Below are 63,657 nucleotides of genomic sequence, written 5' to 3' on the forward strand. Positions count from 1 at the left end.
AAGGTCTGTACGAATTTCAAGTGACGACTTGGGCAGATGTCCACAACCGATACGAGTCAAAAATAAGGATCGAATACAATCAGGTTGGCTTCCCATCATCGACCAAAGGACGGGAGAAGAACAGAGAAAAAATGAAATATGATATTGACACGGATAAACGGACTTCGATGGGCCAGTTTTTGCCCTACGAGCGGACAGAAGGCCGCGGCAGGAATTTTCGGATAGTAGACAAGTTCGTCGTTGATAGAGGGACAGATCGTGATCGGAACAACAGATCGCTACAGGATAAAGAAATCTGGGGGTCGCTAGATTCTTCTCACCCAAAGTTATCAAAGTATAACTTCAATATTAGTATAGTAGAGTTGGTGTCGGCCATGAGGAATATCAAAGAGGCACGATTCCCAAGACCTATGAAATCTGATCCCAGCGAGAGGGATCATAATTTATGGTGTGAATACCATGGCACTAACGGCCACCGGACTAGGGACTTGTAACATCCCAGCCCGCTAGTGATATTGTACGCTCTGAGCATAGGCCCCTCACGGGTTTAAAATACGTCACTAGGGTCTAAAGCTTGTTAACTTATATACCCAACATCTCTCTTGTGTTTTGCTGATGTGGGACTCTGTCTAAAGTCTGGGTGTTACATACACCCCATCTTATGGACTCAGCATCCTCGCTGAGGTTTGCCCCACTGCATGAGATTCGCCTAGACTCAGCACTAAGGTTTGCCCCGCCTAATCAGGATTTGCCTAAACTCAGTTAAACTCTGACCCACCATCGGCAAGGATGACACAATAGTGGATTTTATACCATCTGTCCCAACCCACTAGTGATATTGTCCGCTCTGGGCCTAGCCCCTCACGGGTTTAAAATGCGTCGCTAGGGTCTAAGGCATGTTAACTTATATACCCAATATCCCTCTTGTATTTTGCCGATATGGGATTCTGTCTAAAGTCTGGGGTATTACATGACTGCCGACACCTCCGGGAAGAAGTGGCAACACTGTTAAAGAAAGGTCACCTCAGAGAATTCTTGAGCGACCGAGCTAAAATCAATTATAATCGGAGCAGAGGCGATGCTGAAACCTCGAAAGCAGGAGAAGAACCTCCACGCCAAGCGATCAACATGATCTTCGGAGGGAATGAAATTAACGGGGTCACCTTTACAGCAGCAAAGAAGACAAAAGTATCGATAACTCATAGTAAAAGGCTCTGGAAAGACGATATCGCATTCACGGATGAAGATGCAGACGGATTACTGCTGCCGCACAATGACGCACTGGTAATTTCTTTAAATGTGTTGGATTTTAAAATTAAACATGTTTTAATGGATCCAGGAAGTTCCACTAATATCATACAATGGAGAGTACTAGAGCAAGTTAAACTCACCGGAAGCATTATCCCGGCAACGAAACTCCTCGCTGGATTCAACCTTGCAAGCTTGACAAATCGGGAAGAAATTTTGCTACTCACGAACGCTGAGGGAGTAATGAAGACAACTCTATTCTAAGTGGTAGATGGAGACATGTGATATAATATCATCTTGGGAAGACCATGGCTGCACAAGATGAAAGTTGTGCCTTCAACATATCACCAACTGTTAAAGTTTCCGACACTCAAGGGGATCAAACAGATAAGGGGCGATCAACCGGCAGCAAGGGAGATGAATGCAATTTCGGTTTCCAGTAGCAAAGGAAAGGAACATGCGGCATAGCAATTACCGGAACCGGCACCTGCCCCCGAGCCAGAGGAAGATAATCCGGGGACAGAAGAGTCGGAATAATATCAGGTACCAAGGTATTTTCAAGTACCGGAAGAGACGGACATGACAAAGTCCACGATAGAAGAACTAGAGCATGTTGCACTGTTCGAAGAATTCCTAGGAAGGAAATTCAATTAGGGAACAAAACTGCACCCGGAACTCAGGTTTGCCTTTATTGAATTCCTTAAAATTAACACCGATTGTTTTGCATGGTCACACGAAGATATGACAGGCATCCCAACGGAGAGAGCCATACACAAGTTAAGCTTGGATCCCAACATACCTCCGGTAAGGCAAAAGAAATGCAATATTGTTGAAGTAATGAATAAATTCATCAAAGAAGAGGTAACTCATTTACTTAATATTGGTTCAATCCGAGAGGTAAGGTATCCGGACTACCTAGCCAATGTAGTAGTAGTACTTAAGAAAAATAATAAATTTCGCATGTGCGTAGATTATAAGGATCTTAATAAGGCGTGCCCGAAAGACTCATTCCCATTGCCAAATATCGATCAGATGATTGATGCTACGGCCGGGCACCAGTTAATGAGTTTTCTCGATGCTTATTCTGGGTACAATCAAATCAATATGAACCCAGAAGATCAGGAAAAAACTTCGTTTATGACGAGTTTTGGTATATATTGTTATAACGTGATGCCATTCGGGCTAAAAAACGCCGAAGCCACTTATCAACGGCTCGTGAATAAGATGTTTGGAAAACAAATATGAAAGACTATGGAAGTATACATAGACGATGTGCTCGTTAAGTCTTTGAATGCAGGTGACCACTTGAAGCATTTGCAAGAAACATTCGACATCCTGAGGGAGCATAATATGAAACTTAACCCCGAGAAGTGTGCATTCAGGGTTAGTTCAGGTAAGTTCCTAGGATTCCTAGTATCACAAAGAGGAATTGAGGTAATTTCCGACAAAATCAAGGCCATAGAGGACATCCCAGATCAATTGTCTAACGTAAAAAAAGTCCAAAGGCTGACGGGGAGATTGACAGCTTTGAGCAGGTTCATTTCCCATTCATCGAAAAAATAACATCGCTTCTTCGCACTACTCAAAAAGAAAAACAATTTTGAGTGGATACCGGAGTATCAACAAGCCTTGAGGGAGTTAAAGAAATATTTATCAAGCCCTATGTTTCTCTCAAAATCGAAGGAAGGTGAAATGTTGTTACTCTACCTCGCGGTTTCAGAAGTTGCGGTGAGTGCAATTTTAGTTCGAGCGGACGAAGGTATGCAATCTCCCATTTATTATGTTAGCAAGATTATAACGGGAGCAGAAACTCGCTACCCATATTTGGAAAAGCTGGCCTTAGCTCTCGTAGCCGCCGCTCGAAAGTTGAGGCCCTACTTCCAATGCCACCCGATAGCTGTGGTAACTACTTTCCCTTTGAGGAATATCCTCCATAAACCCGAGCTATCGGGTAGATTGGCCAAATGGGCCGTTGAAATGAGTGAATTCGATATAGAGTATAAACCGAGGACTGTAATTAAGTCGCAAGTCTTGGCTGACTTCGTGGCTGACTTCAGTTCGGGACAGCTAAGGAGGCAACAATGGTGTCAGAATAGACATCAGGAGTTTGGACCTTATTTACGGATGGAGCTTCAAATGTAAAAGGGTCTGAGCTCGGAATAGTTTTAATCACGCCTTTGGGGGAAACCTTAAGGCAAGCCATCATAACGATTCCTTTAACTAACAATGAAGTAGAGTATGAAGCTTTGATTTTAGGGCTCAAATTGGCCCGGGGACTTGACTCCGAAGTCATCGAAATCAAATGCGATTCGCAATTGGTGGTAAATCAGGTCTACAGAATTTTTGATACCAAAGAGGAACATATGCAATAATACATGGTAAAGGTTTAGGCTCTATTGGCGCGATTCCGGGAGTAGTCAATAACTCATATCCCGAGGGAAGATAACGCGGAGGCAGATGCATTGGCAAATTTGGGCTCATCAACAGAAGTCCAAGGATCGGAATCAGGGATGGTAGAACAACTAATGAACTCAGCCTTGGACACAGATGGTTACTATGAGGTGAATTCGACTAGTTCGGTCTGGTACTGGAGAAAAGAAATAATCGATTATCTAGAGCATGGAAAGTTGCCCGAAGACCCCAAAGCATCAAGAGCGTTGCACGCCAAAGCTGCATGATATAGCTTCAAGAAAGGCCAATTGTACAGAAAAATACTTTCAAGGCCCGTTGGTCCGGTGCTTAGGAGCATCAGAAGCTAACTATGTCATGAGAGAAGTCCATGAAGGGATATGCGGCAACTACTCAGGTGCAGATTCTTTGGTGCTGAAATTAGTTCAGGCAGGATATTACTGGCCCCGTATGGAACAAGATGCCAAAGACTTCGTACGAAAATGTGATAAGTGCCAACGCTGCGCACCACTAGTACATCAACCAGCAGAACCCCTACATTCGGTTTTGTCCCCGTGGCCATTCATGAAATGGGGGATGGACATCGTCGGACCACTGCCATCGGCTCCTGGAAAGGTAAGGTTTCTTTTAATTTTGACTGACTATTTTTCTAAATGGGTGGAAGCAGGTCCTTATCAGAAGATCGGAGAACGCGAAGTGGTCGACTTCCTGTGAAAAAATATAATTTGCAGGTTTGGAATACCAAAAAGATTGCATGCGATAACGGGTCGCAGTTTATCGGCGCAAAAGTTACAAAGTTCCTTGAAGACTTAAAGATAAAGAGGATTACCTCTTCACCTTATCATCCGAGCGCAAATGGTCAAGCGGAGTCAACAAACAAAGTGATTATTCAAAACCTCAAGAAAAGGTTGAAAGCAGCAAAAGGCAACTGGCCCAAAGAATTACCTAGGGTTCTATGGACCTACCGAACAACGGCTAAGTCAAGCACGGGAGAGACCCCTTTTCCCCTTATATACGGTGCAGAAGCTTTGATACCGGTGGAAGTGGAGGAACCAACCTTAAGATATTTCGAGGCGAGCAAAGGATCGAACAACGAAGCAATGCTAATCAACTTGGAGTTCCCGAGCACAAACCACTAGAGGACTGTTAGGTATTCTTTCGCTCGATAGTATGAGTTCCTAATAGGAAACAAGATATGTTGCCGAGTGAAGGATTACCTAGCAATTCATTCGTGGGATCTTCGAATACACAAAACTTTCAGTGTTCCAATTCGTATTCTTCGCATTCAAATACTGGGGGGGATGATATGAGGATACGACAACACTAAATGCCAGGCAACACTGAATGCCACGTCAATCGGGGAATGAAAATTCGGAACAAAATACACCATCGGGACTGGGGACTACGCAACTAGCCCCGTAGAAACAAGTTATACAAGATAGCCACAAATCATGGCAATTTCTTTATAGCTACAAGTCATGGCAATTTCTTTTCTACATAGCAAAATGCTTATGTACTTTTGAAAATAGAAGGAATTAAATGAAATGAAATCCTTTTGTTTTTATCTTGTTTCTTGTCCGAACGATGATTAATTTTACCATTTGAAAGTTAAACAAGCAATTCAAATGGTTGTGCCGTAATGAATAGAAGATGTCATCTTCAATAGCACCGTAAACATAAGAGGGCCCTCTCTTATAAAAACCTTCACGTTAAAGGGTTGGTTCCGGAAGAATCAATGCACGAAATCCATAATGCCATCGGAGGAAAAAATACACCTGAAGCTGCATACGAAAAAGATACAAAAAAGCAAACTTGTGCTTATTAAAACCCTCATGTAAAACAGTAAAAGGGATAATTCTCAGAACCAAAATGCTTTGAAGAAAAAGCACCCGAGATTACACATAACAAAGCGCGAACAGAACAACATGCACAGAATACTTAAGCAAGTACGAAAGTTAAAGACTTGCATGAATATTCAAAATGAAAATAAGATTCAAACAGTATTTGAGCAAAAAATATGTTTTTATTTACAAGGGCGCGTCAGAGTGATAAAGGTACAAAATAGAAAAAGAAAGAACAAGCTAAGCTGCAACATCTCCGGAATCAGGAGGAAGAGAAGTATCTGCATTCCCGGGAGTTGGTTCCACCGATGGCTCAACGTTTTTCCCAGCTTGGTCTTCGGCATCATCACCTTCCGATCCCTCTTCAGTTTCCGAAAACTCAGAACCGGAATCAGAAGAATTTGGAGTGTCAGACTGCGCCGGGAGTCCATTTTTCGCAGCCAACTCAAGCTCTTTAGCCTTAGCAATTTTGACATAAATGTCAATGATACCGATCTTGGCCTCTTCCAAGGGTTTTCTCCCCATGCTATATATGGAATAAGTTTTTTCAACAATGAGGGAAGCCGCTCAGCGCTTGAGTTCTTCTTTAAGTTGAGTAATTTTGGCAAAACAGTTTTCGTGGGCGGACCTAGCAGATTTGAGACTGACATCGAGCTCATGGACAATTGAACTATAAAGCCTATTATTCTCGATAGTTTTCCTGTACTTCTCCTCCAACTGGGCATGTTTTGCTACCATAGCAACAAGCTCTTCGATTTTGGAGTTTAAGGTTGCCTCTAAGTTAATCACTCTTTCAGCGGAGGCAGCCTCACTATCGGTTGCAACAAGAATGACATCCTGGACTTTAGCCCATTTAGCCTTGGCTTCATCAAATCTAGCTGTGATGACCTAAAATATCATCTTTAAATTTAATGATTAATTATGTGATCTAAGCACTATTTACCATTACTCGACTTGCGTGTGCAGTCCGTAAAAACAATTCGGAAAGTTTTCAGGTGAAAAATGAATTAAAATGTGAATTAGAGCTTTAAAACTCAACTGAGTTGACTTTGGTCAACATTTTGAGCAAACAGACTCGGATTAATATTTTGACAATTTTGGTAGGTCTGTATCGTAATTTGGGACTTAGGCGTATGCCCGGAATCAAATTCTGAGGTCCCTAGTCCGAGATATGGAATTTTGATGAAAAATTAAAAGTTTAAGTTCAAATAGTGACCGGATGTCATATTATGTGCAAACGACCCCAGAATAGAATTTTGATGATTTTAACAGCTCCGTATGGTGATTTTGGACATAGGAGCATGATCGGAATTTTATTTGGAAGTCCGTAGTGGAATTAGGCTTGAAATGTCGAAAGTTGAATTTTTGGGAAGTTTGACCGAGGGGTTGACTTTTCGATATCGGGGTCAAAATCCGATTCTGAAAATTTTCATAGCTCAGTTATGTCATTTATGACTTGTGTGCAAAAATTGAAGTCATTCCGAATTGATTTGATGTGTTTCGACACAAGATATAGAATTTGAAAGTTCAAAGTTCATTGATTTTGATTTGAGGTGTGATTCGTCGTTTTGATGTTGTTTGATGTAGTTTGAAGCCTCGACTAAGTTCGTATGGTATTTTGGGACATGGTGGAATAATTGGTTAAGGTTCCGAGGGTCTCGGGTGGATTTCGGAAGATAAACGGAATGGATTTCGGACAAAGAGTGTTGGAAATTTCTGTTGCAGAAATTTCTGTTGCAGAAATTTCGTGCGTGGAGCCAACTTTGGGAGCTTATATCTCGCAATTCATAAGGAATCAGAAAATGTGCAAAACATAAAAGTTGTAGTCGTTTGATTATAGGTTCCAGAAAGTTAAACTATGCATTATTTGGACATTTGTACAGAAAGTTATGACGGATTGAATGAAGGCTGGTAGAGCAGTTTCGCCAGAAATTTCGCCAGAAATTCTGATGCATGCAGCCAACTTTGGGAGCTTATATCTCGCAATGCATAAGGAATTAGAAATATTGCAAAACATGAATGTTGTAGTCGGTAGATTCTAGTTTTCATAAAGTTAAACCATTTATCATTTGGACATTTGTACATAAAGTTATGATCAATTGAAATAAGACTGGTAGAGCTGTTTTTGGTGAACTTTTACTGACGAAAAATGGACTTTTAGTGACGGATTGACAGAAACTTAAGGACCAAAAATGGTCATTTCATTCATTTCATTTTGGATTTTTGGATCACGGTTCTTGGACGATTTTTGGGCGATTTTTACGGGAAAATATTGGGGTAAGTGTTCCTTATCCTATATTGATTATATTTCATGATTCCATACTCATTTACATCATGAATCCGTGAATTTATGGAAGAAAAATCAAGAGTTTTGCAAAATCTTTCAAAAACAAAAATTTAAGATTTGGAGGTCGAGTTGTTGTCGGATTTTGGTAAAATTGGTATGGGTGGACTCGTAATTGAATGAGTTGTCGGATTTTATAAGTTTCGTCGGATTCCGAGATGTGGGTCCCACGGGCAAATTTTGAGCTAATTTCGGATTTTAATGAAAATATAATATTTTCTTATGAAATTGATTACTATAATTTTTGTTGACTGTATCGAATTAATTATGACTAGATACGAGTCGATCGGAGTCAGAAAATCGAGGAAAAAGCATAATACTTGATTAAATTAGAGCAAGTCGATGTAAGTGACTTGTCTAACCTTGTGTGGGGGAAATTTCCCCTAGGATGTGCACGAGGTGACGAGTGTGTACACGGGCTAAATTGCGAAAGATTATATTTTTAAATTGTGTAGATCACTGTTGCGCATTTATTAAATTATTTTATCTTGTTATATTCTTCATCATTGATCTGAGATATATACTTCAAATTTGTTTGATCTTTTCTTACTAATTGTTTTACCTGTTTAGTTGAAACTTGGTTTTTTTTATTCTGTGCATTATTTGAAGATTGATTTTCTTTAAATTAAATATTATTAATATGAAGTATTTGATATTTTTAAACTTGATATTGAAGCAATGTAGTAAAGATTTTAAAATATTATTTTCCTAAATTATTTACTCCTGAATATTTTTATACTCATTGTGAGGGAGCCGTGAGCTCTTTATTGTGAAAAACTATTATTGATGATTTATTTTGGCATGAGCCGTGAGCTCTTTATTGTGAAAAATATTGTTGTTGAATTATTTTGGCAAGTTAAATTATTTGAGCACTTGAGTTGCAAATTGTGATATATTGTGATATTGATACGCATGCGGTGGTATAAGGTCTGGGTGTTAAAACGCATGCGGTGAGATAAGGGTGGCTTGATACGCGTGGCTAGTAAGGAAACTACTAGAAGTCATGCGGTGTGATAAGGGTGGCTAAAACGCGGGATGCTATTTCGGAAAAAAATATTTTCTTTAAATAAATTGTGAAGGCTCTCGCGGTGATATAAGGAAATGAGATATTGTGAATTTATTTATGATTTGGGACTACGAGATGGTACCTCGGGAGTGCCCTTGTTGATATTGATTTATGTCCATAGTTGCTTTCGATTAATTGTTGTGATTTTCATAAAGTTGAAGGAAATTCTGTTTTGATTCCACGAGATATTTTTTGTAATTATTTGATGTCATTAAATGTGACATACTATTTGATTCATTTCCAATGTCATTTTATTTTACTACATTGATAAATATTTTACCATGCCATTATTATATTCCAGTAGGGCCTCACCTGACCTCGTCACTACTCTACCGAGGTTAGGCTTGGCACTTACTGGGTACCGTTGTGGTGTACTCATACTACGCTTCTGCACATCTTTTTGTGCAGTTCCAGGTACATTTTACCAGCCTAGACGTCAGTGAGTTACCTGCGCACGGAGACTTTGAGGTATATCTACCAGCGTCCGCAGACTCCGGAGTCCCCTTCTATCATTTTATATTGCTTCCTTATATTTTATTTAGACCTTGACATATAGAGACATTGAGAATAAATTCTTAGAAGCTTGTGACTTATTTCTACCGGGTTTTGGGAGTTGAAATTGTTTGAATTGTAGTTTATTTATTTCAGATATTTATTATTATTCCGCATTAATAGGCTTACCTAGTCTTAGAGACTAGGTGCCATCACGACATCCTACAGAGGAAATTTGGGGTCGTGACACTAACCCTCAACGGGCCAACTTCTTGGCTGAGGGTTATCATTTCTTGCTCGTTTTGCTGCAAATGAGCTTCCAAAACATCGGCCTTAGTGGCTCTGTTTTCTAGTTCCGGAAGGCGAAGAATAGTCTGGTCCTGTTCCGCCAAAAGCTGATCACGTTCAGAAGTAAGTTCTTCCTTCTCATGAATCAGCCTTTGAAGGCCCTCAGAAGCAAGAAAACTGGCCTGCAAAACAAGAAGAGGTAAAACTCAAAATACATTCATTCAAAAGTAGGGGAAATAACAGAGGAAGAAAGAAATGTATCACTGCGACGTTATACATAGCATTGTTCAACAAACACTCCCCCGAGAGTGTCTGAATCTTCTCCCAGTCTTTTTCTAAAGCCAAAAGCTTCAGATGGTTAGCAAGCTCCACCGGCCTCGAAAGCAAGTTGCACCCGGTGGAGACCGAAAATGTAACACTCATCCTTCTTTGTGGATCTTCAGAAGGGGCAGCATAATTTTGCTCCAAATTCCCATGAACTGGGGACTGTGGAAGAGGGATACCTTCTTCATGGTCAGGTGCAACCGATGGAGATGATGTAGCAACCGTTGTTGGAAGAGTGGATGGAGATGGGAATGATGTAGTAGTTGCTGGTGATGGTGAAGGTGGAGATGAAGCTGATGGAGTGGAAGAGTGAGCAACAACTGCATCAAATGCAGTGCTGGTTATTTGATGCTCGCCAACCAAAGACGGCATGGACCATGTACTCAGCCTCACAGTACCGGTTACAACAATTGGGGCCCGAGAGTAGGAATTTGCATTATCCACCAAATCAAATTCTCCCCAAAGTGCTGAGACGCCATCTTCAACTGTTGCAATTGTCTCAACAGGTCGAGCATCCCGTTGAGATGATGAGGATCATATCCTTCTATGTAAAGAAGCTCCCTTATCACTAGCTTCTTCATCATCGGTGATCATCACAGTGTCTATGACCGACCCGGAAGGTTGACCAATAACTATTGCCACCGGAGATGATTCGGGGGCACCAACCGTTGACCTCTTATTCTTTTCCCCGGCCCAGAGGAGCGTCTCCTTTTTGGTTGCTTGTTCTCTGGCCGGGGACTCCGTAAAGAAACGCTTGTGCCCGAAGCAGGCCCGGAGATGCCTGTTCGAGTAAGTGCCTCCTGAAGCAGCCTTGCCGCATCAGCAGGGTCAGCCAAAACATCCTCATCGGGGACATCAACTGAGCCCGCAGGTAGACCTAATTTCGTGAGCAAGTCAGAAGGGTTTAATCAAGTTCTTCATACATAAAAAGCGGAAAACGAGGTAAATTAATGTTACCATGATTTTTGGCCTTCCACCCGTACTTAAAGGACAGTTCTTTCCACAAACGGGGTTCGGGTGTTGTGATGTTCAAGATCTTCTAAACCCACTGGTCCAAGCCTTCTATCACCGGTGGGATCCATCGAGTCATTGTAACAAACGAAGGTTGAAGGATCAATACAAACATGAAAGAATATTTAGTAAGAAAAGATGTATTAAAAAGAACTTAAGGGAGCGGTTCCAAGCAACCGAAAATGATGTTGCCGTTGTTGGAATAATGTCACTGGTGGCAACTACAACGAACCGTTCCATCCACCCACGATCATTGTCGTCGTCCATGCTAGACAACAAAGCATAGTGGCCACGCTTGCATAGGTTTATCATTCCCCCGCGGAAGATTTTGGGGGAATAGAGATTCATCATATGAGCTAGGGTTAGCTCCTCTCTAGTTTTTAGGCACAGATATCGAAGGCAGGCAACCGTCCTTCATGCTGACGGACTTACTTGTGCCAAACATATTTGGTAGCGAAGGCAAAACTCTGCAATCACAGAATTAAGCTCTCTGCTAAAAGAAAATGCACCTAAAGTAAATGGATACGTGAAAAAATATGTAAACCCTTCCCTGGAAAGGGACACTCGCTCTGATAGGTCAGGAGAAATGATGTCCAACTCATGACAACGTCAGTCCTCCTTCACAGCAGGAACACTGGAAGGGCGAATAGAAGAAGGGTACCTACTAACAACACATGTGCGAGGGTTAGCAGTAGGAAGTTTCTCTTCAAAGTCCTTCGAAGTACTAAGCCTTCTTGGGATGATGGAACCCACCGTTGGAGGAACGGAATCCTCGGTTTTGTTCTTGCCCTTTGAAGAACTAGCACATTTTGAATAAGAAGCCATTGGAATAGAAGGAAGGAAAATTTTTGGTTCGAAGAAGATCAGAGAAAAGTTGGGAAATAAAGGTGCAAATTAGAAGTTTGAGAGATTATGAAGTACCTAAGAGAAGGATGATGCATACAACTAAAATTTTGGCGGCTAAATTCATGGCCATGATTACCTCGATAACCGGCAAAAGGCATACTAAATCATAGGAAGACACGTGTTTGGGGGCATTAAATGCGGAGAGACATGCGTCTAATCAACCGCCAGTGGCCTTCAAAAGGAATTATAGTAATTCTCGCCAAAAGAGTGTTTCTACCAACTTTCCGGTAACACAAACTTATGTTACCGGAAAGTAAGGGGCTATCTGTATAGGAAAAAATACGACATGACATGTGACCGCTCAAAGGAAGGATACATGGAACACAAGATGGAGATGGCCACCGAACATAGCTATTCCGCTTGTCACCGGAAGGAAAAATGATCATAAAAGAAGTATTAAATACTTTGCTCCCGGTAACATTTAATACGGAATATTTTGCAGCATTAAGGATGATGACCCGTTACAAGGAATTTGGCATTTATGTCTAACGTTACATCTTCATCAATGGCCCTCATAATTGACATTAAATAAGGGCATGATCCTAAGACCTCCTTTCCTAGACATAACTATAAATAGAGAGCTCAACTATCATTGTAAAGAGAGGAATTTTCTGGCTAGCTTATGTTACATTCTATACAGCATTTGAATGCAATTTGATTCTCTCGCTTTTAATCTTATCATTGTTGTGCCCGGAAATCTCGTTCCCGGACTCATTAGCTCTGTTGTTTCATCTACTTTCTAAGGCTAAGTATTTCATATTTCATAAGTTATTTCATTACTTTTTGGATCAAATTAATTCACTTGTGTAGAAACTACGAACAAATTCAACTGTACCGTTTTTCGAGTAAACACTTATGCAGTACGAATACTAATTAGTCGGACCCCAAGTGAATATCGAACAAAAATGAAAAAAATTTAAAAAGAACGGGGAATGCCACCGTAATTAAGAAGATTTAACCTAATTGTAATAGTAGGGAAGAAGTTATTTAAACCGAAATCATGAGGTGTATTCGAATCAACTTAAGTGCATCTCGATTAATATATTACATTTAATTTTTAAAAGTTTTGAGGACCCTTCTAGATAATAGGATTTAATTTTCAAGTTTTCATGACCCTCTTGGATAGTGGGATTTGATTTTTAAAAGTTTTTAGGAACCTCCTAGATAATGTGATTTAATTTTTAAAAAAATTCTTAGAACCCTTTTGGATAATGGGACTCGACTAACACTCACAAATGTTCCTGGTACAAACTGGGGCTGAAAGTTTTCTTTATTTTGTCTTTTTCGTTGTGATTGCAGGCACCCAATTGGAGAACGAGGGTTAATATTTAAGAATTTATTTCAATTCAGAATGTCGGGCACCCACCTGGAGAATAAGGGAATTTATTTCAGCATGATTTCAATTCAGTAGCATGCGCCCACCTGGAGAACACGGGTATTCAATTCAAAGTTAATTTCGAGTTTTAGTTTTAGTAGCAGGCACCCATCTGGAGAATGAGGGAACGACTTCAAGTTTCAAGTCACTAGCAAGCGCCCACCTAGAAAATGAGGGTATTTATTTCAAAGTTTATTTCAAGTTTCAAGTCAGTAGCAGACGTCCACCTGGAGAACGAGGGTATCCATTTCAGAGTTAATTTCAAGTTTTAGTTTTAGTAGCACGCACCCACCTGGAGAACGAGGGTATTCATTCTAGAGTTGATTTCAAGTTTCAGCATTAGTAGCAGGCACCCACATGGAGAACGAGGATATTCATTTCAGAGTTTATTTCAGTTTCAAGTTAGTAGCAGGCGCCCACCTAGAGAACGAGAGTAGTCATTTTAGAGTTTCAAGTTTCAATTTAGTAGCAGGCGCCCACTTAGAGAACGAGGGTGTTTATTTAAGAAGTCAACTTCAAGTTCACGTCAACGCAGCAGACGACCCACCTAAAAAATGAGGGATTACGAGTTCAAGTTTATTTCAAGTTCGAGCGGCAAGAGCCCGCCTGAAGAACAAGGTCAAATTTTCAATTTTCAGGTTCAAGTCAGAAGCACCAGTAGCCCGTCTGAAGAATAAGGTCAATTTTTTAATTTTCAATTCAAGTTGGAAGTAATAGAAGCTCGCCTTAAGAATGCGATTCAACAGTTCGAGATGCACAACAAGGCCGAGAGAAGATTAGATAGGATTTTGTTTTTTTTCTTGTATTTTTTATCTTATTTGATTTTATTTTTGATGTACTAACAGGAACTGCGGACCGGAACCTCAACAACACCTCACTCGACTCTCTACCTTGGTATCCTTCTATATTCTTCCTACTTTTGAACTACACGTGACCTGATTCCTTTATTGCCAAGGATATGTAGGCAGCTCAGATACCAGTGCTCAGTCACAATCTTGTTATCCATCTTATTTTCTCTTGAATAGGTGTCGGGTCAGAAATCAATTACGTTGGTTACTTAAATCTTTGCTCAAAAACACTAACTAAAGAGGGGCAATTGTAAGCATGTAATTTTTGACCCACACATCTTTTAAAAATTAGTATTGTTAAAAAAATATATTTACTTGAGTTACTTTAATAGGATGTGGTCTACTTTTATTTTAATTGTTAGAACATAAAAATAGAAAAAGTAAAAAGTAAATAAGGAAAGTAGTTTTCATTTAATATCTTAGTGTAATATAGGGTAGGATTGGTTAATATTTAACATTAATACATTTATTGTAGTAGTATTCATTTTGTTATTGTTATTATAGTTATTTTTAATGCTATTTTGGAAATAGGAGAATGAATTGGGCTAAGGAATTTTCAGATCTTTATGAATTATGGGACTTTTTCGTATATATACAAGATTTTAAACTTATTTACCCGGTTTTGTCTAAGTTTTCATATTTACAGGAAGTAACAAAAGTTTTTTTACAAAATATATACAAATCCGGTCAAAATCTACAATTTATCTACAAAATAAATACACATTTTTTGTATAGAATCCGGTCAAAATTTACATACAATTTATATACAACTTATATACAACTATGTAAGTTGTAGATATTTTGTATACCATTTCTACATTCGATATACAAAATATATACAATTTGTTCATGTCTTCTTTTTCGAGTTTCAATATGAAATTTCAACCAAAACCACCTCGAATCTTCACCAAATTATCTCAAATTTGAGATATAAACTCAAACGGATATTTTCAATAACACCATATCCAAACAAAAAATAATTTCATAAAATTTCATTTTTGAATCCAAAGCTTTGAAACTTTTGTTGTCAATGGAGTTTTTAATGGATTAACATAGTTTCCAATTCAACCTACTCGCTTCTAATTAATACTATTTTATTTATTGATTCCAAAAAGCTAAAAGAATGATAACTAAAATGATTCTCTTCATCAGAGCTAATTTCTTTCTTATTTACTTCCTCGTTTTCATAGGGTCTGAAGCAAGAACTTTGCTAGGTACTAATCTTCTCTCTTTTTTCCCCACTTAGCATTAGTATCATTTCTTCAATTAATCAACATGAAGATATTAATACAAGAATACTGATAGAGAATGTGAGAGAGAGAGAGAGAGAGAGAGAGAGAGAGAGAGAGAGAGAGAGAAATCTAAGAGAGAGAGAGAGAGCGGAGAGGGAATTCTCTATTCAATTCCTAATATATTGAGATACTCATTAATACTAATTTGTATATAATTGATAAATTATATATCAACTTGTAATTAAGTTAAAACCTAAATAGTGATGGTAAATAAGTCTCTAATGTAGTACATATATGTAAAAAAAGAGGAATTTTCAGAAATGACTATTGTTTAGTGCCTATTAATTTTCTATAGCTACTATATACATAATTACTTTCCGTAGCTACCTTCCAGTTGATATGGTAATGTATTCGACGTATTCGAGCTACTGTATTTATGAATACAGTAGCAAAAATCGGCTAAAAAATAGGGCATCCAGCTGTCAGCCGTTGTATTCACATGTATTCATACCATGTATTCATGAATACAACGTAATAATAGGTCTCTTCAGTTGTTTAATAATAGAAAGCTACTAATTTAACATGATACACTCCTAATATAACTCACCTAAATCAATTATAACACACAACATTATCAATCTAATTAATGAGAAGAGTTATGAGACGCCAAACACAAAACAATAGATCATTCTTCAGAGTTTTAGTCCCTCTTTTTTTTCTGATACAATTCAAGATTTTTTTTCTGACATTGTTCGATGTATTCAATTTTATTTTTCTATTCACAATATTTTATTTATTCCTAATGCTTGGTATTACTGCTTTATTGGGTATATTTCATTGGTTGTATTCATTGATTTTCTATTTGTATTGAGAGTATTTTATTGTATTCCATTGTATTGTTGTTTTAAATACAGATGGATACAGTTAGGTTGAAAATACAGATGAATACAATTAGATTGAATGCATAATTAATTGATGAATAACATCAAAATAATAGAATTAACAACGTATTTAAAAATATTATTGTATGAACTCAAATACATATAAATACATCTAAATACAACAGTCAAAAAGTCACTGTACAAAATAAAAATTAGTGTATGCCTTATCGAATACATATAAATACATTTAAATACAAGAAGAGAAAACCACTGTATAAATATGTGCCTTATCAAATACATCTAAATACAAGAAGAGAAAATCACTGTACAAACTAAAAATCCCAAACCTAATCCTAATCTCATTGGCCGCTGCCACTGTCTCCTCTGTTCTTTCCTCTCCCATGTCAACATTCAAAATCAATTCAGCAAAATCACTGTACACTGATAAAATCTCCTCTGTCAATACACTTGATAAAATCAAGTTGAGTTATTTGACTTTTATGGGTGATGGCGGAAAGGATCCAGACAGTAATATCGGATGAGAAACAACGTTTGAAGGGGAAATCAAGGTGGAGTTTTGATATGTTGCTGCTGTTACAGTACACGTTTATAAGGAATTTGTCAACAAATTTTCGCCATCACCCATCCGCAAAATCTACTCTAGGGTTTGAGAACAATCTAGAGAGAGAACCTTCAAACAAATGAGAGAATCGTGGTTCAACAATGGGGAGGACAATGGAGAGAATAAACTGAAAGAATGAGAGAGAAAAATATTAGACAGCGTATTTAATCGCTTAACTGTAGGAACTGACCATAAATACATATTTTTCTATAAAAATTAAAAGGTAGTTATAGAAAATAATATTTTAAAAGAATTTTTATTTATAATAAATAGGGTGTAAAGTTTTGCTATAGGAGGTAAAATTTCCTAAAAAAACTCATTAAAGAACCTCCTAAACTTGGCCGAATTTTGGATTTACGAGCCCAAGTCCATTATTCGAGCCCAACAATACTTTTTGATCCACCAGCCCCTCGACCCGTCTGACCCTTTGACCCGCCCCGTTTTGTTTTTTAACTTTCAATCTTGGCCATCTGTTTTTCTCTAATCTAAGGGCCATAATTAATTTTCCCATAACATAAAATTCTAATTTAACACTCCTAAACCCTAATCCCCTCCGCACACACCTAATTATCCCAGCCGCACACACCCGCCCCTCCGCTTCTGCGGCCGCCGTAGCTCGCCGAAAATACACTTTTTCGGCCACGCGTTTTGGTCCCCCCTACTCCTCTCCCTTCCCTCAACGTGGCCTAACTAACTCTGAAACCGAATATTCCCCATTCTCTCCTCACTCGATCTCACGTGCTATATCTCTCTCTAACAAATGAAGGATTGATGGAGGTCGTGGGATTAATGGATATTTAATCCTCTTCGTTCATCTGTCCTGAATTAGTTGATTTGAGAGAGGTTTTTGATTTTCTTTTAAAAAATAATTTCGGATTTTTTGGAGCAGAGGGAGAAGATTCGAGAAGGCCATATATATTTGAGGATTTGGAGACAGAAATTGGAGAGATTTTCGGATAGAAAGAAAGTGAGGAAAAAGCAAGGTTTAAGTAAAACTTTTCTTCTCTATTTTTGAGTCTTCTTCTTTGAGTTTTCTTGTTTCTTTGAGACCATAGAAGAAAATGCATACAAAAAAGATCTGATTTCTCGGGCTAATTAGTTTGTGTTCAAATTTTAGAAAGAAGAAAAAAAACGCACCTCTGCTTCTTGCTTCTGATTTCGGATTTGGATCCAAAAATATGGAGTTCGAGGTGTCGTTCGTGATCCCGTTTGAGTTTGATTACTGTCTCGAGTTCCGGTGATAGCGGTCCTTCGATTCTATCCGTGTAATTGCTGGAATTTTCGTTAATTAAAACTATTTCAGGTTCACCTTTTTTCCCTTTCTCTGTTATTTGCGACGTTACTTTCATATGTTGTGATTGAAATATGGTGCTGCCCTATTCTCTTGGTTACTGTGATTGTAGTCTCGATTTATGCTTAAGGATAGAGCAATTGGAAATTGGAGTGTTTAGGTTATAGCTTCATTTCTTGGTGATCGTCTTAGCTTCGGTTTATCGATGCTTTGATTTATCTGCCTTTGCTAGTTTCTATTCGATGCTTGCGCCAATTCGTATCCCTGTCTCATGTTGAAATGCATTTTTAAGTTCCATATTCTCGGAGCTGTACATCTGTTGCATTTGTGAGCAGCCCCTTTGAGTATTTTGCGTGTTTCCCCGAGATTACGCATGAGGTGAAATGATCAGGCTGATTTGTCAAAAAGCCTATGTCAATTGTTCTTAAAATCACTTTAGGCACTTACTCTTGGTGTTGAAAGTTAATAACAATGTCTTCCAGTGATCCATGTAGTGTGTGATTCATTGTTCTATCAAGTTTTCTTCAATTTTATAATTTGAAACGAATCTGCACCTTCTCATATTTGTTGAACTAGAACTTCTCCGTTGTTTCCATGACTACCCAGAATAGTTCAGTTTACTTGGACTTGTGAATTGTTTTCCCACATAGTCAGTTTGATTGTGAGTTTAGTAAATCGAATAAGGTGCGTTTTGGAGAAGGGTGCGGCATTAATTAACTGGTATTGGACTGCTGATCGCGCTTGATCTCTTGTGTTGCAAACCATCAAAAGTTTTCTTGTGCATATTTGATACTTCAAAATGTGAAAAGTTTGGATTAGTTTACTCTATCATGGTATAGATTTGGCTGTTAGAGATGAATTTGTTCATGTCTCTTCGCTGCATTTTCCAGAAACCATGCAATTGTTTTGACAAATTCATTGTAGAATTGATTATGTGTTGATTGTCTTTGTTCTGGTGAATTGACATGCGAAGAGTATGAGTTTTGGAATTAGAGGCTGTAATCTTGCTTGATATAACTGGGTATGTAAGAGAAAGTTAATTTGAATTGGATGAGTTGATGCAATGTTTTAAAAGGCGTGGGCGTAAGGCGGGGGTTTTACATATGCCTCAGCGGGGCGTAAGTCCCGAGGCGCAGGGCGTAAATTTAATTTTTTAATATTTTATAAAATAATATAATGACAATTAATATTTATAAACAAGTAAAATTGCATAAAAATTGAAGAAAACTTTATATATGTGTCCTCCATCCCCACAAAAAAACTAATCAAACAATCTATTGTACGTTACTTACAGGCACAAGTAATTTGAATCTAAAAGAATAAAGTTTTCTATATGGAGGAACAAAAAGGATGATTAACCTGCAATTTAAACTTTGAATTTGCTGCTATGAAGAAAACTATAGTTCTCTTTGTATTTGTAAAAAAATTTAAAGATTCGTTGCTCTTGGGAGATATTAGCAGACTAGCGGAAAAGATAAAAAATTGGAAAAATCATGAATTAGAGCTTAAATCAATAAAAAAAGTCTTTACTTTTAAATTTAATACTTTTGAGTTCCTTTTTAAACCTTTTGAGTAATTACCAAACCGACTTTTGAGAATTTGGGTATTATATGAAGGACTAATTCAACAAATTTTGTTTTAATTTGAAAAAGTCTCTAGGACTTACTCCTTACTAAAAAAACACTTCCCGAACGCCCGGGCGTACGCCCCAAATTGCGGGGCGTACGCCTCTTGAGACTTTCGTCTCACACCATCGCCCCGAAGCGTTTTTGATACTCCTCGCCTCGGGGCTCGCCCCATAAACGCCTTTTAAAATATAGAGTTGATGTGGCAAAGTACAGTAATTACTTTGTGAAAGTTAAAAGCTGATTCTTAATTTAAGTCTTTCTTGTGTTTTTTTTCTTCCGAATTGGTATATTTTCTTCTCTTCTACTTGTTTTCTGTGTGGAGTACTATCTTTGTGTGTACAAATAATTTGAATGAGTGTTGGGCCGTGGGATTTGGGTTTAAAATAAAGCTAAATGAATATGAGCATGATAATTTTATTTTGGCTTTACTTTATTGTTTGATTGCTAGTGGCATGTTTAGGCCGTCAACACTCGGGTAAGCAAGTTTTAGGATTTTCTACTTTATTTGAGGTTAAAGGTCGTCCTCTTATTTGTTATGGTTTTGTTAGGGGAATGCCCAAGAGAGTTTATAAATATTTAGTATAGTTTAGTTTAGGATTTTTAATATTTTATTTTTCTTTTCTTTTCTTCTCCTTTTATTTAGGTGGGGACGACTTTGAACCTTTTTAGTGTTTATCTTTATTTTGTGTGTGTTTTGCCTCAATTTGAGTATCCTCAAAAGCCATCTAGATCATATACGTAATCGTGACTTTCACGGGACTTGAGAAATGCCTAATATCTTTTCTCCGATTCAAATGAACCCTTACTTGGATTTCTGGTGCATATTATGCTTTATAGTTAAAAGATATTTTTAGGAGAAAATTATTTTTTAAACGGTGACTTGGCACACTGAGATTCATGTCAAGCAACAACTCTGAAAGATCCCTATTAAACAATAACTTTTGTCACTTTTCAAATTGAAACCCTTTCGAGCTTTACTAATCAACTTTTATCTTTTTAAAGAGGGTTAAGACATAAAAAGGGTATGACAAGTATAATATATGGTACAAAATATGTGACAACTTATTAGACTAAACCACAATGCAACAGTGGCCTTACTCCTAGTCTCCAATAAATAGTCTCCTCGGTGATTGACAAGTGACTTTTTGCCATAATTTTGCTCTTCCTCTCTACCAATCAGGTAGAGTTGATGCTATTATTACTCTATCTATCTATTAAATTGTTCATTGAAGTCTACCAGAATGCTATTTTTCTGCTCTTTTGAGATTTGTCTACCAGGTCGATAGAATTGAGGCTATATTTTGTCTACATGTCTATTAAGTTATTCATCGATGTCTACCGGATTGTCATATCTTTTCTGGGCTGTTTTAATAAAGTGTTTTTCGAATTTGCAACTTCAATTTCGATTAAACCACCCTAAATCTGCTTCAAATGATCTCAAATTTGAAACAAAGCTTACAAATACCAACACAAACAATCCTCAATCACCAATTTAGTCGAACAACACCAATTCAAAAAGATTCACTTTGTCTTCTTTAACACTTGCTAAGGTCCAATAATAGAGTTTTGAGATTTTTACGTTAAATCACCAAAATCTATGTCTGAACGAAAAGTTTAAGCACAAATTATTAACATTCAAATGATTTTAAAAAAAAGTTGATCATTAACTTTTATTTTTCACCATCAAGCAAGAATTTGAGGCTTTAATAATTAAAGAACTATGGTGGAGACATTTTGCTAAGACCAACAAAGATGAGGACACTCCGCCAAGACCATCCTCTTTTGGGAGTCACACCATGCTAATTTTTAGTGTCAAATATGTCATGACCTAATTTTCCTTATAGGCCGTGATGATGCCCAACGTCGCCGTTAGGCAAGCTAACAGTGAACTAGTCATGTATTATTTTTTTAACAGTTCCAAAATAGTTGATTTTTATTTATTAAGAAAATAATTAGTGAAAAATTATAGTAAAGTAAAGCATAAACTAATGAGAGAGTAAATACAGTGAACTAAATACTCCAAAACCATAAAGTGTCAACTAGAATACTCCCAAAATCCGGTGTCACAAGTGTATGATCAACTAGTAAAATATACAAAATCTCCTATACTACTGTCTAAAATAAGATAGACAGAAATAAATACAAAAGAGAGACTGCGGTGCTGCAAAACGGACGCAGAGAGCAGCTCACCACTATGCTTCGGGGTAACGGGGGTATGCGCCTAAATGACTGCCAGATGCACCTGCCTATGATCCTACACGATTAGTTCAAAAGTGTAGCGTGAGTACATAAACATGTACCAAGTAAGTATCTAGTCTAACCTCGGAGAAGTAGTGACGAGGGGTCGACATTGACACTTACTATGGGCCAATAAATAAAGTACAGAAATTCTAAATAGGCATGGAATACATCAATAATAATAACACAATAACAAACAGTAAATAAGTGATTCTTCAACGAAAATCAATTTAAAATCTTCAAGTAGCACATACTAACTTCAACCAATACAAGCCATCAAGTAAACTATAATTTCTCAATTCATGAAGGTAATATCAAGTGTAATCGGACTCCGAGCATTATCACGCACGATTTATGACGAGGTCGTACGACCCGATCCAGAATAATGTGTACATTGCCGAGGGTCGACCGACGCGAACATATATGCATCTATTATACTGTTGAGGCGTTCGACCCGCTCCACAAGAAGAGAGAATACTGTACGAGCCGATTTAATGGATATTACAAGACTAATATACAAGAAGGCACAATTTCTACTAACGGTCAACCAACCCGCCAAAACTCAAAGTAAATGAAACTTGGTCTTTACAAATCCTTTATCAAGTTTCAATATAATTTAAGCACTTAAATTAACAAGTAGAGTGCAAACACTACAAGTATTTCATGATAGGGTCCTAAAACTACCCGGACATAAGCATGATTTGTAGCTACGTACGGACTCTCGTCACTCCGTGCGTACGTAGTACCCACAATTAGAAGCAAATAGTAATTTAAAATACCTATGGGGTGAATTCGCTCTTACAAGGTTAGGCAAGAGACTTACCTCGTCCCAAAACTCACTTTTCGGTCCACAAATTCACTCTAAAGCCTCAAGTTGGTGCCGAACAATATGAAACTAACCAAATATTATATAAATTAATTAATATATACTCAAAAGTTCATAATTTAGCTATTAGAGTAATTGTCCAACACAAATTGGAAGATTCCTAAAATTCGCCCCCGAGTCCACGTGCCCGAATTCTAGAAATATTTGAAGATAATTGTTACTCATGACCTCCCGAACTCAAATATATGATTTATTCCAATTTTTACCACCAAAACCATGATCAAATCCCAATTTTTGTTTTTTTTTTACCTAAACCCTAATTTCTTCACAAAATCCCATTAATTTCATAATTTTTCATGTTAAATCTACCTGTGATTCGCGTATTTAGCTTAAGAATTGATAGGGATCACTTACCTTTTGATGTTGATGAAATTCCCCCACAAAATGCTCTCAAAAGCGCGTAAGACCAAGTGAGAAATGAGGAAAATAAGGCTAAGTCCCGTAATAAAAAGCCCTTGCACCAGTCGCAGTTGCGACATCTTATTCGCAAATGCGATGGTCACAAATGCGACAAAAGCATCGCAAAAGCGAAGAACGACCATCTCTGCTAGGGTCGCAATTGCGACCAAAAACTTCCCAATTGCGAAGACACGCAGATCGCAAAAGCGACAGAAATGTTCGCAAAGGCGAACCCCTCAGTGTTTTACCAAGCTCGCAAATGCGAACAAAACCTCGCATTTGCGAGACCTGTAGCACCAACCCAGAAAACCAGAAAAACTGAAGTTCTTTCACCACTCCAAACGTGCTCGAAACTCACCCGAGCCCCCGGGACTCCACACCAAATATCCACACAAGTCTAAAAATATCATACGAGCTCGCTCGCGCGATAAAAATACTGAAATAACATCTAGAATCACGAATCGGACGCCAAAATACATGAATTAAATCATGAAAGTCAAGATTTTCTAGAAACACTTCCGCACGTCTAATTCGTACCATATCAATTCAGAATGATGCCAAATTTTGCATACAAGTCATAAATCACCATACAGAACTATTCCCAGACTCGGAATCCCAAACGGACCTTGATAACGCCAAAACCTACTCCAAACCAAACTTAAAGAACGTGAAGACCTTCAATGTGCCAACTTTCAACATTAAGCACTGAAACGCTCCTGAGTCGTCCGAAACCCGATTTGAACACCTGCCCAAGTTCAAAATTATCATACGAGCCTATTGGGACCATCAAATCCCGGTTCCTAAGTCATTTACTCAAAACGTTGACTCAAGTTAAACTTGGTCATTATGGGCCATTATTAAGGAACTAAGTGTTCCGATTTCAATCCAAACCCTTCCAAACCCGAACCAACCATCCCCGCAAGTTATTAAGCAGTAAAGGCACATATGGGGAGTCTTAATTAAGGGAACGAGGATCTAAAAAGCAAAACGACCGGTCGGGTCGTTATATTCTCCACATCTTAAATAATCGTTCGTCCTCGAACGGGTCTAGAATCATACCTGGAGTGCCGAATAGGTGTGGATATCTGCTCCGCATGTCCTCCTCGGTCTCCCAAGTCGCCTCCTCGACTGGTTGACCCCTACAATGAACCTTTACCGCAGAAATATTCTTAGACCTTAACTGGCGAACCTGCCTATCAACAATGACAACTAGCTCCTCCTCATAACCCAGAATCTCATCTAGCTGAATCGTGTTGTAGTCTAACACATGCGACCTGTCGGCATGATACTTTCATAGCATAGACACGTGAAAAACCAGATGAACTCCCGATAGATTGGGAGGCAAAGCAAGCTCATAAGCAACCTCCCCAACTCGCCTCAACACATCAAATGGACCTATAAACCTTGGGCTCAACTTGCCCTTCTTCCCGAACCTTATGATTCCATTCATCGGCGAAACCTTCAAGAGAACCTTCTCACCTACCATAAATGGTAAATCATGCGCCTTCTGATCCGTGTAACTCTTATATCTAGACTGTGTTGTGCGAAGTCTCTCCTGAATTAACTTCACCTTCACCACGACATCCTTCACTATATCAGTACTATATAACCTAGCCTCGTTGGGCTCAAACCATCCGATGGGCGAACGACATCGCCGACCATACAAAGCCTCAAATGGAGTCATCTCAATGCTGGACTGATAACTATTGTTATAGGAAAACTCGGCCAAAAGCAAGAATCGATCCCATTGCCCTCCGAAGTCAATCATACATGCTCTGAGCATATCCTCCAAGATCTGAACCGTCCGCTCCGACTGCCCGTCGGTCTGCAGATGAAAGGCTGTGCTGAGCTTTACCTGGGTACCCAACTTGCTCTGTACTGCTCTCCAGAAGTGCAAAGTGAATTGAGGGCCTCTATCTGAAATGATGGAAACAGGCACACCATGCAACCGAACAATCTCCTGAATGTAAATCTGGGACAATCTCTCTGAAGAATACGTGATCACAACTAGAATAAAGTGTGCCGACTTGGTCAACCTGTCGACAATGACCCAAGCTGCATCAAATTTCCTCAAAGTCCGCAGCAACCCAATTACGAAGTCCATAGTGATGCACTCCCATTTTCACTCAGGTATAACCATCTGTTGAAGTAGGCCACCTGGCCTTTGGTACTCACACTTAACCTGCTGGCAATTTAGACATCTCGCTACATACTCAACTATGTCCTTCTTCATCCATCACTACCAATAATGCTGCCTCAGGTCACGATACATCTTCGTAGCACCCGGATGAATAGAATACCAAGAACTGTGGGCCTCCTCTAGAATCTTCTCCCTCAATCCATCAACATTAGGAACACATAGACGACCCTGGAGTCACAAAACACCATCCTCACCGATAATAACCTCCTTGACACCACCCTGTAGTACTGTCTCTCTAAGAACCAGCAAGTGCGGATCGTCGTACTGACGAGCCTTGATCCGCTCAAATAATGAAAATTGAGCAACGATGCATGCAAGAACTAAACTGGCTCTGAAATATCCAACCTCACAAGTCTATTAGCCAAGGACTGAATATCCAAAGCCAATGGCCACTCATCTGCTGAAATGAATGCCAATCTCTCTATACTCTCAGCCTTTCTGCTTAAGGCATCCGCAACCATATTCGCATTGCCCGGATGATAAAAGATGGTAATATCATAGTCCTTTAGTAACTCAAGTCATCTGCGCTGCCTTAAAATGAGATACTTCTGCTTGAACAAATTCTGCAAGATGCGATGATCAGTGTAAACCTCATAGGACACCCCATAAAGATAATGCCTCAAGATCTTGAGAGCATGAACTATCGCGGCCAACTCCAAATCATGTACGGGATAATTCTTCTCATAGGTCTTCAGCTGACGTGAAGCATATGCAATAACTTGCCCCTCCTGCATCAATACACAACCCGAGCCAATGCGTGAAGCGTCGCAATACACAGTATACATCACTGAACCGGCAGGCAACACTAACACTGGTGTTGTAGTCAATACAGTCTTGAGCTTCTAAAAGCTCGCCTCGCAATCATCGGACCATCGGAACGGAGCACCCTTTTGGGTCAATCTAGTCAAAGTTGATGTGATAGATGATAAGCCCTCCAAAAACCGACGATAATAACCTGCCTACCCCAAGAAACTCCTGATCTCTGTCGCTATGGTAGGATGAGGCCAACTCTGGACTGCCTCAATCTTCCTAGGATCTACCTTAATACCCTCGCTTGATACAACATGTCCCAAGAATGCCACAAAATCTAACCATAACTCGCACTTAGAGAACTTAGCATATATCTTCTGTTCCCGCAAGGTCTGAGGCACAACTCTCAAATGATGCTCGTGTTCCCCCATGCTACGTGATAGATCAATATGTCATCAATGAAGACAATGACAAATGAATCAATATATGGCCTAAACACCCGGTTCATCAAATCCATAAACGCCTCTGGGGCATTGGTCAAGCCGAATGATATCACCAGAAACTCATAGTGGCCATATATAGCCCGGAAAGCTGTCTTCGGATCATCCGAATCACGAATCTTTAGCTGATGATATCCCGACCTCAAGTCGATCTTAGAGAATACCCTGGCACCGTACAACTGGTCAAACAAATTATCAATACGCGGCAACGGGTACTTGTTCTTAATGGTAACCTTGTTCAACTAGCGGTAATCAATGCACATCTGCATAGTCCCATCTTTCTTCTTCACGAACAACGCTGGTGCACCCCAGGGCGACACACTTAGTCTGACGAACCCCTATGGTAGCAACTCCTCAAGCTGTTCTTTCAACTCCTTCAAATCTTTCGGAGCCATACGGTATGGTGTAATAGAGATAGGCTGGGTACCTGGAGCCAAATCAATACAGAAATCGATATCACGATCTGGTGGCATGCTTGGTAAGTCAAAAGGAAATACATCGGTGAACTCCCGCACCACGTGCACTGAATCAATCATGGGAGTCTCTGCAACAGTATCCTGAACATAAGCTAGATAATCCAAACAACCCTTCTCGACCATGTGTCGAGCCTTCAGGAAAGTGATGACCCGACTAGATGCACTGATAGATGACCCCTCCACTCCAATTTAGGCAACTCTGGTATTGCCAAGGTAACAGTCTTGGCGTGATAGTCAAGGACGGCATGGTACACAGACAACCAGTCCATGCCCAGGATGACCTCAAAGTCGGTCATATCGGGCAACAAAAGATCCGCTCTGCTTTCATAACCACAAAAAGTCACAATACAAGACCGGTAGACTAGATCCACAATAATAAAATAGCCCACTGGTATGGACACATATATAAGAGTACCCAAGGACTCGCAATGAACACCCAGAAAATGAGCAAAGAGAAATGAAGCATATGAATACGTAGACCCTGAATCAAATAGTATCGAAACATCCCTACCACAGACAGAAATAATACCTGTGATCATGACATCTGAGGCTATTGCATCTGATCTGGATGGAAAGGCATAGAACCTAGCTGGTGTGCCACCTGACTGGTCTCCACCTCTAGGACAACCCCTACCCACCTGCCCTCTGCCTCTGGGCGGCCAAACGGCTAGTGCGGCAGTTGGTGCGGTAATCATGGGTTAATGACCCTGCTGTACTGCCTTGCCCCGAAGCTTGGGTCAAAATCTCCTCACATGACCAAGTTCCTCACACTCAAAGCAACCTCTCGGTGTGGAGGATGACTGACCCTAAGTCTGGCCCTGGGAACCTGAACACCCACTGGAAGAACCCTGAATAGCCGGTGGATGGTAGGAGATCTTTAGAATGGCGTTAAAATAGAGCCGCATTGGAGCACCCCGAGAAGGTGGTGGTGCTGGATATGTGGGCCTGCTAAACTGGCCCCTCACAAACTGACCTCTGCCCCCAGACGGAGCACCACTGAACCCTCAAGAATATCGAGACCGCTTGTCCCTCGACACCTGCTCTCGACCCTACTGACGAATACTCTCGATCCTCCGAGCTATCTCCACAACTTGCTCGTAAGGAGTCCCAATCTCAATCTCTCGATCCATAGTGACTTGGATACCATAGTGCAAGCCCGCAATAAACCTCCGTACTCTCTCTGCATCAGTGGGGAGTATCGTAAGTGCATGACGACACAACTCAGAGAATCTCGCCTCATAATCGGTCACGAACATATGACCCTGCTGTTCCCATGTCAAGGGAGGGTAGGATATATCTCTCCAGAAAGAGACGTGTGAACTGGTCCCAAGTCAAGGGAGGAGAACCTGATGGTCTATTGAGAAGATAGGACTGCCACCATCTATGGGGCCTGCCCTCAAGCTGAAAGGTGGTAAAGTCCACCCTATGGGACTCCAATACCCTCATGTTGTGCAGTCTGTCCCTGCAATGATCAATAAAGTCCTGGGGGTCCTCATGTCGCTCACCGCAAAAGGCAAGAGAATGTAGTCTGGTCCATCTATCAAATAGCTTCTGCGGCTCGCCGATCGCGACTAGTCTGGGCTCTGGTATAGCCGCTACAACTAGATGAGCTCCGCCCACGGGTAGTGCACCCGGGGTCTGATATACGATAGCTGCATGCCCTGGAGCCTGAGCGGTAGGGGTCTGTTCTCCCCCTCCCACCTGAGATGTGGCTGGGTCTACTGGAAATAAACGAGCCTACGTCATAGAGTCCATAAACCGCAGCATACAGCCCATGAAGGTAATATCAAGTGTAATCGGACTCCGAGCATTATCACGCACGATTTATGCCGAGGTCGTATGACCCGATCCAGAATAATGTATACATTACCGAGGGTTGACCGGCATGAACCATAGATGCATCTACTATACTGCCGAGACGTTCGGCCCGCTCCACAAGAAGAGAGAATACTTTACGAGCTCCGATTTAATGGATATTACAAGACTAATATACAAGGAGGCACAATTTCTACTAACGGTCAAGGAACCCGCCAAAACTCAAAGTAAATGAAATTTGGTCTTTACAAATCCTTTATCAAGTTTCAATATAATTTAAGCACTTAAATTAATAAGTAGAGTGCAAACAATACAAGTATTTTATGATATGGTCATAAAACTACCCGGACATAAGCATGATTTGTAGCTACGCACGGACTCTCGTCACTTAGTACGTACGTAGCACCCACAATTAGAAGCAAATAATAATTTAAAACACCTATGGGGTGAATTCGCTCTTACAAGGTTAGGCAAGAGACTTACTTCGTCCCAAAACTCACTTTCCGAACCACAAATTCACTCTAAAGGCTCAAGTTGGTGCCGAACAATCCGAATCTAACCAAATATTATATAAATTAATCAATATATATTCAAAAGTTCATAATTTAGCTACTAGAGTAATTACTCAACCCAAATTGGAAGATTCCTAAAATTCGCCCACGGGTCCATGTGCCCGAATTCCGAAATTGTTTGAAGATAATTATTAAACCATGACCTCCTGAACTCAAATATATGATTTATTCCAATTTTCATCACCAAAACCATGATCAAATCCCATTTTGTTTTTTTTACCTAAACCTTAGTTTCTTCACAAAATTCCATTAATTTCATAAATTTTCCATGTTAAATCTACCTATGATTCGCGTATTTAGCTAAAGAATTGATAAGGATCACTTACCTTTTGATGTTAATGAAATTCCCCCACAAAATGCTCTCAAAAGCGCGTAAGACCAAGTGGGACAATGAGGAAAATAAGGCTAAGTCCCGTAATAAAAAGCCCTTGCACCAGTCGCAGATGTCGCATTTGCGACATCTTATTCGCAAATGCGATGGTCACAAATACAACAAAAGCATCGCAAAAGCGAAGAATGGCCATCTCTGCTAGGGTCGCAATTGCGACCAAAAACTTCCCAATTGCGAAGACGCGCAGATCGCAAAAGCGGCAGAAACGTTCGCAAAGGCGAACCCCTCAGTGTTTTCCCAAGCTCGCAAGTGCGAATAATGCGAAAAAAACCTCGCATTTGCGAGACCTGTAGCACCAGCCCAGAAAACCAGAAAAACTGAAGTTCTTTCACCACTCCAAACGCGCTCGAAACTCACCCGAGCCCCCGGGGCTCCACACCAAACATCCACACAAGTCTAAAAATATCATATGAACTTGCTCACGTGATCAAAATACCGAAATAACATCAAGAATCACGAATCGGATGCCAAAACACATGAATTAAATCATGAAACTCACGAACTTCTAGAAATAATTTCGCGCGTCCGATTCCTATCAAATCAATTCAGAATGATGCCAAATTTTGCGTACAAGTCATAAATCACCGTACGGAACTATTCCTAGGCTCGGAATCCACTAAAACCTATTCCAAACCAAACTTAAAGAACTTGAAAATATTCAATGTGCCAACTTTCAATATTAAGTGCTGAAATGCATCCGGGTCGTCCGAAACCCGATCTGAACATACGCCCAAGTTGAAAATCATCATACGAACCTATTGGGACCGTCAAATCTCGATTCCGAGGTCATTTATTCAAAACGTTGACTCAAGTCAAACTTGGTCATTATGGACTATTATTAAGGAACTAAGTGTTCCGATTTTAACCCGAACCCTTCCAAACTCGAACCAACCATCCCCGCAAGTCATAATTAAGGAAACATGGATCTAAAAAGCAAAATGACCGGCCGGGTCATTATAAAATAATATTAAATCAAATAGTAGCAATTATTCTAAGAATATCATTTCCCTTGCTATTATTCTAGGAAAGAAGAATTTCTACTTCGGTAAGAAAACTTCTCCAAAATTATTTTTATATATATATCTCATTATAAGACCTGCTGCACACTTGCGTTTCTTCTCGTCTATTCTTTTTTTTTTTTTTTAAGTCTTCTTATTTTTTAGAAAAAATATTTATTGCTTTTCTGAAACAATTACCCATAAGAAAATTTCCACCCTCTTTAATTGAAAGCTGACTCAGTAGGGACATGAAGTAGGTCATGTGGCATCTCAATAGTGTAGGAATCCTTTTTATCTTTTTTCTTTTGAGTTTTTCCTTTCATTTTGTCCATTTTAATTGTTTAAAATTTAAAATCCATATCATAACGTCACACCTCTTCATTGGGGTCATGACTCTTCAAGTCTATAACCTCCACTGTTTTAATGTCTTAAAAATAACTGTCTTAATTTTGGCCGAATTCTTTCCATGTGTATTTAAACTACACACACTGATATCCTTCATCCTTAATAAATAATGTTACCCATATTGACTTTCACTTTTTAACTGTTTTACTCTTTCACTGCATATTGGCATATATGATTTATTGGGCAAATGATGTATTTTTACGTTCTGCGGTTCATTTCTTCTCCTTTCTCTTTCACTTTAACAAAATGTGGGGTTTATGTGATTTTACTTTAAAGTAGGTGTAAGCCTCATGAATTTTAATTGTTAGAATACGACGATATTTGTATGTATTTTGGGTGTGATCATCCTTAAGCACATTAAAGATAAAAAGAAATTGAAAAGACAAAAAGGACTTTTTTCATTTTTGAAAAATAATATTAGGATAACAAGTAAAGCAAGTGATAACAATGTTCGTAAAGTTCTCCTATTAACCTAAAGTTTAGACCATATCAAACTCCAACAAAATAAACCTTCAAAATATATATAGATCAAATACTACCATTTTTTTACTTAAAAAAAAATTAAAGCACAACAACTATTGAAGAACTAATATCATAAATGTGTAAATATTACACTGCAAGATCTTCACATAAGGGATGGAAGTCTTGGAATTTGGCTAAGAATGAAACTGAAAATGGAAGAAATAGATTTTCCATGTAGTAAAAACGTGAATTCAATTTTTTTAGATTTAATTTTCTTCTAATAAATATAATATCATAAATCATAGTAACACAAAAATATAATAAAAATACATAAACACTATACATTCTGTTGAATTTTCAATTTCTTATAAAGTAACATGATGCTTGTACATAATTCGTTTGTTTTTAATTGTGATAGTATCATTTGTTGGTAAGATACAAGATATTATCCAATTAAGGCAAAGTGGACAACAAGAGGTATAACCAAAGTTAATAATTAATATTCATTGTTGACGAAAATATATTTTATCTTTATTAATTATCTTATCTCATTTCCATACTTCAAGATTTCAACGACGTCCCAAGTTTTCATATTGATCGATGAGGTTCTAAGAAAGACTATGTTGTATACCATGATGTTAAAGGTTCTGTACATTTGAATCTCATTAAAAAAAGAGAGAAAAAGCGAGAGTTAATGATTTTTAGAGAGGAGTAATTTACTTTGAGAATATAATTATATCAAAGAACAATTGATCGTGTTACCGTTGGAGAACATCCATTTTCCTTTTTTTAGCAAGATAACTTAGAATTATTTTAATCATACTTACTTTGCTATAGCATACATTGGATATTATTTGTAAAACATGAGAAGAAAATATCAAAATACAAAGTATTATATTATTTACTCAATCTTGATGATGACTTTTGAATTCTTTGTGAATAATTTTAAGCCACTTATTTGATATGTAAAAGATTGATTTTTTTAATTATAAATTATAACATACTTCCTCCGGTCCACTTTAAGTAATTTTTTGTTTGTTTTTACACATATTAAGAAATTCACCTTTTACCATTAATTAACAATATAATTGACCATATTAACCTTAATTTGTTCATTGACAATACAACAAATACTCCTAGACATTATACTCCAAGGGCAACTTTGAAAAAAAGAAGTTAATTCTTTCTTGATATTTAAAAAAATTAAATATTATGGGCTACAAAAAAGGCAAAAAAATCGCTTAAAATGGACCAAAGGAGTAACTATTTAGACAAATCGCTTAAGAGAAAGTTAATTTGAATTGGATGAGTTGATGCAATATTTTAAAAGGCGTGGGCGTAAGGCGGGACGTTTTACATATGCCTCAGCGGGGCGTAAGCCCCGAGGCGCGGGACGTAAGCCCCATAGGTATTTAATTTTTAATATTTTATAAAATAATATAATGACAGTTAATATTTATAAACAGGTAAAATTGCATAAAAATTGAAGAAAACTATATATATGTGTCCTCCATCCCCACAAAAAACTAATCAAACAATCTATTGTACGTTACTTACAAGCACAAGTAACTTGAATCTAAAAGAATAAAGTTTTCTATATGGAGGAACAAAAAAAATGATTAACCTGCAATTTGAACTTTGAATTTGCTGCTATGAAAAAAAAATGTAGTTCTCTTTGTATTTGTAAAAAAAATTAAATATTCGTTGCTTTTGGGAGATATTAGCAGACTAGCGGACAAGATAAAAAATTAGAAAAACCATGAATTAGAGCTTAAATCAATAAAAAAGGTCTTTATTTTTAAATTTAATACTTTTGAGTTCCTTTTTAAACCTTTTGAGTAATTACCAAACTGACTTTTGAGAATTTGGGTATTATATGAAGGACTAATTCAACAAATTTTGTTTTAATTTGAAAAAGTCTCTAGGACTTACTCCTTACTAAAAAAACGCTCCCAGAACGCCCGGGCGTACGCCCCAAATTGCGGGGCGTACGCCTCTTGAGACTTTCGCCCCACACCATCGCCCCGGGACATTTTTGATACACCATCGCCCCGGAGCTCGCCCCAGAAACGCCTTTTAAAACAGAGATAAATAGGACTATCTGTTATTTAATAGTACTAAATAAAAGCACACGCCGGTTTTGTCGTTAATAAATTTGGACCTTGTTGCTCTTTTAGTTACTGTTTATTACTCCTCACTTATCACGATAAAATTCTATACGACGCCCATTAAGAAAAACTAATGGAAAATGTAATATGACTAATCTATCCCTCATTAATTAATTAAATGAATAGTAAATGAGAAAAAAATTAATTAATTATATTTTGATTTCCTAAAGACAAATATCTTAGTCTTTAGACCAGTTATTTTTAATAACCATGACAATAAAATGTACAAGAGAGAATATGATTGACAACGCATATCCAATTGTGAAGATATCTAGAACAAGGAAGCAAACATTAGGAAAGGTACATATATTAGGTGAGCATGATACACACTCTAATAATTTAAAGGATTTAATTATAAATTTACTAATTAAAAGTCAACTTACAACTAACAATCTGATAGAGGCACATGACTAATAATAAGTCCCACAATATAGTACTCACACAGTTCACTAACAAAAGTATCTTCCTCATTTTCAAGCTTATCAATTCCATGGCCTCGAGCTTTTCCTCCATCGGCTCCATTGCTAAAAGGTAAGTTTATTTTGTTATCTTTTCCTCAATGTTGGACTCCTCAAATATGAACGTCCTATTGTAAATTTTCGGCTGTATGCCTTTTAGGATTTAGGGAGTTCATCTTAGGCGATTTTTGTATTCAGAAAGCAAAATGAGTTCAACTTATCAAAACTCCAACGTTGCTGAATTGTTTGGGTATTAAGGAGAAGGAAAAGGCCGAGGAATTTGTGTCTGAAATTGCAAACCTCAAAGGAACAATGTTGGAGGCTGAGGATATTGCAGAAGCAGCATTGTATCTTGCTAGTGATGAATCTAAGTACATAAGTGGGATGAATCTTGTGATTGATGGTGGATATAGTACTACTAATATTGCTCTCAAAGAAGGCATTATAAGGAGGATGAAAGTCTTGAATGAATAAATTCTCTTTTCAAATTAAAAGTTTGGGGCTTTTTTTCTTTATAGGTTGTTTGGATAGTGATTATCCATTGTAGTGTTGTTTTAGATATTATTTAAAATTTATTACTATATTGTATTGTTAGTTCGTTGCTATGTAATATTGAACATTCATTTTATGTAACGACGATTTGACGTGGTAGGATTGTTATGCTATTTTTCTTTCTCGTTATGTCTTTATTAATTATTTTATAATATTATCTTACCTTTATTCTGCTTTTTTATTTAATTCCACCCCATACCCTATAAGAACATCTACACCTCATATTTCTGATTCTTTTGCCGCTACCTTTTTCTTTCTATCTATTTTATCATTCTCATGAATTCAATAGCTTAATATATTTACAAGGCATAATTGGAGAGAAATTAAAAGAAAAAAAGCCATCTTAAATTATTTTTATAATAAGTGCTCCTTAATCATCTGATATGTACAACAATTAAGGATTTTAGTAAAATAGTTATTATACAATATGCTACGTTCAAATCAAACAAATAAAAATGGTTTTAACAACAATCAAACGCCATACTAGCTAGTATCTACAAATTTAAATAATATATTATAAAATACAATGCAATATGATACATTAGAAAATAAAGAGTAACAACTATCTGGACCAGGGGCGAAGGTACATAGCCTTAAGGGTGGTCAACTGACCATCTTTCGTCGAAAAATTACACTGTATATATATGTAAAATAATAGATTTTAATGGTATATAACATATATTGAACACTCTTTATCGGAGATTTTTTTACTTATTTCAAGTTTGAACATCCTAAATAAAATTCATTTCTTCGCCGCTGATCCGAACTTGTTGTTATTGCACATACGAAATAAAAATTTGATGTATCTGAAAAAAAGAAGTAAGAATACGTTCACGCTATCCCTTCACCTTCAATTTTACTTTATTTTAATTACTTTTGAATCATTGTGTGCAAGTTTAAATCTTTGAATAAAGTTTCTCTCCATTTACCCATAGAATGGTACATTTAGAATATATATCTTTCTTTGATCTTACCTCGGATTTAGCAAACCTAGTTAATTTATCATAGAGTATTTTCTAAGGAGGGTATATTTTGAGATGCAAGTCTGGACTAATTTGCTGATTATGCGAGAGGTTTCCAAGTTCAATTTCTAGCCATATATTCTATTAATGTTCTCCATTTCAAAGAGTATGTAGAGGCATAAATAATTTGAGCGTTGATAGTACTATCACATAATGGTGCAGAACCAAATATAGCTAGCCTGACCTTCAGCTTGCAGTATAAATATTGTATATTGTAAAGTGTTAGAGATATGGTCATTTAATCCTTGTACTCCATATATAGGTATATTTACCCGAAAAATAGATAGAGTTGAATTTATACGCAGTTTCGAGGATATGTGGCGTAACTTAACACAAAATGTAAGGATAAATAGAAATATAAATATAGATTACAGAGAATACGAAATAGATAAGGTTGTCAGGAACAATAAATTTTAGGATTCAACAAATATAATCAATCTAAGAAATCTGAAAGAACGATTCTTTACTATAGAAGAATAGAACACTTTTATTACAATGTAAGCCTGAGAAAAACTTGTCTTACAGAAATGGTAACCAAGCCCTTTTTATAGTGAAGGGATTTGGCTCTAAGCATAATAAAATAAACATTCAGTAGGAGACCCATGATAAGTCAGCTTTTTCATAATTTCTGCCAAGATTCTCTCTAGTGGGATTGCAACGACTTTTGTCTGCGAGCTCGATCTTGCTTAGAACCCTCGATTTTGGTTTGAGCTTGATTTCGGCTCGAACTCGTGATCTTGGTTCGAGCCTGATCCTAGCTCGAGCCCTCGAATTGATTCGAGGTCAATGTTGGTTGGTCTCTGGATTATCAGTATGATAGATCTACTCTATATCATGGTTCGATTTCGATTCGAGCTTGATAATGATATCGAACTCAATACGGATCGACCTCCCCGGGTTCGAGGTTAGTTTGTTCCATCTTCGGGATCTTACTTCGATAGATCATCATTCGAACTCGATCGGACGTGCTAAGGCCGAAATCTATTTCGACCGTATACAGATAGTCCCCTCGTTTCTCAGAAAGAATATGGCGAGAAATGATATGATTTTTAACAGCTCGATCGGATTATATCCTGTCGTTTCCATCGGGTTCGACCATGACGCATCTGGTAGCTGTCCCGTTGGTTTAGTCTTTCAAGGCATTTAATGCATGTCAGGCGGTGGTCGGCCACTACTGATACTGAACCGTCTCGCTTGAACCTATAAATAATCCTTTCTTTTATCTTTTGCCACTTTTACATCTTCTATCTTCCAAATTTCCCAAGTTCTTTTTCGTACTCTCCAACTTACCGGTAAATCTGTGATTTCTTTCTGCAAAAGCCCCTCTTCAATTCTACCAAATCTTTGTCACTTTCTTCTATTCCTCACTTTTGAATTCGAAAATGGCGAAAACATCGCAAACCATTCCTCAAAAAGAGAAGGCTTCATCTTCAAAGTGTGCCGCCGATGAGACACCGATAGAACCACGGCCTGAGGAGTTTATTCCCGGGACATGTGTCCTTACTTAAGATTTTAAGGTCGATAAAGGTTCATCGGTCCATGGCCGGTGTGAGCCGGTATCGAGGTACATGTGTTCGATAACTGAGAAGCACCTCGAATAGCTAAAGAAGGATTGCAATTGAGGTGAAAAAGAAATAATAATTCCTACCCCTAACGAAGATATCACTTCTTACGTGAAAGGGTTTTTGAATGTGTATACTTACCCTTTCACTTTAGGTCCCCTCGATTTCGTTATTATTGACTTCTGTCGACAATACCAGGTAACCCTAGGCCAGGTCCATCCTTCTTTGTGGCGGATCATTATCCTGATCCGATATTTTGTGAGCAAAATCGAGGGGATGCCGTTCACCCTCGACCATCTTATCCGATTGTACCGTCCTCGATTTTTTCGAGGAGGGTTAATAAAACTTCAGCGTCGGGCTACCAAGGCTCTATTCTCGAGTATTGACGAGGACATGGACCGGGGTTGGATGGGTAGGTTCGTTCGAGTAAGGACTTCAAACCTAATTCCGACTGAAAAGATGCCCTTTCCCGAGGAGTGGAATATAAAACGTAAGCGTGATCTTCCTGTTACTTCTACTTTGTTCTTTCATTTATTCTCTCATCGACACTCTTCTCTTTATGATGTAGCGGTTCCCTGGATGCCCGGAGCAGTTTCTGATCTCAAGAACCGGGTACAAGCCCTTGTTTCGACCTCCAAATACGCCGAGCGCTCATGGCGTGATTTTTCAAAGGGTCGGTGGGAGGCCAAAAATCATGGTAAGCTCATTTCTCAGACTCTTTGATGATCCGAACGAGGTGATTTTCAAAATATTTTATTAAGGTTTTCCATATGCAGGTTTGGGTAAAGATGCGGTTTTGAGGCCCTTGTCCAATGAGGAGGAAATTTCGGCCTCTGTCCCAAAGCCGGTGAAGGAAAATAAAAGGAAAAGAGCCTCGGTTCCCGAAGATCCAAAATCGAAGCAGAGGATGGCTCGTAAGTCGAACAAGAATGTCATTCCTTTGACCGTGGAATCTGTTCTGCGTCTAAGGGATGAATATGAAGAAGAAGAAGAAGAAGAAGAAGAGAATGATGAGTCCGCGCTGGCGGTCCGAATGAAGAGAACCACCGATGCCTCATCACCGGCTGGATCGATGATGCTCCATGAGGCTCCGCCTCGAACTGAAGATATACCGGAGAAAGATTCGGGTAGAGTCCCCGAACTATCGGATATCGAAGACGCACCTCATCGGAGTCAACCGATAGGGGATATGACCGAAGAGGCCCTCAAACCCCTTTGAACCGAGGAGAACGCTCCAGGAGATTCATTTGGGGCAGCAGCAATCGTGGATTCGCCTACCTTTCCCGCTTTTTTCGCAGGGGTGATTCGGGAAGCTCAAGCTCTAGGAGCCCTTGATCTAGACAGGCCTTACGATAAAGAAGATCCCTTTCGTGACCTGTTTACCGGCATTGAGGACGTTGCCAGTGCTGGTGATGAATCAGATCTTTTTCACGGATTGTGGCAGGCTTTGAATCAGGTGAGCTTCTAAAATTATTTTGTCGGTACTATCTGTATGTTCGTTTTTCATTAACTTCGCTTCTTATTTCTTTGTAGATAGCGACAGTTCATCGAGAACAATGTTCTCGATCCCAGAATGAGCTGCACCGATACGAGGCCGACCTGCAACGGGCTACTGACGAGAGGAACTCCTTTAGACTTTCCTTAGGGTAGAGAGAAGAGGAAATAAAAGACCTCCGAGCTGAGCTGGCCAAAGCTTATCGAGATCAGACCGATTTGTCTGAGCAGGTAATGATTCTTTTGAAAGCCTATGGGCTTGATACTGGAACTATAGCTAACATTTCGGTCTCACAGATACAGCAAAAAATTGAGATGATCGGGAAGCTTCGTGAGGAGGTCGAAGTGATAAGAATGGAGTCTTTGTGGTGGAAAGAAGGTATGGACCAAAAGAGACTGCTCGAGCCCAGTTGTCATCGTCCGAAACCTAACTTCAGAAAATGAAGGAAAAAGGCCTGGTTCAAGCAAGAAGAATTGAGGAGCTTGAGGCTCGGTTGGCCTATGTACTTGCCAAGGCCGAATCCGATGCCGAAAAGGCAAAGGCTGATGCTGATGCGCTCGTGGCCGTCTATCGGGCCGATGCTGAAGCTGCCCAAGTTCAGCAAGAGAGGCAACCGAGTCCGCCGATATTCGAGCGCATTGGGTCGCCGAACTTGCTAAGTGCCGATCCAGAAGGGAAACTCTCGAGGAGATCCATGCTCATGGTTTCGATCTCGCTGAAGAGATTAAAAGGGCCAAAGAACTCGAAGCCGATGTTGAATCTCTAGTTTCTGATGGCGATGACGATAGGGAGCAAGAGTGGATCCGAAAACGGGGGGGATCCTGATAAAGAAGAGACCGCTCCTGACCGAGAAGTTTAGTTCTTAGTTTTTACGTTGTAATCACCCGTGCAGATAAATTTGTATATAAACATATCTCCCTTTTTGCTGACTTGCTTCTGTTTTTGTTTCCTGTCTTGTGAGGACTTTATTCACGCCTTATGAATGTTTTCAATGATTTAAACAACTTAATCAAATTTGGACTTCGTAGCCTCTGTAACCGAGCGAGCGCTTACTCAAACTTGGAGCGATGTAGCCCTTAGGCTTATTAGTTGTCAATGATTCGATCTTGAAGAAATATAGCCCATAGGCGTAATGGTCGAGTGAGTGCTTGCTCAAACTAGAAACAAACGTATCCCGTAGGCTTAGTCGAATGAATGATTAGAACTCGAAGTAATGTAGCCCGTAGGTGTAATGGTCGAGTGAGTGTTTGCTCGAACTCAAAATAAAAGTAGCCCGTAGGCTTCGTCGAGTGAATGATTCGAACTCGAAGTAATGTAGCCCGTAGGCGTAATGGTCGAGTGAGTGTTTGCTCGAACTCGAAATAAAAGTAGCCCGTAGGATTAATCAAGTGAATGATTCGAACTCGAAGTAATGTAGCCCGTAGGAGTAATGGTCGAGTGAGTGTTTGCTCGAACTCGAAATAAAAGTATCTCGTAGGCTTAATCAAATGAATGATTCAAACTCGAAGTAATGTAGCCCGTAGGCGTAATGGTCGAGTGAGTGTTTGCTCGAACTCGAAATAAAAGTAGCCCATAGGCTTAATCGAATGAATGATTCGAACTCGATGTAATGTAGCCCGTAGGTGTAATGGTCGAGTGAGTGTTTGCTCGAACTCGAAATAAAAGTAGCCCGTAGGCTTAGTCGAGTGAATGATTCAAACTCGAAGTAATGTAGCCCGTAGGCGTAATGGTCGAGTGAGTGTTTGCTCGAACTCGAAATAAAAGTAGCCCGTAGGCTTAGTCGAGTGAATGATTCGAACTCGAAGTAATGTAGCCCATATGCGTAATGGTCGAGTGAGTGTTTGCTCGAACTCGAAATAAAAGTAGCCTGTAGGCTTAGTGGTCGAGTTTATCTTAATTCTGATTGCAAAATAAATCTCAAAATAGAGGAATTTTCCTTGGATATAAGATGCCGATAAAGAAAACTTTCTTCGCACGTTATTACACGCCTGGGTTCGGGCCAATCTATATGAGCATGGTTTGCTTCGGCTGTTTGGCTCTTACAATTTTTCCTATTGGAACCCTGTTGTTGTGAAATAACTTTCTTGCGAGGCCTCGGATATTGTTTTAAATGCTGCACGATCAATGGTTGCCTCATTAAAAACCTTGCCGAAAAACCCATTTGGGATAAAACCGGTCTAAGAGAAAAAGAGTACAACGCGTGCTTTCAAGCGAGAGAGCCATATTAGCCCTTGTTCGGACTTCTGCAGGGGTCAGTTTTGAGATATAAATGAATATGGAAAGGTTGTACCTTAGCAGTAGTACCATTTTAGATGTGATACATTCCAGCTGCTTGATAGCTGTTTGCCGTTTATAATGCCGAGCCTGTACGATCCCTTTCCGATGTTCTCGAGCACCTGATATGGTCCTTCCCAATTCGGTCCTAGTTTTCCTTTAATCGGATTTCGGGTATTGATGGTAATTTTTCTTAACACTAAGTCCCCAAGCTTGAAATGGCGGAGCTTGGTTCTTCGATTATAATATCTTTCGATTCGCTGCTTTTGGGCGGCCAATTAGACGAGAGCAGTTTCTCGTGTTTCGTCCGATAGTTCGAGGCTGGTATTCATAGCCTCATTATTTGATTCTTCCATCGCGAATCAAAATCTGGCACTGGGTTCACCAACTTCGACTGGTATCAATGCTTCAGGCCCATATACTAAGGAGAATGTGGTCGCCCCCGTACTGGATTTTGACGTCGTCCAATATGCCCAAAGGACTTCAGGCAGGATTTCTCTCCATTTACCTTTAGCGTCGTTCAACCTCTTCTTTAAGTTTTGAATGACAGATTTGTTTGTTGATTCGGCCTGTCCATTCCCACTGGGGTGGTATGGCGTCGATAGTATCCTTCTTATCTTGTGGTCTTCGAGGAATCTTGTTACTTTGCTGCCAACGAATTGTTTTTCATTGTCACACACTATTTCGGCGGGTATCTCGAATCGGCATATGATATGATCCTAATTAAAGTCTATGACTTCTTTCTCTCTTATTTTCTCGAACGCCTGCGCTTCAACCCATTTAGAAAAATAGTCAGTCATAAATAAAATGAATTTGGCTTTACCTGGGGTCGATGGCAGAGGGCCGATGATATCCATTCCCCACTTCATGAACGGCCATGGGGATAAGACTGAGTGGAGTTGCTCTCCGAGTTGGTGGATCATCGGTGCAAACCTTTGACATTTGTCACATTTATGAACAAATTCCTTCGCATCTTTGCCCATATAGATCCAATAATACCCTGCTCTGATTATTTTTTGAACTAATGTATTGGCTCCAGAGTGATTCCTGCAAGTACCCCCGTGCACTTCCCGTAGGATGTAATCGGTATCTCCCGGACCTAAGTATACTGCCAACGGTCCATCGAACGTTCTTCGGTACAACGTTCCGTCCGAAGCCAACGTAAATCGAGCAGCTTTAGTCCGTAGGGTTCTGGAATATTTAGGGTCCGATGGGAGTTTTCTGCTCTTCAAGTATTTAATATACTTGTTTCTCCAATCCCAGGTTAAGCTTGTAGAATTTATTTTGGCGTGACCTTCTTCGATTACCGATCTCGAAAGTTGAACAACATTCCCTGAGCCCGAATCATCTACCTCGACCGACGACCCCAAATTCGCAAGTGCATCAGCCTCATTATTCTGTTCCCGTGGTACATGCCGTAAAGTCCATTGTTTGAAATGGTGCAAAGTGACAAGTAGTTTATCTAAATACCTTTGCATTCTACCTTCTCGAAGTTCGAAGGTTTTGTTTACTTGACTCACTACCAGCAAGGAGTCGCAATTGGCTTCAATGACTTCTGCTCCTAAGTTTCTAGCTAGCTCGAGACCTGCAATCATGGCTTCATACTCGGCCTCGTTGTTAGTCAACCTGATAGTTTTAATAGATTTCCTAATAGTGCTACCCGTGGGCGGTTTCAAAACAATGCCCAGCCCGGACCCTTTCACGTTCGAAGCCCCGTTCGTAAAAAGAATCCATACCCCCGATGATGTACCTGATTTCAACAGTTCTTTTTCGACTTCGGGTACGAGGGTTGGCATGAAATCGGCCACGAAGTCTGCTAAAATTTGAGACTTGGTAGCCGTGCGGGGTTGATATTTGATATCGTACCCACTGAGTTTGACGGCCCATTTGGCCAGTCGGCCTGATAACTCGGGTTTGTGCAAAATATTACGAAGCGGGTAAGTGGTTAACACACATATGGGATGACATTGAAAGTACGACCTTAACTTTCTTGAGGCGCTTATCAGTGCAAGTGCCAATTTTTCTAGGAGCGGATATCTAGTTTTCGCTTCTCCTAAGGTTCGACTCGTATAATAAACGGGGAATTGCGTACCTTGCTCTTCTCGAACTAGGACACCGCTTACGGCGACTTCCGACACTGCCAAGTACAAACAAAGTTTTTCGTCTATTTTTGGAGTGTGAAGTAGTGGTGGGCTTGATAGATATCGCTTTAGTTTCTCTAATGCTTGTTGGCACTCCGGGGTCCAAGCAAAATCGTTCTTCTTTTTGAGTAGAGAGAAATATTTGTAACTTCGGTCAGATGATCTTGGAATGAACCGGCTTAAGGCTGCGATCCGACCCGTTAGCCTTTGTACGGCCTTCACGCTGTCCACAACGACGATGTTTTCGATGGCCTTGATTTTATCGGGTTTAATCTTTATTCCTCGATGTGACACCATGAAGCCGAGGAACTTGCCCGAACCGACCCCGAAAGCACATTTCTCGGGGTTGAGCTTCATGTTGTATTTCCTTAAAATCTTGAACGTTTCCTGCAAATGAGTCAAATGGTTCTCTGCGCGCATGGACTTAACTAACATGTCATCAATATAAACTTCCATTGATTTTCTTATTTGTTCTTCGAACATTTTATTTACTAGGCGTTGGTAAGTAGCCCCTGCATTTTTTAGCCCGAAGGGCATCACATTATAACAATATATTCCATATTTGGTGACAAATGAAGTCTTTTCATGGTCCTCCGGGTTCATCTGGATTTGATTATACCCAGAATAGGCATCGAGAAAAGTGAGGATCTCGTGGCCGGCCGTGGCATCGATCATGCGATCGATGTTGGGCAGCGGAAAGGAATCTTTGGGGCATGCTTTGTTCAAATCCTTATAGTCCACACACATTCTAAGTTTGTTCCCTTTTTAGGGACTACAACTACGTTGGCTAGCCATTCGGGATATTTTAACTCCCGAATGGACCCTACTTTGAGAAGCTTGGTTACCTCGTCCTTTATGAATGCGTGCTTTCTCTCGGACTGGGGTTTTCTCTTTTGCTTCACCGGTCTGAACCTGGGGTCCAAACTTAGCCGATGCATCGTTATGTCCGGCGGGATCCCTGTTATATCTAAATAGGACTAGGCAAAACAATCAATGTTATCGATAAGAAATTGAACGAGTTTCTTCCTGAGTTCGGGGCTCAACCCCGTTCCCAAGTATACCTTTCGCTCGGGCTAGTGCTCGATTAATGTGACTTGCTCTAGATCCTCGATTGTTGATTTGGTGGCGTCGGAGTTATCGGGAATCACGAAAGATCGAGGGACCCTTTGATCATCATCCTCTTCGATTTTCTGGTTGTCTGGCTGGGTTGAAGCCGATGTTTGTGATTGCTATTTGGTGTTCCGTTCTCTTTTTGGGCCCGATCCTTTTATCGGCAAAAGTGAGGACATTGGTTTAGCTTCGTCGACGGCGAACATTTCCTTTGCGGCTGGTTGTTTTCCGTACACCGTTTTGACATCTCTCGATGTTGGGAATTTGAGGGCCTGGTGTAGGGTCGAAGGCACAACTCTCATGTTATGGATCCATGGCCTTCCGAAAAGGGCGTTATATCTCATATCGCCTTCGATCACGTGAAAATTTGTTTCCTGGATGGTTTCGGACACGTTTATTGGAAGGATTATCTCACCTTTAGTGGTTTCACATGCCATATTGAACCCGTTTAGAACCAGAGTTGCGGGTACGATCTGATCCTGTAGGCCGAGTTGCTCTACTACCTTCAATCGGATGATGTTGGCCGAGCTACCTGGATCGATTAACACATGCTTAATTTTAGTTTTATTCATGAGTACAGATATTACCAGTGCGTCGTTATGAGGTTGGATGACCCCCTCTGCATCTTCATCATCAAAGGACAAAGTCCCCATGGGTGCGTAATCTTGAGTCCGAGATCGCTTTTCCCTCACCATCGATGTTTTAGTGCGTTTAAGCACTGGTCCCTGAGGGGTATCGATGCCGTCGATGATCATGTGGATGACATGCTGCGGTTCTTCTTGCTCATTTTGCTTGCTGAAATCCCTGCTTTTAAAATGGTTCTTCGCCCTATCACTCAGAAATTCCCGAAGGTGCCCTTTGTTAAATAAGCGAGCTATTTCCTCTCTTAGTTGCTTGCAATCTTCCGTTCTGTGGCCATGGGTACTATGATATTCACACGTTTGATTGGGATTTCTTCGGGCAGGATCGGTCTGCATAGCTCGAGGCCATTTAGTATCTTTGATGCGTCTGATGGCTGACACGATGGTGGATGCACCAACGCTGAAGTTATATTCTGATAATCGAGGTGCTTCTATAGGATCGGCATATTTATCGAAGCCGCTCTTACTCATAAGCCCCCGATAATTTTGTCCTCGATCAATCCTTCGATTGTTCCGAACTGCATTGCATGCTGAACTGTTGTTCACCCGATCTGCGACGTATGGTCAATATCGGTCTCTGTTCGACCTTTGTTCTCTATCGATCTCCTTTTGGTTTTTAGTAACTGTCATGTTCTGATGAACGGGTCCGTACAGAGCTCCCAATTGATCATCCTCGACCCTAATTTTTGATTGGTATCGGTTGTGTACATCTGCCCAAGTTATCGCTGGATACTCGATCAAATTTTGTTTCAGCCGATGTGATGCTGTCGAACATAGCTCATTCAACCCTTGGGTGAAAGCTTGTACGGCCCAATCGTCTGTGATCGGGGGTAATTCCATGCGTTCCATTTGAAATCGGGATACAAATTCCCTCAGCATTTCATCCTCCCTTTGCTTTACTTTGAAGAGGTCTGATTTTCTTGTTGTAACCTTTATGGCACCAGCATGTGCCTTTACGAACGAATCTGCTAACACGGCAAAAGAATCGATGGAATTCAGCGGTAAATTGTGGTACCAGATCATCGCTCCCTTCGAGAGGTCTCCCCGAACTTTTTCAACAACACGGATTTGATCTCATCGTCCTCCAAATCGTTGCCTTTTATGGCACATGTGTAAGAGGTGACATGTTCGTTAGGATCGGTCGTACCGTTATATTTGGAAATTTCGGGCATACGGAATATTTTGGGGATTGGCTTCGGCGCCGCACTCGACGGAAAAGGCTTTTGTATGAATTTTTTCGAATCAAGCCCCTTTATCATTGGTGGAGCCCCCGGGATTTGATCGACCCTGGCATTATACGTTTCCCCCCTCTTGTCGTTGGCTTCGACTCGTTTTGTGAGTTTCTCGAGCAATTTAGTAATTCCGGGAGTAGTCCCCGATTCTTGCTCGTTAGATTTCACTATGGCAGGCTCTGTTCTAGGGGTGACTTCTCGAAGTGGATTGGAATCCTGCCTGCTTTGTGCACGAGTTTGGCTCTGTAGCTGAGCTATCGCTACTTGTTGGGCTTGTATCATCTCGAAGATCATACGTAAGTTGGCCCCGATTTCCCCTGCATTTTGGGTGTCTCGGGCTACAGATCGAGTACCGCCCTGAATGCTTCTTTTCGGTTCGGAACGCTGATTCGCCTCCAAAGCTATTTGTGAATTGACATCCAATGGTATTTCGGCTCGAATTTTGGATACTTCGATTCGAGCCTCGGTGCCATCGTTAATTGGCCTTCCGGCCCCGGGTACCAAGTTGTTGGTTTCATCTTGAAGGCCGGCTTCGTAATCGATCGGTGAATCCATTTGATTGGTGGTTATTCGTAGCTGATCCGAAATTTAAAATGTTTTCGAAAATAAGCGCAAAGCACAATGGTGTGTTTTTTCAGATTTATATCAAATAACCACTGTTATCCTCGCCCCCACGGTGGGCGCTAAACTGTTTACCCGAAAAATAGATAGAGTTGAATTTATACGCAGTTCCGAGGATATGTGGCGTAACTTAACACAAAATATAAGGATAAATAAAAATGTAAATATAGATTGCAGAGAATGTGAAATAGATAAGGTTGTCAGGAACAATGAATCTTAGGATTCAACAAATAGAATCTATCTAAGAAATTTGAAAGAACGATTCTTTACTGTAGAAGAATAGAACACTTTTATTACAATGTAAGCCTGAGAAAAACTTGTCTTACAGAAATGGTAACCAAGCCCTTTTATAGTGGAGGGATTTGGCTCTAAGCATAATAAAATAAACATTCAGTGGGAGACCCATGATAAGTCAGCTTTTCCATAATTTCTGCCGAGATTCTCTCTAGTGGGATTGCAACGGCTTTTATCTGCGAGCTCGATCTTGCTTAGAACCCTCGATTTTGGTTTGAGCTTGATTTCGGCTCGAACTCGTGATCCTGGCTCGAGCCCGATCCTGGCTCGAGCCCTCGAATTGATTCGAGGTCAATGTTGGTTGGTCTCTGAATTATCAGTATGATAGATCTACTCTACATCATGGTTCGATTTCGATTCGAGCTTGATAATGATATCGAACTCGACACGGATCGACCTCCCCGGGTTCGAGGTTAGTTTGTTCCATCTTCGGGATCTTATTTCGATAGATCATCATTCGAACTCGATCGGACGTGCTAAGGCCGAAATCTATTTCGACCGTATACAAAGTAACACTTCTCAATAAATTTTATGCCTAATTTTGCTATACTATAAAAAGTTTTGCTGTAATCTTTCCTTATAATTTTACTAGTGTAAATATCCGACCCCTTGTTAATTTTGCATATTTGCATTCCAATTTGAGTTATGGACTTATTTATCTGTCGATTTAAAATTGTTTGTGACTTGTATGGATGGTTTGAGATAATACCTGAGGGGTTGGGACATGTTTTGGGATAGTTAGAATATAGCAAACTATTACACGAATTTCGGATTCATCTGGAATAATTCTAATTTTAGTTAATAAAATTGCCTATTCATATCGTTAAAAGTTGCCGTTCTAACTAGCTATCATAAAGTAATTTTGAGAAAACATGAAAAAAATCAGTGTTTTGATTAAAAAGGGCAGTAACTTCTTTTTTTCTTTTTCTTTTTTTCGAAAACTATCAAACAACTTTAAATCATCACAATAAAAGTAAGTCTAAAACTCAAATTGGAATAGAAAACTTTTATTGTGAAAACCATCAAACAAACCAAAAATTTGAAAATTCAAAAACAATCAAACAAACACTACAGTTAAAAAACAATTGGCCAAAAAATTATTAGCCTTGTTTTCGTTACAATGATTTTTCGTTATTAATTATTTGGTTGCTGAAATATACTATAGTTATAGAAACTACTGAAGTCAAAGTCGTCTTTTAGTTCAAGTTTAACATATACTGCCGATTCCGCAAATCTAATCAACAGCTCAGCTAAGAAAACAAATTTTATTCAGCCATTTCATGATTTTAGATCTACCTATATCTAGAAGTCAACTGTTTAGAACGTGCGCAGATTTTTTTTATAATTTACAAATTTGGAACAGTCTAAATTCTAAAATAAGAAAAGGAAAAAGAAAAAAATGAGGAGAGAGAGCGAGAAACAAATCAAAAGGAAAAAAAGACTTGGAAAAAACGAACTTGGGTAATTTTGCTGGATGATTAATTTTTACGGATAATTTAAGAGACCTCCCTCTCGCCCTATCACACTGACTTCCCTTGTGGTTTACAATATTACGCCTACCTCCCTTATTTTAATTTTCTTGTAACCATTCTTTAAACTCATTTAAAATAAATATAAATAAATATAAATAAAATACAATTTAACAGATTTACCCTTTTTAATGTTAAAAAATATGTACCACCAACCTATATACACCCTACCTGTATATTTTCTTTTAGTAACGAGATGATATTTTAAACTACAAATAGACTATAATTGTTAAGCTTTTAATTTATTCTATGTAACAAAACTACTAAAATATATTTTGTTGTTATTACTGAAGAAGGTTATCCAATTTATAAAATGTATATGGAATGAGGTAGTCACAGTATCCCAGTAACTTGACTTGCAAATATATAATATGCTCATGACAAAAGGCCAGAGTTGGCGACAACATTTACGAAGCTACGTTATTAATATTCGGCATTAGTCTATTCACATTTTATTTATTTTATTTTTCAATAATATTCCAAACATATCCAAACAAAATAGCGGCTACGTCGGTTTCATTAGTTCTTATGTTGTTTTCAAGGATCATTTTGATGACAAGAAAAATCAAACTTTCTCTAACACTCGAGTAATTAAATTCAAAGTAATTTCTCTAGTTGAAAGAAATTAACATTAAAAAGGGCAAATATGACAAATTATATTTTATTATACTTATTTATATTTATTTTAAATAAGTTTAAAGAATGGTTACAAGAAAATCAATATAAGAGAGGTAGTCGTAATATTGTAAACCACAAGAGAGGTCAGTGTGATAGGGCGAAACCTGGAGGGAGGTCTCTGAAATTACCCGTAATTTTTATTTTATTGTACAAAAGTCGTTGAGCTATTTTTTAATGAAAACATCACTTAATTTTACTTAAATATCACAAAAAAGCCAGTCTGGTGCACTAAGCGCTATGTGCAGGGTTCAGGAAAGGGTCGGACTACAAGGGTCTATTGTACACAGTTTTACTCTATATTTCTACAAAAGGTTATTTCCACGGCTCGAATCTGTGACATCTTGGTTATATGGCTGCAACTTTACAAGTTACGCCAATACTCCCCTTCCACTTAAATATCACAAAAGTCATAAAAAAGTTATAACTAAAAGTCACTCAATTTTACCTAAGTATCTAAAGTAAATTTACACGTTGATTAGTTAGTACCACTAAGCTGTCTGGAGCCAATTACTTCAAAAGTGTATCTAATTAACTCTTGTTCATATCCTCCCAAAATATTTTCTTTGCAGTAATTGTATGAAGTCTATATGTAAGGTAGGTTGCTGAAGTGTTCTCACAGAATCAAATTTATTCAATTGACCTTGGGTGTTTAATTGTTCAATAGCTATTAGTGGGCGTTTGGACATAAAGAATTGTAAAATTTCAAAGTAGGGAGAATTTTTTTTTAAGTGAAAATGATATTTGAAATTTAGAGTTGTGTTTGGACATGAATATTATTTTTGGTTGTTTTTGAAGTTTTGTGAGTGATTTGAGTGAAAATTTTGAAAAACAGTTTTTTGGAATTTTCAAAATGCATCTTCGTGAAAATTAAATTTTTTATGAATAAACGCTGATTTCGAAAAAAAGTAAAACTTTTTTGAAAAAAAAAAAAAAAATTCTTATATCCAAACGGGCAAGTATTCATTTCCCAGCTGTCTTCTGATATGAAACCAAGTTACTGCCATTGAAAAATAGATATGGACGCCAAGAAAATCTGTTACAGCTGGTATGTAAGACTTCAAAACTAAAGAAATACTACTTAATTTTAGTTTATAAAAAGCACTTGAATTAGAACAAGGCACTAAAAAAAAAGACCAAATCAGAAGGTAAGTCATGATTAAAAGTAAATTTTTATATTGCACATAGATCATAACTAATGAGCCTTTCCCCTTATCACACGGAAAACATTTATTAATGTTGGAATTAACGTAGATTCTTCTTGTTTGCTGTAACTAAAACTATTACTGCTATTTCGAAGTCAGTTAAAAGATTAAGATATCGAAAGAGAATAGTAATGGTAAAATGAATAAAAAAATAGTTATTCATCCATATTATTTATCACACACTCACATCTCCTTTTTACCCTAAAAGATATGTATTATGGATTGTTGTGGGTTAAAGAATTTTTCTAATTAAAGTGACAAATTTGAATAAAGATTATTTCATTTACAGAGTCGCCACTTGAAATTAATTTTTTGAGTGTTTCAAGTCACATTTTATTTGAATCCCTAGTCAAAGAAAAGTTTGACTCTATTATTATTGGTCTGCGAAAATAAAACCCGAGTAAGGAATTCTGTTGACCGGGGAGAAGGTGTAAGGCATTCCCCGAGTCCCGTGGTTCTAGCACGGTCGCTTTATTGACTATAACTTGGCTTGAATTAATTTTAGATAAACTGTGATTTATTGGTTTTCATATTTTATCTATCCGCTTATATATTAAAATATAGAATTATCTTTGAAACGAATCACATGTGTGAATCCGTTTTGTTTATTGTGCCAAAATCATATCACGTGCATGTGTATGCAATTAATAGCATTTTTATTATATTTAAGGTTGTTTCACCCCAAAGTTGCGCGAACGCATACCTTGGTTTTAGTTTTGGGAATCGTAATTATGTCATGCGAACGTATACATAATCACGATGATTCAATTAATCAAGAGTACGCCTAAAGCATTCTAGCGCATTTATGATTTGTTTCTTTCCTAAGTTTGAGATTATTGTGAAGGCCATGAATTATGGAATTACTTGTAGAAGAAGTGTATGATTTTAGATATTTGAATAAATAAACCATAATATACCAGTACCCTACAACCCAACAATTGAAGCCCAAACTCATTAAGGACCAAATCTTCCCAACTTTAAAAGCAAGTTTGAATACCATATTTCTAAAAACATGATTAAGCATATACTCCATTTAAGGACTAACTTACATTATTATTTATAAAGTTTAAAAGAAAATAAATAAGATCACATGAAATAAGATAAAAAGAACAGAGGAAAGAATAAACCTTTAATGCAAAATTTTTAATTAAATGAGTCCCCAAAAACAGGTACAATAACTCAGACGAACGTCGAACAAGCATAAGCGACGAATAACATCAAACCTAGTGAACGGAGCTCCAACGGAATCTTCGACCTCAACTATTGACTCCACTATTTGACATGTAAAAAAGTATGTTATGAAGTATTTTTGTTGGGTTTTGGATAATGACTTGATGGATTGTTTGAAAGAAAGACGAAGAAAGAATGACACGAGTAAAAATTCCCTTAGCGTAAAAGAAGAAGAAAAAATAATTTCTCTCAATTCCCTCCTCCCTTATTTTTTTATCCTTCTCCCTCCCTCCTCACATTTCTCTTCTATTTATAGAAAAAAAATTCAGAGTTTTTTTAGATTTTTTTTATTTTATTATTTTTAATTAAAAAGAATACCCCTTCCCATTTTTCTTAATTCCCCATTTTTCTTTACTTTTATTTTTTAATTTCCCATTTTTTACTTTTATTATATTTAAATTTTAACTTTTTTTTATTTTTCACTTATTTTACTTTACTTTTTTTATTTTCCACTTATTTTACTTTTCTTTCTTTTAAATTTTTAGCTACCTTTACTTTATTTTTTAATTCCAACTTTCTTTTACTTTTCATTTTTTAAATTTTCACATTCTTTTACTTTTATTTTTTTAATTTTCCACTTTTTTTTTCTTTTTTATTAAAGATTTCACCTACTTTTACTTTTACTTTTTAATTACATACTTTTAATTTACCTATTATTTTATTCCCATCCGAAAATTAAAAAAAAATTATTTTTTCGATTTTTTAATTTATTTTATTTTAAAATAAAGATAAAAATAAAAATAATACTAATAGTAATAATTGACCTTTTTAAATTATTTTTAATTTTTACCCTATACAAAAAAGTGTAACAAAGCTAAAAAATATATAGTAAATTTCTAAAAATATTTACATAGTAGAAGGTAATAAAAATTCAAGTGTAGTCAAAAATTAGGTGCTCACATTATTCATTAAAAAATTAGTTGAATAATAAACTTTTTAAGAATTGGTCCATATTATTTACCTCAAAAATGGATAATCAATATAACAACAACAACAACAACAACAACAACATATCCAGTATTATCCCACACCGTGAGGTCTAGGGAGTGTAGTGTGTACGCAGACCTTACCCCTATATTGTGAGGATAGAGGGGTTGTTTCCAATAGACTTTCGGCTCAGGATAGTATAAGTACCACATTAATGAAAATATACGTAAGAAGGGACAGTATCAAAAAGCCATATAAAAGCAGAATAAAACAAGACAGTAAAGTAATCAACAATGAAAGAAAACAACGGTTAGTCATAAAAACCTACCAACAGAAAACGAGGTTGCGTGCCAATACTAATGTTATGAACACTCTACACTACCTACTCTACTACCCTAATTCTCGACCTCCAAACCTTCCTATCAAGGGTCATGTCTTCGGTCAGCTGAAGTTGCCCCATGTCTTGCCTAATCACCTCTCCCAACCTCTTCTTTGGCCTATCTCTACCTCTCCGTAGGCCCTTCAATGTCAACCTCTCACACCTCCTCACCGGGCGTCTGTGCTCCTCCTCCTCACATGACCAAACCACCTAAGCCGCGCTTCCCGCATCTTGTCTAGAGGCCACACCCACCTTATCGCGAATAACTTCATTTCTGATCCTATCTAACCCGGTGTGCCCGCACATCCATCTCACACATCCTCATCTCTAGTACATTCATCTTCTGGACATGAGAAATCTTGACTGGCCAACACTCAACCCCATACAACATCGTTGGTCTGACCACCACTCTATAGAACTTACCCTTAAGTTTCGGTGACACCTTCTTGTCACACAAAACACCGGAAGCGAGTCTCCATTTCATCCATCCCGCCCCAATATGATGTGCGACATCTTCATCAATCTCCTCATCCCCCTGAATAACAGACCCGAGGTACTTAAAACTCTCTCTCCTAGGGATGATCTGCGAGTCCAGTCGCACCTTCCCTTCCCCTCCTAGAGTCTCGCCACTGAACTTACACTAAAAGTATTCTGTCTTGGTCCTGCTCAACTTGAAACCTTTAGATTCCAGGGTCTGCCTCCATACCTCTAATTGCGTGTTCACACCGTCTCGCGTCTCGTCAATCAATACAATATCATCTACAAATAACATGCACCACGACACCTCCCCTTGGATGTGGCGCGTCAGTACGTCCATCACCAGAGCAAAAACAAACGGGCTAAGTGCTGACCCCTGATGCAACCCCATCATAACCGGAAAATGGTCCGAGTCCCCCCACTGTCCTCACTCGAGTCTTTACTCCATCATACATGTCCTTAATCAACCTAACGTAGGCAACAAGTATACCTCTAGCCTCCAAATATCTCCACAAAACCTCCCTCGGAACTTTATCGTACGCCTTTGGGTTTAATTTTTACATTTGCAAAGACTCAAATTGGGGATTCTTCAAGTTTGAGAGATTAGGAATTCTTTCAAACGTGAATATATTCAAGAAGCCATGGATAATATAAATATTCATATTATCCGTTGGGTTAATCTATTTTCTATCCGTATTAAATATGGGTTGATCAGCTTTTTTTTACTATTTATTTTTAACCTGCTCGTTTGCCTCCCCTAGATGCAAATAAGGGTAATTTTTATAAATGGACCCAACTTTTATAGGAGGTAAATGTATATCTAGACATTTTTGCAAAGCAGAAGGCAAATTTGGACCGTTTTCCTAAAATTATTTTGTTGCTCAGCTGTTGTTGAATATTAACCAGCTTCCATTTTCAAACTCCAACGCCTCTGTATATATCTGTAGAAGGAGATCCCCTGCTAGTAGCTCACAGAAAGAGAGCTAAAATGGCCGCGTCTAGGATTCTTTCTGTATCTCAAAAGATCATTAAGCCTTCTTTCCCCACTCCTTTACTTAGACGACACAATCTCTCTTTCCTTGATCAAATCTCTCTTTCTATATATGCACCAATTGCCGCTTTCTACTCTAAACCTGCAAATAACAACATAAGTCAGATTCTTGAAAACTCCCTTTCAAAAGTATTATCCTCTTATTATCCTTTTGCCGGAAGAATAAAGGGTAATAAATATGTTGATTGCAATGATGTTGGTGTTGAGTATTTAAACGTCCGAGTCAATTGTCCAATGTCTGAAATTCTCAACCACCCTTATAATGATGCTACAGATATAGTCTTCCCATAAGATTTACCTTGGAGTAGTTCCTTTGACCAAACTCCACTAGTGGTTCAATTAAGCCATTTTGTTTGTGGTGGAATAGCAATCAGTATATGTATATCGCACAAGATTGCTGATGGCTATAATCTGTCGAAGTTCCTTAATGATTGGGCTGCTACAACTCGAGAGTTGGATTTCGAACCATCTACTCAGTTTGATGCAGCTTCGTTTTTCCCACCGATGGATGATCCTCCAGTAATACCTAATGTTGTTCGTGAACAATGCGTGTCAAGAATGTTCAATATCTCATCTTATAGTTTAGGCAAACTCAAGGATATCGTTTCAACTAATTCAGAAGTGCAGAATCTAACTCGTATCGAAGTTGCCACAGCACTTGTTCATAAATGTGGAATGTCAGTATCTATGGCGAATTCCGGCTTGTTCAGACCATCTTTAGTGACTCATTTAATGAATTTACACCCTCATTTTCCCCTAAACACCATTGGAAATGCTTATTGTTTCCTTAACTCAGCAACAACGACAGAAGATGAGATACAATTGCCCCACATCGTTGCTCAACTACGAAAGGCTAAACAACATCAACGAAACATGTTGAAGGATATGAGTTCAGATAAGATAGCCTTACACGCGCTTGAATCAATCAATGCGGGTGTTAACATAATAATAGAGAAGAAATATGATCCTTATATGTACAGCAGCTTGTGCAATCTAGGATTATATAAGATTGATTTTGGATGGGGTAAGCCCATAAATGTGACCTTAGCGAGAAGTCCAATGAAAAACAACATTGTTTTCTTGGATAATCCAAGTGGAGAAGGGATAAATACATTAATCACTTTGAGAGAAGCTGATATGTTGATATTTCAGAGTAACAAAGAGCTCCTAGAATTTGCTTATCCAGTTGTTTACTCACCGGAATAAGCTAAAAACCATCTTGCCAAGCTATTATGTGTAATCTTCATATCCTCAAGTTATTTTTCTTAAAGTTGTGTGATTCTCCAAGTTATCTTTTCAATTCAGTTGTCTATATTAACTTCTACCAAATCGGTATCTTGTTTTATATTACCTCCGTACCCTCTCCTTCTCAGTGGGGATCAGAAAAGTTGCTTAGCGGTGACAATTCTGTGAATCTTGTCTCATACTGTTTTATTCTTTTACGCTCTTTTGCTACTTCATTATATGTAACTCGAATGTTCTGGTTCAATAAAGCTCATGAACTAACACTTGTTTCTACTTTGACAAGATTAAGGTGGAATGCTAGTTTTTCATGTAAATCGCTGCTCAATTGGCCGATTCTGATGCTCCAATTATGTTGCATCACTAAGTACGTTTGGAAGTTCTTTGTTTGAGATCTTGTTATAGGCATTTTAAGAGCTTCCAAAGGTTCATCCAAGTTCTTTTTTTTTGTTTTTTTTTTGGTTTACTTGATATATATATATATATATATATATATATATATATATATATATATATATATATATATATATATATATATATATATATATTTACAAAACTACATCATTATAGGGCAAGTATGGGATCCCTTGGGGATTGTCATCAATGTCTAGCATTGTGTTAATATTACAAATATTAGTCTTCCTTTTAAATAAAGTTCCTAAGATGTCTGTCCACACGACATCATTTGCAAACACCGGAGGAACTGCCAAAAATTAGGTCCTATCAAAAACTTCCTTCTTAGCTCCTTCCTTTGCGATGAGGTCCGCCACTTGGTTCTGTTCCCTATAGCTATGGCCTATTACTGGGTTCCCTAGTTGCTCCATCAGATACCTGCATTCAGAGATTATGGGATTATGAGTCAAATTACTATGTTTCAATATTTTCAGCACCATTTCAGAGTCAGTGTCTATCACAAGGGGTGATAAGCCTTGTTCGAGGGCTACTTTAAGGCCCATCCATAGGGTATGAAATTCTTCCCTTAGACTATCAGTGTTTGGGAGGCCCTTCATGAAGCCTAAAACCCAGTCACCTCTGTTGTTTCTGAATCCCCCCTCCCCCCCAATACCCCATTTTCCTGTATTTATGCATGCAACCTCATCAGTGTTCAACTTATAAAAAAACCCTGCCTAATGGTTGGCACTTTAGGTATAATATCCTAGTGTTTGTGGCAAGTCTATATGAGGCAGCTACATGATGGTATTCAATTGCTTTAGCAATGGTTTGGTTGACATTAATGTGATTCTTCTTCTTATCAAAAACATTAGAGTTTCTGGTTAGCCAAATGGCCCATAGGCAGAAAGGCAGTAGTTGTTTCCAACTGATACAAGCATTGAAATCAACATTTTGAAGCTTATGTCATGTGTCTTCCCAGTTAGCCATTGAAAAGGGTGGTACATTAAGGTTTGGCCTATGGTTGCACAGATGCACCAATTGCTGCCAGAATTCTTTTGCATTTGTGCATTCAAAGAAGATATGATTTATGTCTTCCACTCCAGAACCACAGTAATAGTAGTTAGGATTGATTCTCAGGCCTATGTGGTATAAGTGGTTCCCTGTAGGCAACATAATCTGCTGCATGAGCCAGATAAAGAACTTAATCTTATTAGGGGTCTTTAGTTTCCAGATCCAACTGGAGTGATCTTCTTGTGTAGTGTCATTGTGCATGTGTGCATCTATAAAAGAGTAGGCAGATTTAGCACTAAATAGCCCATTGGAGCTAAGGTTCCAGATGAATTTGTCCTCAGCTATGGTAGAGTTGGGGATGAAGGTGTTTTGGATTATGATGTTGATGTCATGAGGGTTGGGTAGTGGATGGAGGTGAAATCCCAAACCCCAATAGAGTACAATGCATTTATCTTGGTGTTCATGTCATTCTGTTACTATGTACCTCTAAGGATTGTATCTAGTGGTTGCATGTTAGGTAGCCATGTGTCTCTAAGAAATATAACCCTATCCCCTTTGTGAACCACCCACCCAGAACCTTTTATGCATATCTTCCAGACCTCCTGGACACACTGCCAGGTTCTTGTTTTTGCCTTAGCCCTATTTCTCATTCTACTGTGCTTTCCCGTGAGCACCCTAGCCCAAATGGAGTTTGTGTTATTATAGAGTCTCCAAGCTAGGCTGGTATGGCAAGTCTTGTTTTTTAGGTGGGCCTGTTGAAGGCCTATGCCCCCCTGTTCTTTGGCTTGGTGACAGTGGCCCACTTAACCATGTGGAGCTTTCTTTTGGCATGGATTGTTCCCGAGATAAAGTTTCTTTGGATTCTGTCAATTTGGTTGGTAACATGGGAAGGCAATTGGATGTATTGCATCACATGGCTGGGAATATTACTTAGGCATGATTTGGCTAATGTGGTGCGCCCAGCCATGTTAAGGAACTTGGTTTTCCAACCTGCCATCCTATTGTTAAAGTTATCAAGGATGAATTGGAAGTCACTATTGGTAGGCCTTTTATGGAAGATGGGGAACCCTAGGTATTTACTAAAGGCTATGGCACTCTTGATACCTAGGATGGTGCTGCATGTTTTGGCCCACTCTTCATTATAATTGGAAGAAAAGATCACATTAGACTTTTGGAAGTTATTCTTTTATGCTCCTTTGCTACTTCATTATATGTAACTCGGATGTTCTGGTTCAATAAAGCTCATCAACTCTCACTTGTTTCTACTTTGACAAGATTAAGGTGGAATGCTAGTTTTTCATGTAAATCGTCGCTCAATTGACCGATTCTGATGCTCCAATTACGTGGCATCACTAAGTACGTTTGGAAGTTCTTTGTTTGGGATCTTGTTATAGGCATTTTAAGAGCTTCCAAAGCTTCATCCAAGTTCTTTTTTCTTTTTTTTTGGTTAACTGGATATACTTATATATATATATATATATATATATATATATATATATATATATATATATATATATATATATATATATATATATATATATATATATATAAACATTCACAAAATTACATCATTATAAGACATGGATGGGTTCCCTTAGGGATTGTCATCAATGTTTAGCATTTTGTTAATATTATAAATATTAGTTTTCCTTTCAAATACAGTTCCTAAGATGTCTACCCACACTGCATCATTTGTAAACACCGGAGAAACTGTCAAAAATTGGGTCTTATTAAAAGCTTCCTTCTTAACTCCTTCCTTTGCGAGGAGGTTCGTCACTTGGTTCTGCTCCCTGTAATTCTTTAGCTATGCCTCCATGGATGCTAAAAATGAGTAACATATTTATCAATCATGAGATATTTCACTTAACTAATTAACATATGCTAAGAATATATAAATTTTAAAAATAATTTCTATAAGTTGAAGATTTTACTCCAAATGTCAAATATTCTCTTTATTACTACATTATATGACTTCATTCATGTCTTTTTTTGATTTTAATGAAGGTGTGACTTCATTCATGTCATGGTGCTGTAAAGCAAATATTAGAGGATCTCTTTTATCATTTAAGAAATAAATGGGGTACAAAAATCAACTTCTGTTATAAGAAAAATCAAATTATAGTGGATGTCTACTCTTCCTCCATGATCTTCTCAAATATTTAATGACATATTCAATGACATATTTTTATGCTTAATGATATATTCAATGACATATTTTTCTTCACTTTTCATGCCTATATAAAGGCCTTGTAATAGATAAGAAAATACACACAATTGAAGAAGAAAATCTCTTCCTTCTCTCTATCTCTATTTCTCGTTCATGTTTTACTAAATTGCTTTTATTTCATAACAACATGTCTTGTTCATGTTTTACTAAATTACTTTTATTTTATAACACGTTATCAACACGAATTGCTCATTTCATGATCTTCTACATCAAGACTATATAAATTATAAGCAGACAATGAGATTAAGTACAATAAAAAATATTTTGGATGATAATACAAAGATAAGTTTTACATCCATCTAAACCCATTCATATTTTCATATCTTTGCATTAACTTTATGTGCAGTATTTAGTTAAAATATTTTTTTCAATTGTATCCACTGAAATAAAGAACTGGAAAGGTATATCTTTATTTGCTACATCTCTTATAGGACAAATATAATATTCCAACGTATATATATGTTCTGACCTTTTGCATACTATGATAGATAATTATTAAGGTAATTTAGTAATAATATTTTTACCATCACATGATGTATTTCATTGAAAGCAAAATTATCAAATATGTAGGCGATTTTACAGTACCTTGCAAATTTAGCATTCGAATATACAATCAATATAAACTCATTATAGTTATAATTTATAATAGTCACAGTTATGCATTAAGCCTTAAATATTTTTGCTGGAAACATAAGGCTCATTCCTCCGTATTAGATTTTTTTGGTGAAGTTCTTATAGTGTTTGAAATATAAGTGGTTATAGGTTATCTACACCTTTTCCCTAATTAATTTATTAAAATGTAAAAGTGATTGTATCATTTTAAAAAAAAATGGCATATATCCTAACTAGCATTTTTGTTGCAGAGGAACTGTTTCAAGATTGAAATAGTTATATATGTCTTCTTGAAAGTTAATTTACTTATGCATATAATTATGAAGTAATAATATTTTAAAGGCTCGAGTGCGAGTCCTAGTGAATTTTGGCCTATTATGCCAAAGATTGAGGGTAAGACGATGGGTTCAAGTCCCAACACACTATATTAATAAAAAGACGTTGGATTCAAGTTCCAACGCATTATGGCCTAGCATGCCTTTATATGGGTAAGGCATTGGGTTTGAGTCCTAATGCACCATATTGATAATAATAATAACTAAAGAAAAAATAATATATTTTTCATGAAAACACATGAAGCTTGTCTCACTTGATTTGCTCCATTCTTGAAGTGAATGTGATAGCAGTGCATGATAAGTCTAAATAAAGACAAGTGGTTGAAAAATGAATGTGGGCGTGCGAAAGGCCAAAATAATAATAGTTATTACTATGGTAATTATAAAAAGGAAGAACAAGACAATGTTTACCATCAAATTGGTATGAAAAAAATAAAGTACATTGTATGATTATACTCCATTCTTTGAAGAGAATGTGATATGTGATAAACATTGAGAATGCATACTCATTCCTGAAAGTGAATATAAAAATATATATGTGATAAAGATTATGCATAATAATGTACTAGTGCATGGCTGGATAAATACTACAACTCACCTCTAAGGGGGGTTTGAGATAAAGAAAGATAATGAATATTATTGTGTACTTACATAAATATATCGTTGGTCGCATACATGTGATACGCCAAATATTTTGTCAAGCCTTATGAAAGTTATTAAAAGCAAAATTAAAGCAAGAAATTATTTTGCTTATGATGATTTTGAACATGACAATTATTATAATATGATTCTCTTTCTGAAGGAGACATTCATTATACGGATGGTGTGACAAAAGATCTTGTAGTACAAAAGCAGTTAAGAGATCTGAAAGAACTAATTTGTTACTACCCGAATGAATGAAATTGTTCATGATATTAATCTTGTAGTAAGTCTCAAAACAAACATTTTGATTTACAAATATATTAGCCAAAGTGGTTGGCATATTGAGACTATAAATGAAAATAAGATTGAATATCTTTATATTACTATAATCATACCGGGTAAATATGAAATGTTATCTGACTTTTCTTCTATTTGTACTACACAAGTATAAGCATGATGATGCAATCACAAGCCACAAGTAAACTAGAAGTTTACTGAAATAAATATTAGTTGACATGACCGGTTGACCATCTCGGTTCAATTATGATGCGAAAATTTAATTGAGAATTACATTGGCATATATTGAAGAAATATAAGATTCTTCAAGAATTCTCTTCTGCTGCTTATTCTCATGATATACCAGTTAAGGTTGGGATTGAATCCCTTGATTTATAGAACGAATAAAAGGTGATAAACATGGGCCCAGTCACCTTCCATGTGGACCGTTTACTATTATATGATTTTAATAGATGCATCTATTCTATGATCACATGTGCATTTGTTATCAACTTGCAGTTTGGCTTTTACAAGATTAATTGCTCAAATTATTAGAGCACAGTTCCATAATATAAATTATGATGATTTATCTTGATAATACTGATTTAAATCCAAGTTGGTTTAGCAGAAATTGTATGCCTCCAATTATATCTAAACCATTGGTTATGAGAACAAAATTGCCAAAATAAAATTTGGTATGTGATATATTATTTAATATAGAATAGCACTTGTACGCATCTAGCCAAGTTATGATAAGTTCTCCCTATCACAATCGGTTCAGGGTCAGAAACTAAATAATTTTTATCTAGAAATATGAATGTGCTATATGATTTAATTGTTCTACCACAATGCACAAAGATGGATCCCCAAATAAGGCTAGGGATATTTGTTGGTGATCCCAACAATAGGGGGAGAAAATGAGCAGCTGAAAAAGTAATGCATGTAATGAATTATTATGAGTACATCTAGATCCTCGTACGAGAAAATGTGAACTTGAAGTTCAAGTGATAATTCATTTGTAAAATATTGCTAGGCGTATTTGCTGACCCAAAACTAAATGTCATATTCAGCTGCTAATGCTCCAAATAAAATAAAGTTCATAATGAATAGAGTCTATGGCATGCATGAAGCATAATAGACTAATCGGTTCCAAAGATAAAACTCCTTGAAGAAGGAGAGGAGGAAATGTTCAAGATGGTCATAATAAGAAGGCAAGTGCTCTAGAAGAGCACCACGACATAACACTTCATAAGACCTCATGGGAGAGGCTCAGGTACCTGAAGATAATAAGATAAAGAGATCTCAATAAGTTATGTCTTTATTGGGTAATAGTAGAACCGATATAAAATGATCGTTGACGATATTGTTAATATAATATAGCGCTCAATATTATTAATATTGACGAGGATCTTGAGCTCAAATCTGTCATGAAATTTGGACAGATAAATGATTGGCCAAATGAAAAATACGCAATGAAAATTAATTTCACCTGAAAAATATGAAGTTGGACGGATAGTCCCAACATCTGAAAGTATAAAGCCAGTGGAGGTATAAATGTGTTCTTGTGCGGAAAAAAAGGTCAAGTCGATAAACATAAAGACGACTTGTGTCACAAGAAAATTTGTAAATATCCTGTCATTGATTATATAGAGACATGTTCTCCTGTGGTGGATGTCGCCATTTCAGGTTTTAATCTGGCAATACAAGAAAAATGTGATATTCGTATAATGGAAATCATTGAGGATTTAAATTGTTCTGAAGCATATTAAGGTTTCCAAGAAATTTGTTAAATAAAGCTTCAAAAATCCTTATACGGATTGAAACAATCAGGGCGCATGTGGTATAATCGCTTGAGTGAGTACCTGTTGAAAGAAGGGTACAAGAATGATTCAATTTGCCTTTGTGTCTTTATAAAAAGATCTGGATTTAAATTTATTATAATCACCGTGTATGTTGATGATTTAAATATCATTGGAAC

At 38.0% G+C, this 63,657-nt stretch overlaps 1 protein-coding gene, 1 long non-coding RNA gene and 1 pseudogene across 3 annotated transcripts; all 3 read left to right on the forward strand.

Annotated features, from left to right (window-relative positions):
* Window positions 1-939: 939 nt before the first annotated feature.
* LOC138901959 (uncharacterized) lies at window positions 940-1,512 on the forward strand. The gene has a single exon (XM_070189760.1). The coding sequence runs from the start codon at window positions 940-942 to the stop codon at window positions 1,510-1,512; it is 573 nt and encodes a 190-aa protein (XP_070045861.1).
* A 15,914-nt stretch (window positions 1,513-17,426) lies between these two features.
* LOC108943011 (uncharacterized) lies at window positions 17,427-35,205 on the forward strand. Of its 2 annotated transcripts, XR_001966917.3 has the most exons (3): window positions 17,427-18,190; window positions 34,545-34,597; window positions 34,723-35,205. It is a non-coding gene; the product is annotated as an uncharacterized lncRNA (long non-coding RNA). The 2 variants fall into 2 exon arrangements; XR_011412207.1 differs by having other exon boundaries at window positions 34,545-35,205.
* A 19,617-nt stretch (window positions 35,206-54,822) lies between these two features.
* LOC104098096 (acylsugar acyltransferase 3-like) lies at window positions 54,823-56,211 on the forward strand (annotated as a pseudogene).
* Window positions 56,212-63,657: the final 7,446 nt, after the last annotated feature.

This window comes from Nicotiana tomentosiformis, chromosome 11 (assembly GCF_000390325.3).
Source record: "Nicotiana tomentosiformis chromosome 11, ASM39032v3, whole genome shotgun sequence".
Classification (NCBI taxonomy): Eukaryota; Viridiplantae; Streptophyta; class Magnoliopsida; order Solanales; family Solanaceae; genus Nicotiana; species Nicotiana tomentosiformis.

Coding starts and splice junctions, on each gene's coding strand:
- LOC138901959 (XM_070189760.1), top strand. CDS start 940: ATGGGATTCTGTCTAAAGTCTGGGGTATTACATGACTGCCGACACCTC.